Here is a 72089-nt window from a genome sequence, read left to right on the forward strand (position 1 = left end):
TTTGACTTTAATATTTATATTTGATAATAATATGTCTAGTACCTATTTCACACTATTTATCTTTGATAATAATATATCTAGTACACTAATTCACACTATTTGTCTTTAATATTTATCTTTGATAATAATATGTCTAGTACCCTAATTCACACTATTTGTCTTTAATATTTATATTTGACAATAATATGTCTAGTACCCTATTTCACACTATTCGTCTTTAATATTTATCTTTGATAATAATATGTCTAGTACCCTAATTCACACTATTTGTCTTTAATATTTATCTTTGATAATACTATCTAGTACCCTATTTCGCACTATTTATCTTTAATATTTATCTTCTATAATAATATTGTTTAGTACCCTTTTTCACACTATTTATCTTTGATAATAATATGTCTAGTACCCTATTTCACACTATTTATTTTTAATTTTTCTTTGATAATAATATGTCTAGTACCCTATTCACACTATTTTTACCCTATTAGAGAGAATAAAGACTCACCATATAAAGAATTCATACAAAATTTCAATTTGTAATCTTCTTCCACCAGGATTTTGTGTAGTTTACACTGATTTCTACGCAGATTGTACGAAGATCGGATCTTTCCATGCATTTTCGTCGCTAATCATGGGAGATTTCTCCTGCGAGTCCGCTGAGAAAACCATGGAATGGATGAAGGCGATCGCCGATATGCTCGGCCGGTTTAAGCATTTACTCGATGCACACGTCACCAATTTCTTCAAGGTGAGTCATTTGCATACATTTTCCACTGTTTAATACGACTTAATCGTCCTCTGCCGGACTTTTATGGTGGATTTTTTCTCTTTCAGGATAAACTTTGGGAAACAGTTGACGAGGACTGGATTGAACACCTGCGCAGTGGCCCGGTTGAGGATTTTTTGGCCATTCCTTGTGGGTTGGTTCAGGTGTGTCTTCAGGATTGTTTTTTCTTGGGTTTTTTCTGGAGTTTTCTTCCATAATGTGCATACCCGTGAACTATAATTTAGCTGGGCAATTTTAGAAACGTTCATCCACGGGCCAATTCGTTCACATACCACCAAGCCATCTTTTTAAAAAGGATTACACGTATCTTTTAAGCAGAGGCTACTCAATCAGTGGTCACATAAGAGAAATTCTGCATTCTTGTCACTCCTAAAGTCGAGCTTCAGAATTTCTGATGAAAATAAGAACTGTTATTATAAATCAGGTTCTGATTTATTGCTCCTAAAGTTGTGCCTACAGGAGCTTCTTAGCTCCGCTCTCGCCCATAAACTCGTGCCGTGCTAAGTTATTAGTCAGTTACTTTTTTTTATGTGTGTAAAACAAAATAATTTATCCGGTTTGTTCTGTATTTGCATGATAACTTGAGTACAATTTTGGATTATTTTGTTTTTATTTGGCGTCGCATTGTCATACTTTGGTTTGTAGAAGCTACTGTTGTCCTTCCCTCAAACTGATGTTAACGAGCAAAATATAACGATTAAAATATATACGAAAAAAGAAGATCAATGGCTCGACATCTTGATGGTCTTTCATGATTGCATTCATAGCACTGAAGGGAGGGCAGGGGATCTCACTTAATTTCTAGATTCAAACAATAGATGGGCTTTACAGTCCGTGCATTTCTAATGGACTGATCTTGTATTTTTACATCTTATAGGAACATTGGCCAGAAACACTTAAAGAGTTTGTCAAGAATGTAAAGTCTCTTGCTCTTCCACGAGACCCCAAGTCGCCAGTCCAGGTAACTGATACGATCCCCAACACCTGTTAATGATATTTCTGTCATTTCAGTCTACCGTGAGCTTTTTAAGTCATTTCCCTTCCTGCATGTTTCCCCTAAAAAGATTACTCTTCACTCCCCTTTAGGATGACATCCACGGAGAATTACTGAACTTGCATGTTCCCTTATCTCTATGAAAGTCCTCGGCCTACCTCTCAACATCCCCGGTCTGTGATGGGTTCTTTCTGTAATTTCATCACAATAGGGGGGACCATCATTTTGAGTCTTTTTTCCCTTCCTGAATGTTTCCCTTTAAATATCATAGTCTCCACTTTAGGAGGACATCTGAGAAGAATCACTGAAGTATCCTGTTCTCTGCCTACCTCTATAAGTCCCCATTCTCGTTCTAAATAAAATGTGAGTTTATGTCCTTTCAGCAAACTCGGAGACTTTGGGTCCTTTCCCGTCCCGTATGTTTCCTTTTGAATAAGGTAACCTCCTGTATGAGATTATCGAAGAAAAATTACTGAAGTTGGTGATTCTCTTTTCTCTCCCAATCTCTAGGCATGTTCTCTGCTGTACCTCTCCACATCCTCGATCGCTCTGTATCTCTCTCTCTCCCGCTCTCCCTAAATTTGTTCCTTTCCTCCTCGTGATCAATTATCAGCTCATCATCCAATAAGAACTTCTGAGTCTTGTCAGTGAATCAAGCATGGTTATCTTTTCATTGCTTTTCAATTCCTTAAATTCTCCTTTGAGATAATCAGTAAGGAGATTGCATGACAGTGCTGAAAATTTCAGCAACTGGGAAATATGGTTTGAGAAGTGAAATTAATTTTTTTTTGATCCCTTCAGGAAATACAGGACCAAAAGGATAATTCTCTTTTTCTCTTCGTCTTTCAGATTTTTCCTTATTTTCGTGCAACAGAACTTGGTACTGTTCTTTCTCAAGGCATGAACCAGAAGAAGAAACACGAGGTCTGTGAGAGATATTAGCAGCTGCCGTCTCTCTAATATTGTGATGTCTAGAATTAATGGCCTTTGAACGCTGTACCTATTTTGGAAGCAGGTCGAAGTTCTCTCTGCTCTTGTCAGTGCCATTGCTGTTTCTGTTGGAGCTACTACTGTAATTGATGTTGGCTCTGGTCAGGTGCGGGGGCTCACTTGTTTTGACTTAGCTGAACGTGACCTATACTTTAGCTTAGCGATAGAATAGTCTTCTATCTCCTGGCTCGCTCTCTCTTTACCGTCCAAGATTATCCCTGATTGAGACCTGCCCGAGTACTGAGTTCCACATTAGTGAATAAGGAAAATGATGCAGCAGGGTTGAAGTCCGAGATGATCCTCACCCGTGCTAGGAATTTGTCTATTTTTTTAGAGTGGTTCCCCTGTAAATTCATTTATCCTTCCCCTTATGAGGCCAGCCAAGAACTTGTTGCACCGTCCAGAAGATCTTTTAGAAGGGAAATAATACCATTTTGGGTCTATTATCATTGGTTGGATTCCTTCAATCTTTTTTTCCTATCTCTCTCTCTCTTTCTTCCTTTTTTTCCAATATCCTCTACTGGAATAGACCTACACTATGGTCTCTACCAAAATCTGTTATTCTCAGGGTGTAATACCTCGCTTGAAGGTGGTAAGGAGAGTTAGCTATCTCCACTTGTAACTCCGGGTGGTTACCGCTTTGTTGGTTGACCGTCTTAAATAAATTTTCAAAAAAAAAAAGGCACGCTTGAAGGTTTGATAGGGAAAGTTTCCCCGGAAGTTGGTGCGCGTATATGTCCCAGAAAAACCTAATTCTTTATTGTGCTGTTTCCTAATACGATTGCAGTTTTTTTAAGGTCTGCTTTTAATCCCACATTAATTGTGACATTCCAAAGGTTCCTTCATTATAAAATTTAGGTCCAAGACATCAGTTTTATGGTTCTTTGGTAGGGACATCAGGTAGGTCTTATTTAAGGAACGATCTTGGAAGTAGAGAGAGAAATAGACAGATAAAGGTAGAACTAATGATGGTTACAGCCCTGGATAGGTGCCTGAAACCCTTTCCAGAGGATCTTCTATCTGATTTAAAGAGTTCTTGTCTACCCTTCAATGGGGAGGTCGACAAAATTTTATACTGAAATATACTAAAGGAAAATAGTTTTTTTTGGAAGAAAACTAAAGGAAAATGATTAAAATATTCCTGAGATAGGTTGGGAATTGCATCATTCTTGCTTTTGTTTATTAATATCATTCTGAGGATTTTATTGAATGTAATGTTTGCAGGTTTGGCCATTTAATATCATTTTTTCGAAATTATCTTCTCAGGGTTACCTTGCTCAAGTATTGAGCTTCATGCACCATCTTTCTGTCATTGCTCTTGATGCCTCCGCTCATCACGCATCTGTGACAAGTTCCAGGGCAGAACGAATTAGAAAGCACTTCATGTCCCAATTGCGTAAATCTCAGTACAGACATTCATCATTTTTCTTATTTTTTAATAGTTTTATCCTTTCTTCTTTCCTATAAAGTTATTTAAATTTCATAAATTAAAATTTTTAAGTTTCTTTCCTTCCGTCTCTCATATGAAGTTAATTAAAATCAGAAATGAGAACAAAGTTCTTGAAGGCCCCAGGACAATCACCCGGCAGGTTTTTTCAAGCGACGCACTGACAGTTCTTTTGAAGAGCATTGCCGACCAATCATCAGCAGATGGGAAACATACAGGATCACCGTCTGTTCTAGCTGGCCTGCATGCTTGCGGTGATCTTTCAGCAAACATGTTGAGGTTATAACCATCATTTAATATATCGGAGTAAAATGTCTTAAAAGATATTATCTTGGCCAAATCTCCCCAACTTTGAATAGAGAAGCCTTTTTCATTTGTTAACTCTTTGTCAAATGAATGCAGGACTTTCGTAGAGTCTGAGCATGTGAAAGCTGTTGCCTGCATCGGTTGCTGCTACAATTTATTGACGGATGAAAGTTCTGAGAAGCCGAACTCTTGCTGTTTTCCTATGAGCAAAGGAGGTAAATCATTTGATTTTCCTCTCGGAAGAAGCGCACGAGATCTTGGATGTCAGGTATAAATTTGTATTCGATAAAGTGAACATTTGTGAATTCAGTAATACAAAAAAAAAAAATACAAACATTAAAAATCTATCGCTCGCTTTAATTTGGTTGGGGCTATTAGTTGCAAGGTGAGGAATTATCATATATCTGATTTTTTCTGAAAGTGCCATCATATAAAGTTAACTCAGAATGGCCTGTTTTTGGCTCATTGTTTTAATGTGCCATCATATGAAGGAAACTTCTGTCCTACTTTTTGCATTTTTAATGGAATAGGTGGACCACCAGTTTCTGGGTGGTCTGCCCTACTTTTCTTTCAAAACAAATAAAATAAAGGAAACTTCTGTCTTCTATCCAAAAATTCCGCATGGTTTCGGAGGGCATCATAACTATAACTAAATAATTAGTTTGAAAAATAACCTACTAAGTGATTGAGATGCAAAACTAATGTTTAAAATAACGATGTGAAGGATATAGTAATAAATATTTATTATAAAATTGATAAAACTTCTTCTCTACATTTATTGTTTAATGGGTTTGAACTTCCTCTGGCTACATCTACTTTGAGGGATACAGATCGATAAAAAAATGATTCAAATACCTTTCACTGGGTTTGATGTTATGAGGTGGATATAACCTAATACAGTGAAATGGTTAATCGTATCTAGAAAACTTAAATCGAGCAATAAAATTGTAGTTATTTCCGTTACAAAAAACTTGTTAGAAGTAGAGCATATGAATGCAGTTTCTCCATCATCTTTTCTTATAACCTTGAAGGCCATTTTTATCCCCTAGCATTAAAAACATCAAAGTTGTCTCAGTTCTGACTCCATTTTTATCAAAATTGCGGAATATCATTGTCGGATATAAGAGGGTTTACATCTTTTTTGGGCTTAATGGCCCTAATGTTTTGCAAGAGTCCTTATTTTCCCTTTAAATTTGGAAGATAAGACCATCTGAAATGAGATTTGAAGTGTTTTCTTATCTATCTCATTTGGCTCCCAGGGCGGCAGGATTGTCTCCCAAACCTGCGTCCTCTTTGTTCTTTCTGGCCACTAATATTTCCACCACAATCATTCTTGGTCCAGTTCTAGTGTTCGGATCCTAAGATTTTGAAGAAGCCACACATCCTTCAGTGGTACTGTAAATAAAGTTTGAGACTAGTTCTTAGCTTGTGAGGGATCTCGTCAAACTCAACATGTTTGCTTTAGGTCGCTCTCTCAGATCCTGAATCATCATTTTCTGGGAATGCGTTTCATTCGTCCATGAAATGATCTTTGTCGTCATGTCCTCTGTTTACTTGTAAATATTTCTAAATCTTGTATACTCTCCGCAGATCTTTAAGGTCTTTAAATATTTCTCTGTAAATATTTCTTGTAAGTAAGACTTTTAAGGCTTACAAGTTCGCTCATCTTTGCTTCTTTCCTGTTGTAAGGTTTCTTATGCATGTGTCTTATCATTAAGCCACTAATTGATGACCACTGCTAATTAATCTGAGAAAATACTATTTTTCTTCAACATTAATTAAACCCCGTGTCACATGTTTGCTCATTTTCTCTTGGCAGAGTGAAGAAAGATGGAGAAGTTTTACCAAGGAGGCTGCACTGCAGAATTTCCAACTTCATACCTTTCGTGCTGCCTTGCAATTGGTGAATGACAAATATATCTCAGATTTTATGATTTCATCTTTATCATAAAAAGTCAGACGGTTATTTTATAAATATTCTCCGGCCTTTTTCTTCATGATTTTCCTTTTCTTCATGTAGATCCTTGGCAAACATTTTGGCCCCATCCTGGTATCAACCCCTTCTATCGGGAGGCAAGGGAAGGCCTTGAGACGTAAAATAAATCGGAGAGCTTTCAGTTCCCTGTTAGTGAGAGATGAAGGAAACTCTCAAGAACTTTTAGACAGAGAACCCCATCAATTGGCTGCGGAGCCTTCTGATTTCGAAGCCACCACTCATCCACCAGATAGAGGTAATTAAATATTTGTTGAAGCATGGGTATTTTTGCGATCTACCCTTCTAAGAATTCCTTTAACTGACTTCACTTTTTATCTCAATTCTCCTTCTGCCCATCTCCCACTTGCCTGAAGTAGGGGTATTATTATATTTTCTCTTTTATAGGATTCCTAGTCTGACACAAGGATACCAAACCCTCTAGATCAAGTGAGTTCAGTTTTGTTCTCCATTCTCCTTCTGCCAAACTCCTATTTTCAAGCCCTTTACAAGGATATGGAGCCCTCTAGTTTAATTGAGTTCAGTTTTATTTTTGATTCTCCATCGATTCTACCTCCCATTTGTTAAAAGTAGGGGGATAATTGCCATTTCTGTTTCGTAGGATTCCTAGCCCTATATAAGGATAGGGAACCCTATAGTTTAATTGCATTAAAATTTATTCTCACTGCCCCTTCTGTCCGACTTCAAGGGCTGCAGGGTTCCTCCCACCTACTTGTTCTTTCCTTTTTTTGTTATTTCTCTCGCCTATGGATGTCATCAAATATCTACGGTTTTGCTTTCAGTCTATGGAAGCGTGGATTTTCAGTACAAATGCTTCAAGAGAGACTTTTGTGACCTGGCAAAATCCGAACAAATATAGATTTTTTCATATCTGTTTGATATTTAAACGAATAGTTTATTAATATTTATTATTTTCTTTTTCTAGTTAAATGGATCCTTTATTTAAACATTGGCATTTCTATTCGTTGACTCAGGCAGCTGGTGTGATAGTGGAAGTTGTGGCCAATTTTCCCAGTTCAAAGAGTTCTGCGAAGCTGGACTTGGCCGCCTGGGCATTGAAAGCTCCAATGATATCGACTTCCTTGAAACATGGCAAGAAATTAAACCTTACATGGTATGGCTTTTTACGCTCGCCTCTTCCAATTGGAATTTTCTTCTATTTTTCATTTTTTTTTAGGCGTTCATACTTTCTGATGCACCGACAATGTTCTTCCTAGATGGATTTGCTGTGCAATAACAATTCCGCGCTTTCTCGTAACTTCTCAACTTCAGAGCTGTTGCAATAAGAATACTGTGCTTTCTCGTGGCTTATTTTCTTTGAAACCTGGGTACCAATTACCAACTAGCATCATTGCCTCATGATATGACGTAAATAGTTAAATCAACAGTGCTTTCTTGTAACTCCGTTATTTTTGTCTATATTTCTCTCAACTACGGTAATTGTTTACAATTTCCTGATTTGCAGTGTGGATGGATCGATTTTCAGAAATTCTGATAGCAGTAATTAGCATCTTAATTAATTGCTCTACTATATTTGGGGGATATCTTTGGATTTTGTGTGTGCATTTTCACTCTATTGCGCTGCTTGTTTACTATTTCTTGATTTTCGGTGCTAGGATGGAATTAATCTGTTAGAAATAACGATTCCAGTTAACTAGCATTTCGGATCATTGCTCTACGGTATTTGGGGAAAATCTTTGGATTTTTCTGTGCATTTTCACTCAATTTCTGTAATTGTTTAAAATTTCTTGATTTTCGGTGCTATGATGGAATTAATCAGTCTGAAATACGGCTACCAGTTAACTGCTGTATGATACGAACCTAGGTCGTGGTCCGTATCGGAAGGTGGAAGAGGGTGAGACAAGAAGGGAATTCCCGGGATGGCGAGGTGAAAGGGGAAGGGTAGGAGAGGAGGCCGGGCAGAAGGGATAGGGACCGGCCGGGGACGAACCGCCTGAAGACGCGGTGACGGGGAGGCGATCGCGGGAACGGGGATCGTTGAGGAGAGAGGGCGAGGGAGACCCGGAGAGGGCGGTAGGAGAGGAGAGTGAGACAAGAACTTTCTTCTATCTTCTTCTTGGCTGTCCTCCTAAAGGGAGGGCATCCCTATTTAAAGGGGAATACATAATTGTAAATGACTGAAATGCCCCTGTGGGCTAAATGACGAAACTACCCCTAGATAGGTTTAGGATCCTCTCCAGGATCCTATCACTGTATTTGTTTATAATTTCTTGTTTTGCGGTGTTTGGATGGATCGATTTTCAGAAATATTGATACCAGTAATTATCATCTTAGTTCATTACTCTACTATATCTAGGGGATATCTTTTGGATTTTGTGCGTGCATTTTCACTCAACCTGCACTACTTGTTTACAATTTCTTTGATTTCTGGTGCTAGAATGGAATTAATCTGTTCGAAATAAGGATGCTGGTTAACTAGCATCTTGGATCATTACTCTACGGTATTTGAGGAAAATCTTTGGACTTTTGTGTGTGCATTTTCACTCAATTGCAGTACGTGTTCACAATTTCTCGATTTTCGGTGCTAGGATGTAATTAATTCTTTCAAAACTCTGATACCGGTATGTAGCATCTCAGGTCATTACAACACCGTATTCAAAGAAAACCGTTGAAATTTTTGCGTGCATTATCACTTAATCGCGGCGCTTGATTTGAACTGTCCGGATGGAATTAATTTATTTGAAATATTTAATTTTTTAATTAGCATGTTAAACATCATTCCTCCGCTTGATCCGGTTGGAGTTGATGAGGTTGTTTCGAGGAATATTCATGGAAAAATAAAGAATGTCTCCAACTGATATGATGAACTCTTGGCTGGCAGGATCTTATTGGGCCTTACTGGGCCTTACGCGCGTCGTTCGGTCCTCTGGTGGAAACTTATATTCTCCTTGATCGGTTGCTGTTTCTCCAAGAGCAAGGAGATGAACTGCAGGTGAAGTTGGTCCCTCTCTTTGACCCCTTGCTTTCGCCTAGGAACGTTGCCATAATTGCTCTCAAGAAATGATATTACAGCATGAATCAATAGTTGGCAGTTGAGTTTCATTTGAAAGGAAAATCAATTTATTTATATCAATTTTTAGCCCAAAGACCGTTGTAATTTTGGCCATCCTGGATTCAAACACAATCAGTCGGTAGTTTTATCTTGAAAACTTTTGTTCTATTTAGTGAACAAGGCAATACTTTTCTATTGCCGTCTACTATTATTTTCTTCATCATCAATTGTAATTTTCTGTTTACCATTATGTTTTTTCTTAATTTGTCAAGATTTAACCCCATTATAACAGTTCTCCTAGCCACAAATCATATTTTTGTGAGGAGGTTAACACCGCCCTAATAAATATGCCCATAATCATCGAAGTCAATTCCATTCATTTCCATTTTTACTGAATTAAAGAGGATTGAAGCTCAGGTTACAGAGTTATCCTAACTTCAACGCTTAGTCAGTGTATTTATTTGTTTTCATAGTTTGAGTGGGCCAGAAATCTTGTATTGTCATGTTTTAAAAATGTGAAATGATGAAACCAGCGCTTCCTAAGAACGAAAGAAAATCAAATTCATTTTTATGTCCATTTTATAATTGCAAAGAATTTTTTGTTTCATCCTCACAGGGAAATATTTGTAAGAATCACCTTGTTACAAGCTTCTGAAAAACCATGCATTCTAGACATTTAGATGCCCATGAACCGCCTATCCATTGCAAAAGGATGATGCTGAAACAAAATGGGAACATAATTTTTCATGTATGCATTTCACAATAATAAGTTATAAAATCTTTAAATGTATGCATTCAATAATACATTTGAAATAAAAAGCGGAACACGTGTTCTGAAGGCCAGGACTATTAAAAAACTAATAATTTATGTACTTCAATGAAGCAGTTGAAAAATATTGAATTACTTTTAATTTAAATCAGGATTTAAAGAAGATTTAAGTTTCTGAATTTCAAGGATAATAAATTAATGTCATTTATGTTGTATGGAAACCCCATCCCACATGAGACTACTTTTGAAATAAAAAGTGGAACACGTGTTCTGAAGGCCAGGACTATTGAAAAACTAATAATTTATGTACTTCAATGAAATAGTTGAAAAATATCGAATTACTTTTAATTTAAATCAGGATTTAAAGAAGATTTAAGTTTCTGAATTTCAAGGATAATAAATTAATGTCATTTATGATGTATGGAAACCCCATCACACATGAGACAACTTTTGAAATAAATTGTGAAACACATGTTCTGATGGCCTGGACTATTAAAAAACTAATTCAATGAAGTAGTTGAAAAATATTGAATTACTTTTAATTTAAATCAGGATTTAAAGAAGGTTTAAGTTTATGAATTTCAAGGATAATAAGTTCATGTCATTTATGTTGTATGGAAACCCCATCACACACGGGACGACTTGGGCAATCGACTCTAAACCTTATACAAATGAGTGTAATGGATGTATGAACTTTGGTTTTTTTTGCGACAACTTGGTTTTTTTGACACATGAGAATGGCCTGCCTTCATCCACACGGTACATTCATCTTATTCTTCTGATCCTCTTCCTCTTCAATATCTTCTAGAGCACAAGGTATGGCTTGGAACCACACAAGTAGCAAACTCAACCCCTATCAATTGAATTAAACCTATGCATAAATAATAGTATATATAGATGTATACATATGTAACTAAATGGTTGACCAATAATGGTTTCTGGGCCATTATATTTATTTACCAATATGATAGATGGAAATAGGGGGTCACATACATATGATTTTAGGATGTTAGTGAGTGTAATTTTATTTTGAAGGACTTTTCTAAAAACTTCTAAGAAATTTTATAGAGGGGAGTTTGATAACACATAAATTATAGGGTTATTTATGGAAAATTTACACTTGCCTATGCATTAAATTAATATAAATATGTGTTACAATATCTAAACGATTAAGCCTATTTTTAGAGTGATGTTTTGATTTTTGTGGATTTAAACACATTTTTAAGGATCTTTCCGACATCATATTCTTAAAAAACTTAATTTTTGATTCGGAATACATCTTAAATGAAAATTTGAACTTAAACTCAGGCGTATATGAATTTTCTAAGTTGAAATATATATATATATATATTTATTATATTGTTATGACTTAGTATATGTTTTATAATGATTTATTAACATATTTTTCTGCTTTGAACATGTGCCCGCCAGGTTTCGCCATTCGGTTCATCAAATAGTGACCAATCAGGACTAGCCTCAATGATTAGATACACTAATCATTGCAAAACGACAAAATTATGGCATCATGAATCGCGATGCCATAATGCGCCAATCATTATTTGACAATGTTTTTAATTTTTATTCACAAGGGCGACGTGGACCATTAGAAAAAAGACGCAATAAAATTTGAATAATTGATATGAGATAAAAATAATAATTGAGAGAGAAAGAATAAAAAAAGGAAAAAGCAAAGCAAACAATTGCGGTATTACACCAGTCACACACGTGTCCCTTTGCGATTGATTAAAAAAAAGAAAAGAATCTGACATGGCATGCTGAAACACATGCTACATCAGGTAAAGATGAGAGAGTATTCTGTTTTTGTGATGTGTATGACATGCGTCATTGTTTCATTCACTAGAAATGGGGAGAAAAGGAGGAATCTCGTGACATGGTGTGCGGCGACGTGGCACCACATCACCAAATGATTGAATAATCAATCAACTTTTTTATCTTTTCCTCCATGCGGGTACACATGGTGTTCTTGGAGCATGCGATTGCAGAAGACGAGGCGATTGCTCTAATGATTAATAGGTGACGATTGGATGGCTTAACCAAAAATGAAAATAAAAAAAGCATCAGCTTCGATGCCGACGAGAGAGAAGAAATTGATGGCTAAGATTGCTCCAACTTCAAAGCTCAATATGTAATGATCCAGAGGTCTGATTGAGATAAAATTTTCAAGGATGCTTTATCTTCACCCCCCTCTTTCCATCCATACCCTCTGTTCGATAAATAGAGGTGAGGATCACTGTCAAATTCATATTTAAACTTACTTCCTAGTCATGTGGGCTGATTTAAAGAGAGTTAGTTTTCGAGATCCATCTAGTGTGTTCTTGGTACCCTAGGTGTGTGAGAATAAGCAACAAAGGAGAGGGGACCTTACCTACACGCTCAAATCACCTTGATCCAAACAAAATGTGAGGATCTACAATAAGCATCTTTGCCTTACATTATTCTTTCTCGACTTTGTCAACAACTTAGTTCCCTTTCACTACACAACTCACCAATCCATCACTGACATATGTTTTCCAAACCACATCTTACCTCCTTCATATCATTGGTTTACCAATAACTTACTCGTCAATTATCATATTTGAGTAGTTTTCTACCTGATAAGACAAAAATAGGGGTGAATTTTACAATTTCATAAGCCCTTGTCGTTGTTGATTTTAGGTTATACAATAAAATTTGTAAATCCCTAACTTAAGATGCATAGTGATAAGTATGGGTATCGTCCAAGGGAAGCTAGTAAGGAATACAATTGATAATCTGGTAGAGTAATTTGACCCTAATTAGAGTTAATTTAATATTTAATGAAGATAAAATCACCCAAATTAGATGAAGAATTTAGAAAGGGGGGTAGAAGAGATGGGATGAATAGAAGAAGTAAGGAGCTCTAGATTGACTTCTTTGATCCAATGAAAAGATTCAAAAGGGCCATTTAGAGGGGTTAATAAGGATATTATGTCTTAGTTTGTTTTAGGGGGATTTGGAAACCAAATTCACTAACCATTATATCATAAAGACAATCTATTTTATCCTAGAAATTAAACATTTTTATAATTTTTTATTAATGTGCAAATGGAATAGCTAGATCAATTTCATGATATCTCCTCTCAATCCTAGTAAGGTCTTGTACATGCCGCTCAAGCCAAGTGATTTAGAAATGCACACCAAGTTCACGAGGAAAAATCACAAACTTCACTAAAACATAATCCAAATTACACTAAAATTCATATGCAATGAAGAAAAAAGTACCAAACAGGGTTGATCCAGGATGAAGCTCCTCTCTGTCTTGCAGGTGTGAAAGAACCACCTTTAGATTGACCTCTTCCTCTTGAAATTACCCTTCTAACCCCAATTAATAATTAATTTTATCCATGAATTTAGGCTTGATCTGAATGATCCAACCATATAGATAGAAAGAGGAGGTTGAGATGAGAAAATTCATAAAAAATCACCTCAATCGGACTTCAGGATCAAAAGGTTATCAATAAATGAATTTTGACCAATAAAAGCCGTTGGATCAATACTCATTTATTTAATTAATTTTTTTCTTTACACACAATGATGTGTCGATGGCGGATTGGTGGGCAAAATTTCAACTTCATTTGGCGGGTTGATCCTCTGACCGCCACGTATCCCCTGGCAGAAATAGAAAGGAATGATAAAAAAAGGAAAATACATATCAAATGCACTCACCTGTGCATTTTCATTAATGCTACCCAATCCTAAGCGTCCACGTCACCATCTGTGCCCGCTTTTTGTATGCGTTCACATGCGGTGAACTTACCGCTCTCAAACTGAAAGAATTCGGGTAGCTTTTAAGCCGTCTGATTCGCATCTGACGGCTCAGACTTGGCCACGTGGCTACCCAAAAATTTCCTTTGATGTTTTGCGTTTAAGTCCTTCCTATAGATTGTATGCACAATTTGACGCTGCCCAAAAGTATTTATGTATATGCCCCTCCGCTTTTTCTCTACTCCATTTTTCCTTAAAAGACCATGAAAAAATCCTGATTAATTTCTATAAAACCTTACAACTATTTTAATTGCCTGCAACCACAACAGAGAGCTATTTTAAGGGCATAATTGCAACAAAAAATTTAAGAAAAACCCCACCAATTTTATAAAAATTTAAACACTCTTATTTTCCTTATGAATATACTTTTTTCCATTTAAAATTTTATTTCTTCCTCCAATAAATTCCCAATAAATGAAATAAAATCCTAGAAAAATCAGTAATTCGTCTCCACGTCAATTAACATTAAAATTAATGTTTAACCTTCCATTTTCATTTAAACACAAATTAAAAAGATCAAATAAATTCCATAAAGTTCATAAATTAACAGAAAATTAGGGAAAAATCAGAATTCATTTGGAAAAATTAATTAACATGTAATATATGATAACAGCCCCATTTTAAACTCTTTAAATTCATAAAACTGTGCTAATTGCTTGAAATAAATTCCAAATTTTGGGTGTTATCACTCTCCATTCCTGTCACTCTTTGCATTATCGTTATTTTATTCTCGCATTCACTCGCTTTTCTCAAGCCCGAATAATCACTATCTACTAACTACTCTCCTCGACTTAATATCACTATCTCACCTCTATTTTCTTGTCACTTGATTTTGTATTTAGTAAGTATATTTTTTCATCGCGACAATCACCATATTAAGAATATTAAATCCTTAATCACCATTCCTTGTGGAGATGAGCCGTACTCATCAGTAGATAAGATTACTGAGTACATGTTGATATTTTTATTGAATCAATTTAAAAATACCAATGACAAGTTTAAACTCTAATTTTGAGATTATCAAGGGTGCATATGTTTTTGGGCCCCCTACAAACCACTCATGGGCCTCTCCCCTTTCTTCTATTGGTCTCTCAAAAGGCTTGCCTTCTATTGAGTTTGGATGATGAAGATATCCTCTAAAATTTCATGTATTGATATTCGAGGGAACGATGAGGTGATCCAATGTTCTGACGACTGTAGATGTATCTAGAGGATATATTCATGAATGAATTGAAGAAAAGCATCAGAGGAAAGACATTGATATGAAAGTCAGTTCCGTGTAAGGGGATATGATCATCTACAGATTTTTTTCTAAACTGGAATTCTTCACCCATGATTTAAAATTTTCCACTGTGTTTAATCATTCAAAGATCAACACCCTAGACTAAGAAATCCCAACATTAGATTGGAAGCAAAGTTTTTTATTCATTACATCTTTCTGGTTTTGGTGATAAGTTTTAAATTTTGGGAGCAGGAAAAGGGGAGAGTAAAAATTATATCAGGAATGAGGTAAAGATTAAGTGAACTGATGAATTTTCAAAGTGGACTATGCATTTTTCACCCATATTCAATGGGTTTGACTATATGGTCGACAGTGGAAATAATTGAATTATAACTCGCCACTCATGTGGCATATAGAAAAACATATTCTCTATAACTATTCAAAAAAGACATCAAGGCTCACCTACAAAAAATAGATTTTCATATCTATTTTTTATTTATAACCTAAAACAAATATTTATAAATTTGATCTCTCACATTGTAAGATGATAGTGTTGGATATCCAGCTAAATTTTCTTGAATATTCAGAAGTTCCTTAATATAGAGAAATATTTCTTTACTTGAATTTATATCTTTGTGAAGACATTAATATTAATTTATTACACAGTTATAGCCTAGGGAAAGACAGACATCATAAAATAGATAGTGATAATTTGGTAAACTTATGCCTTATTTAATAAGTTATTCTTATTTTTAAATACATATTATACATTATTTATGATAAAATTTCAACTTAAATATTGCATGTCAAGCAATCATTTATTGAATTTACTAATCCTCTAGACTAACACCAATGGATTTAAGATAATCGTGGATTACCGTTACTATTTTCATAGATTTATTTATTGAAATGTAGCATTTAGGGAGCTAGAGACTTTCAATTCTGGATGTAAATGGAGACAATGAGGAGAATAAGCCATGATATGGATCAGAATAAAAAGCCAAATATTCAAGGAGGAGAAAATTCCCAACCCGGACCTCTATAGAGACCATGTCAAACAAAGACATTATTTATGGAACTAAGTCCATAAATTAAAATTTGCAAGATGCTTTACTATTGGAGGATAAACACAAATGTGGAGCAAATCTCAATTTTGAGATATTAAAACTTTCTAATTCCTTGGAATAGGCGCCAAGGGTTGAGAAAGTTAGGGCTACTCTATTTTTTTTCTTGCCTCGTCTTTCTATCATATCCTCAAATTGTGTCCCAATACATTGAGGGTATCCTTAGTGCATCATTTTTTCTTGGTCCTACAGTTTCTTAAGCGTGTCAGATTGAGAGAGCAGTGATCCAAATTCATTGATATGGAAAAAAATTAGAAAGAAGACCATGTTGGTCCTTAATTGACGTGACAAAGGTATTGTATGTTATTCTCAAATTTTTGCATGTTTTTCTCTCTATGTTATCATTCCATAAGAAACATACATTTTCATTGTATCACCAATAGAGAAAAAAGGTTTTTTTTGGTACACCTAAAATAAACATACATTTTTGTCCTGTAGCAAAAGGTTCAACATTTTTGGTACACGCCTTCTTGTAGCCAATTCAGCATCCCAAACTGTTGCACGCAACATGTGAATCTAGATAAACTATCTATTTCTAATTCAGTTCTTGCCTAAAAAATTCCCAAAACATTTGTAAAAATATTTTAAATTGATAATAATTTGTCAAAAATAAACTAAGGGTTATTTTAGATTTGTAAATTAGTTTATTGTAGTTTGTTTTTTTTGAAATTAATTCATGTAAAATCAATAAAAATGTAAAAATAAATTTGTTAAATGAAAATTTGCTTTTTGAATACCAGCCCTTGCGTACTTAACCCTTACTCGCGATGTACTAAGTTATCATATATTTCATTGAATAATTAGTACCTGATACATTTGAATCCTAGATTTTTGTTTAAAAAGTAGAGTTGTTTCAAAGGAACAAGTGTCTTTTGATTAGTACCCTTTATTTTTTAAAACACATTCTCCATAAGTGCAGAAACAAGCGGAGAAGTCTGTATGAGTATTATTCACTTTTGAATTATTTTTACTTTATTTTTATGCACAATTTTTATATTACAGTCAAAGAATTTTTAGCTGTTTTTTTACTATTACCAAAGCTACATTTCAACAAAATTAAAGCAAAGTGGCAGAGTGAGAAGCTAGAGATCTGACTCAACTGGACAAAGAGAAGACCATGATTAAACAGTAAACACAGAAAGGAACTGAAGGAAAAATCTCAGATAAAAAATTTACAAGAAAGAATAATGTTTAAATATGATAAAACCATGATTAATTAAACTCCTACTTTTTATAGGTTATCTGAGGAATCTTTTTGATTTTTAGCAGAATTTCATATCTGTTTTTATTCTCAGAGTATTTCTGGGTTTACTATTGAAATTGAAAAAATAAAAATATTTGCTTCTTACATACAGAGAGATTAATTAATAATGGCACAATTTTATGAGAAATTCAAATTTTAGGTCATTTTTTGCATAAATTTTATCCTTTAGTGAACAAAATGCATCTAGGAAAGATATTCCATTTTTTGTGAAATATATGATTGTTATTTTAGTGAAGCTTGGAAATAATTTAAAGATATGAGAAGGAAATGCCGGCATCAGTGAATTGAAATATTGTTAGTCTGCTCAATGTTTTTATGATGATATAACATATGCTGTTAGAAGAAAAGTGGATATTAATAAAAGAGGTTAATTTTATTATGATTAATATGATGAAGTTTATGCTCTAATGGAAAAAAAATTGCATAAAATGATCTACATCATTTATGTTTAAAGCAAAAAGGGAGGAACATGAATCAAAATGGGAGGAACATGAGGAGTTGTTCTACATACCAGAGGAAGATAGGCTGAAAAGGATATGAATAGCACAGGATGGAGAAAGACAAACAAGAAGATAGATGATTTGGCAAAATTTATGAAAATTACAATATTATAGCTCAGTTGTTGTGAAAGCCAAAAATTTCACTCATTTTTTATAGCAGGGATCATGATGGTGGCTCATGTAGATATGAAATAGAGGCAAATGCCCTTAACTAAAATTAAGCTCAACATTAATGAGAGTACACGCTATAACCATGGGCCCAAAGCTTTGATCCAATCAAAGCCAAACCACATTTAAACTCAACCGGAGATCCACTATCAGTATCATCCACCTTATTAGTTCCACTCCATAAAACTATAACTATCAACCTGTAAAAAATTATAATCCTAATCCCACTGAGCTTAAAACGCAGATGATGGAGCAGAAAAACAAGACCATGACTGAGGTGATGGAGCAGAAAAAATAAGATGATGATAGAGATGATGATGAACATGATAAAACTGATAAGAAAAAAGTAAAAAGACAAACAGAAAAATCATAAAGGAGGAGGCAGTGAAAAGTAACTAGAGCAAATGAAGGATATTAGTTTTGAGGCGTCGAGTAAGCAAGTATGCACTGGAGGTAGATAGAATGTAGAGATCATCAAGGAACTGCCTCTTCCAACCATCCTGAGGCAACTTAAGGGGTTCATTGGCCATGGGTTTCTATTGGAGGTTTATTAAGGATTTTACAAACAAATAAAAGCCTTCTCTCTAAAGATATTGATGCTATTCTAAATTTTAAACCCCAAAATAGATTTGAGGAAATAAAGAAAGCACTGATACAAGTACATATATTACAATCTTGATATTGAAGCTTTCCTTCTGCACAAATGTCTGACTCTTATGATTAAGCAGTTGGAGCAGTTTCATGCCAGAATCCATGGAAATTTATTATTGTAGTAAGACCTTGATGGATGATCAATGTAATTATTCAAATAAAAATGAATCACCTAAATTTTTTTTTTTTTTTAAATTTAGGTCATATTTGCTTTGAAGTAAAATAGCTTTAAAACAGATCATGTTGATATGTAATTTTACTTGATAAAATCTGTTAAACCTAGTTTTATTAGCTGGATATTACCATTTAAGAAGTTTTATATAAAAATTATAGATAAAAGTGATGTGAAAATGTGTATTTTGGCCATCTTTATTGAATTTGTTTTAGAGATTATTCAAAATTTTTATTTAACTTGTTTTCTATTTTATTCATTTATTTATTCTATATAATGCTATTTTCAAGTAATTTATATTTTATCTATTTAAGATCTTACATAGATCATTGAAAACAAATTAGAGGGAGGTGTTTTAGAAAATATCAATAAGAATCCAACATGAATTAATATACCTTCTTGTAAATGACATATAAATACCTCACAGCTCTTAGTGAATAAAATGGGCTTCACCAACTAGACCACTCTTTTTTGAGGCTTGATTCTTAGATCTAGATTGAGGATCGAGATTAAATGCTTTCAGTTTTTTCAAAATCAGTGGAAACCATTTTCTCAAAAAATCTGTGGTTTTTAAGAGCTCTGAAAATTTTCATTCTTATGATAAATTTTAAACAAAAAGTGGAAACACAAATTTTCAGAATCATGGCTTTTAAAAGCCTTTTAATGTACGCATGTCAAGGATACCTTTGATATAAAAATGTGTGAACTCATGTTATGATAGTCTAGACTTTTTTAAAAATCTTCTGATTGTTTTACTTCACGGATATAGTTGAAATACAATATTGATGTACTTTTAATTTTAAATTGGGATTAGGAAAAGGTTAAAAGGGTTAGAGAGAGAGTGAGTGGCTTGCCTTCATCTGACCTTCTTCATCATTGATATATTCCTAACCTTTTTTTTTTGGATTCTTCACCTTGTTCTCCCATTCTTTTGGTATTCTTATTCTTCTTGGTTTTTCTCTTCTGATCTTTTTCTGGTGCTTATTATCACTTTTGATCCTCTTTGCCAATCAACCTTCCACTGCCTCTTATCTATGTATCTCTCTCTCTCTCCTGATCTTCTTTGCCTATCAATTGTCTAATCCCTTATATCTCTCTCTTTTGATCTTGTTTGGTAGTCAATCTTATGTTTCCACATCTCTGTCTTTCTCTCTCGATATCTCTTTTTCTGTCTCTGTCTCTCTCTCTCGTTCTCTTTTGCACTATCTCAATTTACCTCTCTCTTTTTATTGGATATTTACCTTGTTGACTAACCCAATGTAAGATTATTATCATTTTTTCCATGGTGGATGATTTCACGTTAGTAATAATGTGCTAGGGGGCATTATTTTTAGTCCCTATAAAGGAGAACACATTGGAAGACCCAACACCATACTTACCTGACATTTGAGGTTCCTGCACTATAGAGGGAACCAAAGGCTTGCTGGATCCATTCTATAGCCATAGGATTCAAGGAGCTTAGTTGGCCTTATTAAGCTATCATGGCACCTATAGGTATGCTCCTAGTTCCATCAATCGGTATCAGAGCAGGTTTTACCTCTAGAGGCAATTTTAGGGCTGTTTGCAAGTTGACACCAAGGCTCCTATGACGGCACCCTTGTTAGACCATTTTCTGGAATGAAAGAAGGGCTTCTGCTTGAGAGCAACCCATTTGGGGCTCGCTTAGATAGCCCGATAAAGCGTGGCCCCTCAGATCACTACTTGAAAACAGCCCAACATGCCGCTTCCGAACATGGCACACACAACCCAAATAAGAAAAATATGTATAACATATAATTTGCAGTATTACATTCATACATTGGATTTTTATATACATTAAAATTATTATAATTTCATGTTACATAGTAAAAATTAAATAAAATTTTATTTATTATATTTGATTTTTCTGCAAGCATAAATCTACAATTTAATTGAAATTTTTGGTATTTTAACTTGTTTTAGAAGAATAGAGTGATTTTTTGTAATTTTTTAGGTGAAATAGGATATATAATGAAGGTGATTGAGAAGCATATGGCATATATCCAAATATTTCTTGAACATGCATCAAATAAAATTGCACACAAGCAGAGGCATTTTCATGCGAATTTTGTGGAGAGGGAGAAGGGCAAAAGGATCAAATGCCTTAGATTGCTCCAGATTCAAATGTTGATATCTGAAGATCCAACCGTCGGATTGAGCTCAAATTTGAGGGCTAGTTTTTCATTGAATCCTCTTTCCATCTGTATGGATGGATTGAAATAAATATCTCTAAAAATAAAAAACTAAGGAAAACTTAGGGGTGAAAGTAGAATTATCTCATCCCTCTACCCTTGGTATAATTCCTAAGTTTCTCTCTCAATTTCATTCTTGGATACTCCACCATAATCTGCACTTAGAGGGGAGCTCTCATTTTGTCTTGGTATTGTATTTTATTTTTAGTTTCTTTCTTCATTGATCTTGATTTATGTTCTCCTAAATCGCCTTGGCTAGGGCAAAATGTACTTGGCCTTGTATTGATTCAAGAAGGAATTTAATTAATGATTCAATTCTATGATCAGGTGGAATAATATCCTATACATTAGATAGATTATCTATTCATTAATTTCCTCTAAATCACCAGATTCTTCATCAACCATTAATGTTTAAAAAACCTATATTAAGTGCTCTCCTTGCCTCATTGCACTTCTGATAATGGATCTTCTTTTGAGGATCAGGGTGAATGAAGTGTGGACCTATATTCTTTTCATTTTCTCTCATCTCTCCTACCTCCCTCATCTCAATTGTTTTCCCTTATGATCTCTAAGGATCTACCCTTTTATTTAGGACGAAAATCACTAGAGATCATCCCTCTTTAATCTTGGAGACCTTATATTCCTTCAAGATCATATCTAGTAAATATTAAATCTATTAAAACACTATTCTATTTAGCATGAATGAATGCCCTGAAGTCTGCCTACTTGTGCACGACCCCCCTACTTATCATGTACATCTTAAGATAGAGGGTTCATTATAAATATTATCATATAATTTGATTACAAACAATGATAGTAATTAACCTAGTTAATTATAAAAAAATTAAGCGTATCATGGAGCATAGCTTCCTATGATTCCGTTTCTCACAAGCCAAGCTTAGTTGATCTCAATGCTCCACCTTAAGGGCCTTAGTGAACCATTCTGGACTCTCTCCTATCTCTCCTGCCTTTCTCTTATCTCTCCTATGTATGCCTCTTCTCTTCTCTTTAATGATAAAGAAATAGTGTTATCGAATTCCATAAGGAGGAATGTCAGGTAGCTAGTATGCTTGAGTCTAAGATAAAAAATGTGAACTTATTAGTTCAGGATGATAGGAACCATCATTCAAGGACTTTGCAGACCAAAAACCATGTCGCAAAGGGACATAACAATGCTGAAAAATTGGTCCCCAATGTGAAGTGTGTCTTCTGCAGAAAGCTAGGAAATACAGAAAAATTACTCAAGAGAAGTCATGGTTGGGCAAGCATCAGTCAAGTAATATTTCCTACGTAACAACTCATGAATCAAGTATCGCATATGTTCCTTAACATAATTGATGGATTGATTTTTGTGCCACTGCACACATTTCAAAATCCTTGTAGGGATTTCACACAAGGCAATACCCAACTGAAAGTGAAGCATTCCCTATCTCTCATAATAGGATGTAGGTGCATTCCAAATTTGTAGGAGATTTCTGCCTCACCATGGGCACCAAAGAACTACTAATTTTGAAAGATTATTTTTTATTCCATCTATAACCTAACTGGTTAAATAAAACCATAGAGTATCTTTTGCTCTATCTAGAATGGTGGTGCACAGCAGGGGAAGATGACAGTTACTTTAGGGATCTCGTTGTGATTCCCACATTATGTTATGGAGCTCTCTTTGAATTTCCTATTTTGTTAGTATTTTGGGTTTTTTCTTTGTAATTCCCAACATCACAAGGAGAAGGTTATAAAAGCTCCCTCCCTCGATGTAAATGGTGGTGAATTTTGAATAGAGAAAATCTTCATTTTCACCGTGTGGGCTTCCTGCCGCCGTGGTGCCGCCATGCCACCGTCATGCTACTACTCCCGTGCCAAGCTCTACTCCTCGCATTTGCGACGAGCTGTTGTTATCATCGGCGTCATTTTCGTCGTCTGCAATTTGTAGCCTTCATCTTCACAAACACCACCACTGCTCACCGCCGTCATCCTGCATCATAGAATGTCTTCAATGAGGTTAAATACTCCTATTCATACAATGATAATATACAGATTAATCAAACTTAATATTGCTTCAATTGAACTACCCACTTCTCTGGTAAGCTCGAATTAGAGGACAAGAATTGCATAAGATTCTGGTATTGTATGGGCATAGAAGGTTGGAATATATATCCCAAGTAAGAGAGGAAAGAATAGTGAAGGAGGCACTTTTAGGTTCCATGGATTTCACTATCTTTCGCAATTGAGTTCATTGTATGAAGAGTAAGACAATCAATGTCATTAGGAAATGTCAATAGATGCTAACATCTGCTATATCTGATTCACATTGATGTGTGCTGATTCTTTGACCCTTGATTTATGAGCTCACATTATTTTTTACCTCCATAGATAATTACTCTCGATACACATATATCTACTTCATTCGCGAGAAATTTAATGTCTTTTCAATGTTTAAGGATTTCAAATTTGAGGTAAAAAAGCAACTGGGTAAATCCGTCAAATCAGTTTAATATGAAAGAAGAGGCAAGTACTATGATCGGTACACTTTAAGGGGACAAATGCCAAGACCATTTGCCCTATTTCCAAAGGATCATGGCATACTTCCACAATCTACCTTGCTAGCGTGACCCAAAATGAATTAGGTTTGATCTAGTCATCTTATTAGAAGAAGGTTGTGCTAGTAGGAGCATACTCAGGGACCTTTCCTTTGAGGAGCTGGTAGAAAATACTATGGAACCTCATCATCAGACACATGATATTGGTAGATGCCCTTCTTAAGTGCTCACACATACTTACCAGTTATTATTCAAACAAAGGCTAAAATTTCAAATGTAAGCATGCCTGTCTCACAATAACCTCAGACAGAACAATTAGAGGAACCTTGAATAGATGAACATCTACATCAAAGTAGAGATGTTATCCTAAGAAGATTTACTAGATAACGAAGGCCAGCAATTCCATCAGATTATATTGTATAATTATCAAGTGAAGATATGGGTCATGGGAAAAATGACCCTAGGATATTTTCCCAAGCTATGAATTCTAGAAACTTTGATCATTGAGTTAAAGCAATGAAGAAGGAGCTTGAATCGACCGACCCCACCCAAATTTGGGTAATTGTGGACTTACCATTATGGAAGAAACCAATTGATTGTAAGTGGGTTTACAAGACTAAGCTTAACCCTCATGGAACTATTGCGTGCTATAATGATATACTTGTTGTGAAAGGGTTTACAAAGAGGGAAGGCATTGACTCTTATGAGACCTTTTCTCCTGTCTCATCAAAGGACTCATTCTGAGAATAACAAATTTTGTAGCTAAATTTAACTTGGAGCTACATCAAATGGATGTGAAAACAACTTTCCTGAATGATGAGTTGAAGGATGAAGTATACTTGCAACAACCTCAAGGTTTTAGGTCAGTGAGAAAGAAAATATGATATTCCTGCTGCATATAATTTTATATGGGCTAAAGAAAGTTTCCAACCTATGGTGCTTCAAATTTGATCGTCTTCTCACTTTGGCTTTAAGGAAAATATTTTTGATTAATGTATATACATCAAGGAAAGTGGGCGTAGCTGGATTTTTCTGGTACTCAATGTTGATGATATATTGTTTGCTACTTACAGTTTTAGTTTGTTGGAAGAGACAAATGATTTCCAACCATTTGAAATTGAAATTCACCAAGATAGATACCTAGGCACAATAGGACCATAGCAAAGGTCCCATATATTAAATGGGTTATGGAGGTTTTTGATAGAAAACTGCTCTTCAGGAAAGACCCCTATTGTAAATGGCAACAAACTACAAAAATTCGAAGGGCCTCATTCTATGAGGAAAGACTTGCTATAAAAGACAAACCACATATTGAAGTTGTTGAATCTCTCAACTATCTCCAAACATATACACAACCTGATCTTGCTTTTGTCACTAAGTATCTTGGAAGATACCAAAGTGACTTGAACTCATGTAACACCAATCTATAAATAAGGTTCTACATTATCTTGAAGTAACAAAGGATTGTATGCTTATGTGTACAAGAACAAATAATTTCGAAGTTGTGGGATTCTTAGAATGAAACTTTCTTGAATGATTATTTTCATGAAAATCTACGTCTCGTTATATTCTCGTACTTGCTTGAGGATCTGTCTCATGATCTAGTACCAATTTGAAGATGAACATGGCATCTATGATATAAGCTGAGAATATGACTTGTTTCCGTGCATCATCACAAGACATATGGTTGCAGAGCTTCATGGCACATCTTGAAGCTGTTTGCCCCATAAAGAATTCCATACTGATGTATTGTGATAACGCAGCTGCTGTAAGGTTATCCAATAACAACAACAGCTCAAGTGCATGTACACACTTGGATGTAAAGTTCTAGTTTTTAAAAGAGAGGGCCAGAGATCGATCATATTATATTAAGCATATAGGGATTGTTTCAATGCTATCTGACTTGCTTACTAAGGTGTTGCCACCTGGTACCTATTGTGGATATGCCTCAAGTGTGAGTCAGACTAGTTTCCCTAGATTTGTATAGTGGGAGTTTTCACTTAAGATATTTATGTATTCACATGATATCACTTTGTATCTCTGTTCAATTCTACATAGTCATGGTTTTTTTAACAATTTTTTTGAATGAAAACCCAAATTCCTGTCATGAAAATATGAGTTTATCCAATATCATAAAAATTGATATTTAATGTCTTACACATGTATTTAGTGCACAGTTTGGACTTATAAAAGTTGCGTGATCCAAAGAGGGAGCCACATGCTTGATGGAGCTATTCAAGGAGCTGAGGTAGACCTATTTTACTATGCCGACACCTACATGTATGCTCCTAGATCCATCATCTCTAACTCTCTCCTTTCTGATCTTATTTGCCACTGAATCTTTTATTACCTCTTCTCTCTTTTTATCTTTCAATCTTCTTCTTTTGTGTAAGTCATGTTGTCTATGACCAGGGCCAAAATCCTGCAACCCTGCAACATTGTTCTCGTCAATGATAAATCTACTAACCATAAAAAATAACATGCAATTGGTGGATTCAGGAAAATTTCAAATATGTAACAGATAAAAGATATACCTAAAAATTCACCAATAATCCTGAATCTGTAAAACCTTATCAGAATTAATTAATGAAATCAATCATATATTCTAATCGTACATTTTAATCTTGTGAGAAGAGAATCACACATAAAGGAAATGCATATTAAAAAATAGAAGAATTAATGAAATTCATTTATATTCTAGAAAACTAGAAAGTACATTAAAATTCCTTCAATCTTAGTCTGATCATCCTTGCTAACCCGACTCTATCTCAAGAAAAAAAGAGAGTTTTTCTCCAGAAATACCCAAAATTTACAGAAGAAAAAATATCAAAAACATGTGGGTAAGATGTGGAAACTTTTATTTCTTCTAAAAGTTAAGCAAGGTGAGAAATGATAAAAATTTTGACTATCATTTGCAGCCTAATACTGAAAGATGAATGAAATGTGTATAATTTATCAGGGAATTCAATACAGTGTGGAAGCAAGAGAAAGAATGGAGGAAAGAGTAAATGAGATGATAGAGGAAAGAAGCGAGATGTAAATTAAAACAAAATCAATTAATCTAGAAGGGTTCACAACCCTTACATAGGAACACACTCAAGACACAAAAAATTCAGGATAACTATTGGGCACAAAAAAATATAGGCAAGCATGAATCATAACTTGAATTTGTGAAAAAAACACACAGCACGGAAGAAAGAACAACAAAAAAAAGAATAAGAAAAAAATTTAATATACACCAAAAAAATTTTAAACAAAAAATTCTCTAATAGACACCAAAATCGTGGATTTCACATTGTTTCAACTTCATTGATGATCCTTCTCTTCATATACAGCTGAGTAGAGACTCTTCCAGCTCGGTTATGTATATATGACAAAAAAAGAAGATATTCATGTACATAATAACTTATTATTTCTCTTACTTCATCTTTGCTTCATTAATTTGAGCTATTTATTTATTGATCGTGCATATCAAGAATACTTTGGAGTATTGTAAAAGTTTGGAGGGGTCTTGTGATTCTCATTATCTTTAGTGGATGAAGTTGATTTATTTATGTCAACTTGAATGAATGTCATGTAATGTTCTACGCCAGCTAGTAAAATTTCCTACAGTTTCTTCAAAAAAAAAATTATTTCTACAGAAGCTCAAAGGTTGCATTTTGGGATATTTCATATTTTTTAAAAAAAAATCATTCTAAACAAAGTGAAATCTGACACCACATTTCCCTCAATATTAGACATTTATATAGTAGTAAAAGTTTAATGCCAATGTGGAGGAAAAATACAGGGGCTTAAATTGAAGAGAACCAACTAGGTCACTTAGAGAGAATCCTTGATTTATTATTTGGGTAAATAAAACCTGGATATCCCAAGATGTAAACAAGTTACAATTGCTTCCTCATGTTATGGAAATATATGTGGCCGGGAAGTCAATCACACATTCTGCATCTCGTTCAATATTCATTAATAGAACATATTCATTATAGTGCACGTGTGATGCTCATAATGAAGTCCATGAATACATGATCGGACTTAGTGAATTATGATGAGATCGTAATACAGAGATCACTAGTCTTTAAGCATGTGTTCTAAACATTCCTATTCAAAGGATACGCGAGAAGGACATCAAAGTATCCAGATAGAATAGCACTATCTAGCCTCACTCATATGATGAGTATGGCCGGTCCCCTAGCCATTAGTGTGGTGACACTAAGGATAGATAGTGGGTGCTTTTTAGTGGAAAGAGTTCACTGAATTGATCCGTACGAATCCCTGAATGGTATTATACCGAACTGTCAATCAGGTTGATTCACGTCACAGTTGTGTAGGTGGTCCTTAGACCTGAGACACCAAAGACGTCTTGTAGACGGACGGTTGTACTTTGGCTATGGCCAACGAGTCTCTAATCATGGGATTCTAAACGGTCTTAGTTCGGGTGCATCAAGAAGTACACGAAGGCGATTGAGTGGTCAAGATGGGATTTTCCACCCTCGTTATAAGAGGTGACAACTCAAGGAAGACGATGCAATGAAGTCCTTGGCCAAGGTAGTGAAATATCGGAGAAGAGTTTTCCGATGATTTCCGAATGCATCAGTACTAACTCGGATGATCGATTAGGGTTGGACAGTTGACCATACCCTAAGTCGTCCAAGGAGTGTCAAGTGGATGAGGGATTATACATACATGATAATCGACGATGAACAAGTTCCATGAATCGATACACACTCCTTTGTATCTTCTAGGACACGAGGTGTAGCTTGGCACCCCATGTGTCGGAGTCTCAACCTATCGATTGGGTTAAATCAATCCGACATTAATTAATCTATATGATGATATAGTTAATTAATTTGGAAGGCCAATAAAGGTTATTGGGCTGTTGGAGTCATTAATTAGACTGATACATGGGCCTAGAGGGTCACACGCAAATGGTCTTTTGGACGTTGGAAGATATACTTAAGTTTTGGGGGTTTTTATGAAAAATACCCACTTAGTATAAATAGGGGAAGGCCCTGAACGAAATTCACCCAGGCCAGAATTGTTCACGGGCTCTTCCCCTTCTTCTCCACTCTCCCCACACCCCCTCTCTATCCCTAATGTGATCGGGATAACGTAACGACGTCGACGGAGATAGAACGGGGCTCGTCTACGAGAAGGAGGAGATCCGACGCACCGAGGACCGCGTGGATACGTCTAGAGGCTGCACACTTGAGCAGCTCGACTCGTCTCGCTCCAGGAACGAAGAAATCACGAATAAGATTTGTGCAAAGGTACGCTGTTTTAATAGTTTTTGTCGATGCTGTTCGATTAGCAAAAAGACTTCCGCTGCGCATCGTTTTGTATTGTTCATCCAGAACTAGGCCTCTAGAACCCAACAATATGATTGTACAGCCTCGAGCCCACGACACAAAGAATTTAAGAACATGAGATACAACAGTTTTATTGGATGAATGAATATTTAAAACATGCAATAATGCATACATTGAAATAAATTGAAGAATTTGAAGAAGACCCACATTTTACGTGTTCTTCATCTTCTATCAGATTCCTGAGAGGTGGGAAAAAAGGTAAATCATGTGTGTCCAAATTTTCTTATTTCACATGTGAATCATGCGCGCCTCTTATTTTTTGGCTCTTAGAATCAACATTCACTCTTGGTTATAAATCCAATTGTAAGCAGAATCACTCTCATCCTTCTTCAGCTTGGTGATTGTCTTTTCCTTTCCTTGTCCCATAGATGTTCGCCTGTGGGACATTGCAACCAGGTCGTGTGATTAAATCTTTGAATATCTTTAGATTATTTATTTTAGTACTTGGAAATGATCAATTTTTTGATTTTGTGGAAATGATTTCAAAATTTTGAAAAAATGATTTCATCTACCATTATACATATCCTTTTTAGAGAAATATTCATACAAATTATTAATGCCAAAGAAAAACTTGGTTTTATCTTTTGTCAATATGGCATTTTGGATTGCATGAAAAGCCTTTTTTCCATTTTGGATAAACATGCAAACCGCTTGTCAGTTCCTTGGCCACAAGAAAGCTTTATAAAGGTTGATAGTATCATAGATGGAAATATTACTATGTGATGCATTTATCATTACATGTGAAGGCTGGAAAAATTTTTACTCCCTCGTTTTTATTGATTCTTAATAAATTTAGAGTAATTTTTATTTATTTTATATTGACCTGGATGATGAGTTATTTATATCTACACAATTAGGTGTTGTTGTGATCAAGGGGTCTAACAATGGAGCATCCCCACTCCAAGAGATGGAAAGTACACAAAATTGACCAAAAGTGTACATAAGTGCATACTTACATGATAAGCTTCCTTCAACATTGTATCATAAATCATGATCAATGAATATTCATCGTCCATGATAGTTTTCATCCTTGTCAATGGCAATCATCATCTTTGTAATGATACTCATTTTCCTCATCGCTGTCAGCTTCTGTCCCCATTGATGACAATAGTCGTAGTTATCAGTTTCATTAAAAGTTATTGTCATAATCAGTAAGAGTTATCATCGTCATTGATATCCCTTTTGATGATGTTTTCCATTCTCATCATTTTAACATTTTTATATTTTTTATAAAAATAGCTGTCCTCCTTTGAGTTTGCGTATGATGGATATTAAATGACCATCAAGTCAATCACACACTCATGATTTATTTATGTTCATTAAAATAAATAAATATATTTATTATTATTTTGTGTGATGTTTATAATGAAGTCCTTGAATGCACCCAATTATTTAGTCATGTACTATAAATATTCATATTTGTTGGATATTCAAGATGGACATCGAGTTATCTAGATAAAATAGAACTATCTAATCTTACTTATACAATAAATACCACTATTCTATTCCCTCTTGTTTGGAGACACGAAGACAACCGGTGGGTGCTCTTTAGAGAAGTACACTAAAGAATTTTTATGAATCCCTTAATGGTATTAAACTGAAACATAAATTTGTTGATTCATGTTGATTGTATAAATGGTATGTTTATCTAAGACACAATGTACATTTTGTGTATGGATGACCATATTTTGACTTAGACATACGAGTCTCTAACCATGTGATTCAAACATATCTCAGTTCAGACATTGATAAGCTCAAATTTAGGGTCTACTAATTATGTTTTTGGTTTTAGTTTAACCAATAAATTTATATGAAACCAATACTCATGAAGGTAAATTTGGATATTTTTCACAAGGACAATGGATCATTTCCACAAGGAATGGAGATTGAGCATATAATGCTATTTTAAATGAATATTTGAGATGAATGAGAGGCAATAAGTTTAGAATATGAGATATTCATCTGATGGACGCTCTAAGGCGAGATGGTGATAAACTATTTAATAAGGATAAGATGAATAATAATATTAACAAGTAGTGGCACATGAATGTAGTCATGGATAATGGAGGAGGAAGATGGATGAGATGGACTGATGGTGGATGTAGAAGATGAATAAGAAAACATGTTCATGACAAGAGTCCCTTTGGGTTTATTATTTAGACAATTATCAAAAGATGAGATTTGTTGGGGATAAATGAGGAGGCGTGGTGGTGATGGTACAATGAAATGAAAAGAAGAGATTATGTAGATATAACTAAATAGAAAAGATGTAACCTAATAGATCTGACATGACCATGGTAATTTTCTGGTGCAAAAAATCCTCTTCGCTTCTCTTTTGATTTTCTTCAAGCACTCATGGCACCAAAGAATACTTAATGGATCTTCAAAATTCATTTACTTTCAATCAGCCTCTCCAAGGAGGAAGCAAGTTCAAATGTCTTTTACAAAGATCGGGGACTTTTTTATAAATATCCAAAATCGTAAATGGATAGGGGAGATACATAGAAAGCTTATCTTAAAATTTCAGCTCGATCGGCCTTCTAGGTCGTCAAGTTTCTAGCCCTAAAGTTTCAAGATTCCTCGTGATTTATTTAATTCAATTATTTATGCCTCCTCACCTAATTGTCACCAACACATCATGCCTAGAGTTGTATGTCCTTAAATTCATAATGATTAATCAATGATTGGTAGTGATAAGCCTAAAAATGCACGTAAATATGTCGTTGATTTGGCGTTTAGACTTAAACAATACAATTTATACTTTCCCTTAATCACTAAATATAGAATATAGAGCAAGCAAGAGGTCAAACCAGAGGGAGGCAACAAATAAGAATTATAATCCAATTTCAATGAATTAATTCAAAGATGAATAAATTTTGCAATTAATAAATTTTAATTGTGCTGAATAATGTTTTTAATTAATCAAAATCAAGTAAGACCTAATTTTGATTTTAAATATTTCGGTCAGAAAGCTCAAGATAGGAATAATTCAATTTTAATATCAGATTAATTGAGATTAATAATTTCCCATTATTATAAAATTTTAAGACAATTTTTATGAATTAAAATTGGGAATTAAATAATCAAGAAAGGGATTTTTAAATTGGACTTCAAGATGGATGAATTTTCGAATAAAATTTTATTTTTAGGTTTTTTATATATTAAATTAAATTCCTAAACAATAAAAATCAAAGTCTAGAGAGAGAAACTAGACAAATTGATCTAGAGAGAGAAAGTGAAGAATTAGGGGAAAAGATGAAATCCGACCCTAAATTAAAAATCTAATGAAGCAGAAATGTTCTAAATTGATGTAGAATTAAGGATAAAAAATCAGATCTTGAATCAGAATCAAAATTCAGTGCTAATTTCATTCAAAACCAACCTCTAGGGCATGTACATTTCGCCCATGCCTTGGCGTTTTAGAATCGTTCAAGAAGAAGATTGAAATACAAATCAGAAACTTACAACTTTGAGTGCAGAATCAAGAACTGTCGACTTTCAAAGCATCCCTTGTGTCCTTCCTGGCCAATTCCTTGGAGAGAGCTTCAAAAAGTGATTTTTGCCCTTTTCCAGAGCTCTATTTAAAGATCCGACCGTCTGGATTGTAGAGGGAGAAAAGACAAACCTATCCTCAAAATTTCAGCCCAATCGGACTTCTAGATCTCAAGATATCAAGGTTTTAGTGAGGAAAAATCTGGGCCGTTGGACCTCTTTTATCTTCTTAAAAAATAGGATTTTTTCTATTGGCTGGCATTGATTTTCTCCTTTTCCCCATCCTCGGATCACGTCTTGACACGGCGTTGTCCGCGTCGGCCGCCCGCAATGATTGGAGATGATCATTCTCTTTAAACGGGTATGAATACGCCACGTCACCTTGAAAGCTTTTAAGAAAAACACAAAAAGACAAAAGCCACTTTTCGTTTTGTTAGAATTTAATAATGCGCAGTCGATTTATGCACGCGGCGAATCGACTGCTGTGTGCATTAAATTACATGGACGTCCTTGTTTGTTTTTTTTTTAAATTTAATTTATGTGTATCGATAACCGCAAATTTTGACGTTTTAATTGTCGATTCCCGCGTGCATTTAATGGACGCGGCGAATCGACATAGCATGCTTCTTTAGCCATGTGCATCTGTTAGCGCATGCATTAAATGCACGCGGCTAACCGTCCAGGCAATAAAAAATAAAATAATAAAAAGAAGTACCTTTTTCTCTTGCTAACCACACCACATCGTATATTTCGAAATCCGAACTAATTATTGGCCCATTATTTCACTTTCTTAATGATTAAATAATATTTATCCACTTATTGTTCTGACTTTTGGACGAATGACGTGGATGCCCCTTATTATATATATAAATATGTTTATAAAAAGCCAAATAAATAGAAGACATGTTATTTAAATAAGAAAAATTCATTTCTTAACTAAATATTGGACAGAAAATTATATAAAAATATGGGAAAATTCCAGAAAAATTAGAAAAACCCTTACTAACCTTTAGCCAAGCATTTGAAGCCTTGAATAAAAATATTTCTTCACTGAAATGAGGTTAAATTCCATGTAAAATTAATAAAAAATCAGAAATAATAGTAAAATCCAAATGTAAGTGATTTATCTTCATTTTATATGATAACATGCAAATATAGTCATTAACACACATAAATATAATGTAAAATTCATGAATTAATGATGTTAATTTTCAAGTTATCATACCCCCCATTTAAATCATTGCTAGTCCCTTAGCAATGTACAATTGTTTCTTTAGATGACTTCTTCATCCATCAATCCTCATTCATCTGCATGAAGTGTTAGAATTATCAATAACATGCTCAAATGAAACTCTCCTCGACAATTTGAATTCCACCTTGTCAGGAATATGGGTGCCATCCCTCTTGGTTTTGGGTAGAGTTAATGAAATGAATAGAAAGATGTACTTCTCTCCAGATATTACACTATGATCCAGAATGCTCCTCACTGCACTCTTCAAGTGGTGGACCTCTCGCCTCTCATATCAAGATCACTCTCTTCCGGGTAGCGGCTACTCGTGTTAAAATTCTCCACTAAGTTTCCTCCAACTATAAGATAAAATTTAGACATTCTCCGCCTCCTAGTTGGGACAGAATATCAAATAGTGTGATGGCAAGGGTAAGAGAATAAGAATGAACGAAAGATATCATGCTCAAAGGGGAAGAGATGGATTTCGAATGAAAGGTTTATCGAGGATATATCATTCAGGTTGCCTTCTCTCAAGACTTAAACGAATGAGAAAGAAACAGAAAGAAAGAAATCATGTGTAATTCCCTTATTAGATTCAATAACTTGAAAAAAAATTAGTGCACTAACAATTCCTATCACAAAAATCCCCTTTTTTTTTTACTTTTCCTCATATTTTGCTTGAACTTGAGGACTTTTTTTTTAATAAGGGGTAAATAAAATACTAAACATTGTGAAAGAGAAAATAGAAATGAATTATCATTGACTCTAATAAGGGCATTATTTAAAATCATTGAAGAGAAGAAGAGGTAATAAGAAATTAAAGAGCAAAATTAGACAGAAATGGTGATAGAGATGGGATAAAGGTGATCCCATGGAAAGGGAGATAGAATGGCTTGGGAAATGGCTACCATCCATGAAAGGCTGTTTGGTTAGAGGAAGGCTCAAGAAAGGTGATAGGTATATAAAATGTGGTATAACAAATGGAAGGGCATATGGAATGGCATAGTGGAATGGCATGACAAAGTAGATGGAGAATCAAGAAAAGGAATTCTCTGCTTAAAGACTTGGAGAAATGCTTATCTTCCACCCTAAAGTAAGATTGACTTAATAAAAGAATAAAAACATTCAAGTAGGATCGGCTCGGTGAATGGTGGCGCAGTGGGGGTCCTCATTCGCTCAACTCTCTACCATTTTGAGTCATAGTGCTTCAATCCTTTGATTTTCCTATCCCCTATACACCCACTAGATACCCTAGCCATTTGGAAATTGACTCCCATATTATCCAAAATTAAGGTTTGTTTTATTTTTGCGTGATCATGATCCGCTATATAAAGCCGAACTTCCCTACACATGTAATTCAAATTCATGGATGAAGAAGGTCTCCTAAAGGTGGGTTTTCAATTATACACGAAATTTATATGACACAAAAAACAAAGGTTTGCACTCCTAAACACATGAAATGTTCTCCGTCCCACTAAATTATGCAATGTCCTCAATGCATGGGAATGGATCATAATTGTAATTCAGAAGTTTAGAATTGCAAACCTGCTTAGGCGTGATCTTTGAAGAACTTACTAATGATGAACCGACATCTCGTTTTGTGTGCGAATTGTACTTCTTCTTCTTCTTCTTTATTCCTGGAAAAGCTATAAACTGAAAACAAAATAAACAAGAAAAATTGAGAGCTAGGGAATTAAGTTAATTCCCATTATTTGTGAAATAGAAATTCAATAAAAAGAGAAAAGTTCTAGAATCCAAATCCTAGGTTGGTTCTTCCTGTTTGGTAGGCTCGATCGGATTTAGCAATATTGTTGTTGTGGGTTGTGATAAATCTTCTGCTTCCACATACGGTTTTAATCGCATCCCATTTACTGTGAAATCCTTCCCTGTCTTAGGATCAAAAATCAAAACTGCTCCATTATCATATATCTCAGTAATTATAAATGGTCCATCCCATCTTGATTTTAACTTCCCTGGAAAGAGTTTCGACCTTGAATTATAAAGCCATACCTTTTGATGTTTCTGAAAATGCTTACGGTTAATGTTCTTGTCATGAAAATGCTTCATCCTGGATTTATAAATTCTTGAATTTTCATAAGCTTCATTCCTCAGCTCCTGGAGTTCGTGCATCTGCAATAAACGTTGTTTTTCTGCTGCATCTAAAGAGAGATTAAGTTTCTTAATAGCCCAATAAGCTCTATGTTCTATTTCCACCGGAAGATGACATGCTTTACCGAAAACAACCCTATAAGGAGACATCCCTAAGGGTGTTTAGTAAGCAGTTCTATATGCCCAAAGAGCATCATATAACCTACTTGACCAATCTTTCCCATCAGGCCTAATAATATTTTTAATAATCTTCTTAATCTCTCTATTTGAATTCTCAATTTGACCATTGGTTTGTGGATGATATGGGATAGTGATTCTATGTTGAACCCCATATTTTTTAAGCATGGTCCTGAATTGAGAATTGTTGAAATGACTTCCTCCATCGCCAATAATTTCTCTAGGACAACCAAACCTGCAAAATATATGTTGTTGAATGAATTTAAGCACTACTTTATGATCATTTGACCTAGTGGGGATTGCTTCAACCCATCTGGAAAGATAATCAACTCCCATCAAGATGTACTCATGTCCATCTGAATTTGGGAATGGTCCCATAAAATCAATCCCCCATAGGTCAAATATTTCTACTTCAATTATGGGTTGTAGTGGCATTCTATCATTCTTGTTTATATTTATCACAGCTTGACATTTTAAACAACTAGAGCAGAACTTAAAAGCATCCAAAAATAAGCTTGGACAAAAGAATCCACAATTTAAAACTTGAAATGCAGTTAATTTTAGAGCATAATGTCCACCACATAAAGAATAATGGCAAGCATCTAATATGCTCTATTGTTCTTCCTCGGGTACACACCTTCTAAACACATGATCAACACCTAATTTAAAAAGTTCAGGTTCATCATAATAGTAGTAATTAATATCTTTATAAAACTTCTTTCTATCATTAACATCCCAATCATTAGGTAATAACCCTGTGACAAGAAAATTTACAATATGAGCATACCATGGAAGCTTTTTACTTTGAATTTCTAAAATATATTCATCAGGAAAATCATCATGGATAGGCATAGATAATTCCGTAGATAATCTAGAAAGATGATCTGCAACTGTATTATCTATTCCACGTTTATCCTTGATTTCTTAATCAAATTCTTGTAAAAGTATAATCCGCCGTATTAATCTTAGCTTTGGTTTCTTCTTTATTTAATAAAAACTTTAAAGCTGCATGGTCTGAAAACACAATTATTTTACTACCTAACAGATAAGAACAAAATTTTTCTAAGGCAAAAATAATAGCAAGCAATTCTTTTTCAATTGTTGAGTAGTTTACCTGTGCTCCTCCTAAAGTTTTGCTTGCATAGTAGATGGCAACTGGCTTCTTGTCAATTATTTGTCCTAAAATAGCTCCCACTGCACTGTCAGAGGCGTCACACATAATCTCAAATGGCTTACTCCAATCTGGAGCTTGTAATATTGGTGCTTGAATTAAAGCCTCTTTAACCTGAAACAAGGATGCTTTAGCATTTCATCAAAAACAAATAATGTATCTTTAGAAAGTAAATTAGTTAAGGGTTTAGAAATTTTAGCAAAATATTTAATAAATCTTCTGTAGAAGCCAGCATGCCCTAGAAATCCCCTAAGTTGTTTTAGGGTTGTGGGAATGGGGAGGTTCTTGATAACCTTGACCTTGGCCCTATCCACTCTTAGCCCATCCTTGCTGATATGGTGCTCTAGGACAATTCCCTCCTCCACCATGAAGTGGGACTTATCCCAGCTTAGCACCAGATTGTTCTGTACACATATCTGCAACACCTTGGTTAAATTAGATGGACAACTATCAAATGATGAACCAAATACTGAAAAATCATCCATAAAATTTTTTAAACAATCCCATACTAAATCAGAAAACATAGGATTCATACATCTTTGAAAAGTAGCTGTTGCATTGCATAACCCAAAAGGTATCCTTTTAAATGCAAAAGTACCTACTAGACATCTAAATGTTATTTTCTCTTGATCACTTTTGATAATTTCAATTTGGTTATATCCTGAATATCCATCTAGAAAACAATAAAGTTTTGACCTGAAAGTCTTTCAAAAATCTGATCAATGAATGATAACGGATAATGATCTTTCTTTGTCACGGAGTTAAGCTTCCTATAATCTATGCATACTCTCCAACTAGAAGCTACTCGAGTTTGAACTTCATTTCCATCCTCATCCTTCGTCACTGTTATTCCTGTTTTCTTAGGTACTACATGAATAGGACTTATCCATGGGCTATCTGAAATGGCATATATGAAATCAACTTTTAGCCATTTCATGATTTCTTTCTTAACAACCTCCAACATGTGTGGGTTGAGTCACCTTTGAGGTTGTCTCGTTGCTTTAGAATTTTCTTTTAAGAAAATTCTATGCTCACAAATGTTTGGACTAATGCCCTTAATATCATCAATTGTCCATCCCATAGCAGATCTGTACGTAGATAAAATATCTAAAAGTTCTAATTCTTGTTCAGGGGATAACAATGATGATATAATTACGGGAAAAGAATTACATGGTTCTAAATAAGCATACTTCAATGACGAAGGTAAAGGTTTAAGCTCAATTTCAGAATGTAATGAAATATTTGTTGGAAGATTTTTCATGTAAACATTCATTAGATTCACAAGAACATAAATCATAGGAGCACGGATCAAAATCAAAATCGTCTTCTTCTACCAACCCTAGAAAACAAACATCCTTGCTTGTGTCTTTTGGGTATTTCATTAATTTTGAGATAGATAGTTCAATTTTTTCATCTCCTACTTTGAGTTCCACAGTACCCTTATCCCAATCCGTTGTGGCTTTTGCCGTAGCTAGGAATGGTCTACCTAAAATAATAGGAGCATGGCTCAAATTTCCTATTATTTTCATATCTGCAACTACGAAATCAACAGGAAATTTACAGTTCTCTACTTTCACAATAACATCTTCTAATTTTCCATAAGAATGCCTAGTTGATCCATCGGCTAATTGTAATTCAAGAAAAATAGGTTCAAGTTCACCAAATTTAAATTTATCATACAAAGCTTTAGGCATTATGTTAACGCTAGCACCTGAATGAAGAAGTGATTTGCTAAAAACCATTCCTCCTATTTCACATTTAATGAGAGGAACCCCTGGATCTCTTCTTTTTCTAGGAATATCATTCAATAGAATTGAACTAATATTTTCAAAAAGTTGTACCCTTTTCTGTTTCCTAGAAGGGGTGCACAATTCCTTCACATATTTTGCATAGGAAGGAATATTTTGTATTGCCTCAGTAAGGGGAATAGTTATACTTACATTTTTAAATAATTCAAGCAAATGAGAATTTTCTGGTTTTTGCTTGGTTATATTTAATGCACTAGGAAATGGAATGGGTGGTCTATAATCAACTGGATTAGGGTCTGCCATTCTTGGATGCCTTTCGTCATCCTGGCAACCCTTATCTCGTTGATCATTTTCCATCTCTCCATTTTTTATATCTTTAGCTTTATGCAATCCTAAACCCTTTTCATGAGAGTCCAACAAAACCTTTCCACTTCTAAGTTTTGAAACTGCATGCACTTGCTCATCATTTTTTTTTTTTCATTCACATCTTCTTTACAACTATATAAAAAATTATTCGTAAAACTAGTGCATGATCCAACATTATTATTTTCACTAATGCAAGATTCATTCGTATTTTTGGAAGATACAAAACATGATGATTCCAAATTCCTAACTACACACAACATGATATTCTTGGGATTAATATTAGGTTGGGTAGGGAGTTGACCTGGATGTCCTTCTCTTAGAAGGATGTCTTCTGATTTACCTTTCATTCTGAGAGCAGGTTGTTGTGCTTGAACGCCTTGTCCTCGCTTGAGCATTTCAATTTATTTTTTGTATTCTTCTAAGGTTTGCATCAACATCTTTCTTTCTTCATCCATGTTTTTTCTCTCTTCCTGCATTTCCCTGATAAAATCCATTAAAGTTGAGTTAGTGTTGTAGTTATTGTTGTTAGGATGAGAGTAAAAAGGCTTTAAAAATTTTTGAAAATTTTGAGGATATGGTTGCGGAGCAAATTGCTTTGATGTGAAGTTGTTGTTTCCTCCTTTGCTCCAATTCTGATTAGGTCTTGCATTCCATCGATTATGTCCTGCATCTTTTCTCCCAAATGCATTAACATGTTCAACCAAGACTCATCAGAATGTTCTTCACTAGAACAAAAACAACAAGGTGTGTTAGTGGAATTGTTGCCCTCATATGTATTCGCCTTTCCTTTAGTTTCCTGCAAAAAAGATTTAAAATTATTACTCATATCTTCTATTGTTTTACCAATCTTGCTCATGTCTCTTTCCAATTTATCCATTCTGATCTCCGACTCAACTACTTTGACGTCAATGATTCCTCCACGCTTTGGACCTGCATTTCGGTTAGTGTACGAAAAACTTTGACGATATGTCCAATCTTCTACTAACATTTCTATAAGTTTCATGGATTCATCTGCATGAGTGTCAAGGAACATTCCTCCACTAGATATATCCACTAGGTGCCGTTCTTGATCATTCAATCCACCATATTTGCATGCCATTATGTTGACATGGTTAATTAATAAGGTTGGTCAACAAATATTCTTTGTGATGCATATTATGTGGCCGTTAAGCCAAATCACACCACCATGTTTATTTAAGTTCATTAAATAAAATATTATATTCATTATTATTCTAGTGTGATGTTTATAATGAAGTGCAGTGACATAGTGAATTATGATGAGATAATAATACACTGATCACTAGTATTTATATTCGACGGATAGTCAAGATGGATATCAAATTATCTAGATAGAATAGCAATAATTGATCCAACATATATGATAAGTATAACAGAACATGTGGCGAATAGTGTGATGACACTAAGGACAGATAGAGGGTACTCTTTGGAGAAAGAGTTCAATGAATTGATCCCGTACGAATCCCTGAATGGTATTATACCTAAATGTCAATCGGGTTGATTTATGTCACAATTGTATAAGTGATCCGTTCACTTGAGCACCAAGGACATCTCGTGGGTGGACCACTACATTTTAACTACGAGTTGCGAGCCTTGAATCATGGGATTCAAATGTCCTATCTCAGGTGTAGTAATAAGTTCACATAAATGATTGAGTTTTCAAGACCAGATCATTCACCCTCGGTATAAGATGATATTGACTCAAGGAAGAAGATGTAAAAAATCCTTGGCCAGGGTAGTGAGGATATTGGAGAAGGTATTGTCTAATTATCCTCATTACACATTAGTACTAATCGAATGACGGATTAGGGTTTGACGATAAACCATACCCTAAGTCGTTCAAGAGTCTAGTGTAGATGACAGATTATACATACACGGTAACCGATGGCAGTAAAGGTTCCACGAGAGAGTTCAAAGACAACTCAGGATCTTCGAGAGCACTAGGTGTAGCTTGGCACCCCAAGGGCTGAAAACATAATCTATTGATTAGGTTGAATTGATCTTTAGTTAATTAATATATATGTGGATATAGTTAATGAATAAGTTTGATTAATAATTATTATTCGGCTACTAAAGTTATTAACTAGAATGATACATGGGCCTAGACGGTCACATGCATAAGATCATAGGGATATTGGTGAATATATTTTAATTTTTGAGTTTGTTAGAAAACTTAAGTAAAATATAAATAGGGAAATGACACTCATTTCAATCACCTAGGCCAACCAGAATTGAGAGCCCCCCTTTCTCCACTCTGGTCTCTTCTCTAATCAACCAAGGACAATGTCTTCATGGTGAGAAGATCTTCAAGATTTTCAAGAAGAGTTGAAGAAGAAGAACTGGAGATCCACGGTCAATTTGATCCCGTGGATACTTCTGGAGATCCGGCACGTGGACAACTTCAAAACGATCTCAGAGTGGCAAAGTTAAGGGTGGAACAAGTTCCCCATAAGGTACATAAGATATATTATTTTAATGATCAAATAAGAATCAATTAACACGCTTTTGCATCATGGAAACCATATTTTCCATGGTTAAACCATGGCACAAAACTCAACACTTAGGCCATTGAGGTTCTTAACTAGATGGATACATCTACATACATGATCACACACATAAGAATAAAATGACATCAGTGGATATACTTTACTTATATGGGGGTTTAACGAAAGTCCTTCAATAAGTATAAATATGAGGGGATCGATTTTAGATGCTCATGCTAGCCAGATTTGGCCACCCCAATTCCTTTCTTATTGCTTCCACTCTTCACTCATTCCACTCAAAGCCCTTGATGGTGAGAAGATCAATCATATCTTCAAGAAAATTTGGAGGAGAGGAGATCCAATGGACCTTTCATTGCATGGATATGTCTACAGACAAGGCACATGAATGGCTTTAAATCAGTCTCCTAGGGAGCAAGTCAATGGTTGAACATTTTCCCCACAAGGTACTCTGCCTTTACTTATTTTATGGGTCAATTGTGAATTGATCAACTCGTCCTTTGCCTTTAAAAATGGTTTTTCAAGATCTAAGTCACAGCTTGTTTACCCATTGGCTTCCATGAACATTTTGATTGTATCAAAAATTTCCATCCTCATTTCAACCAAAAATCATCATTCACCATAATTGTCAATCCTGATGAAGGACAGTCATACTCATCTTCGTCAAACATTGTCATCTTTTTCCATGACAATGCCAATGACATGATCATCTTCAACTACTACAATCATTGCCATCATTAATGACAATCATCATTCTCATCAACAATAATAATAATCATGAATGATAGTCATGCTCATGGTTAATTAATGATATGCTATGCGTCTGTTGTCCTTACTTGCTATGTGTCTGTTGATGTAGGTTGCCATCATGGTGGCTTTTTTCATTGTAAGGTATTAAATATAGAGTGTATAAGTTATTGAATAAATATTTTAAAACAGTATTTATCTAAATTTTCAAAATTCTCCATTTTTTCATCTTTCTTTGATCATCAGTTCCCACCATCTTGGAAATATGACCAATGTCAACACTGTTTACATCCTCCAATCACCACTCTACTGGTATGGACAATGATACATGAGTATGGATCATCTCCACATGGAAAATTATTTGGGATTTTGAACTCCTAAAATGACGATTAAAGAGATGAGAGGATGTATAAAATATGAGATTGTGGAACTAGGGATAGGGCAATGTAAGAAGGTCACTGTTAATATTTATTAATATTTGAGGCAATTAATGTGAAGAATAGGACACATGAGGTAGTGATATGAGATAGTAGAAAACGAAGACAGATGATCACGTGAAGAGATAATGATAGGATGAGAAGATGGAGAGAATGGTACAAGGAGTGTGAATTTGTGATAATGATAGGATGAAAAATTATGAGAGTTTAATGATGATGAGACAATGATGCAAAGTGATGGACTTAAGTGAAGACTAAGGGTTAAGAGACGATGACAAATGTGGACATTGATGGGAAGACAGGAGGATAACCATCTAACATAACAACGATTAAAAAGATAACACAATGTAACGTGAGGAAAGTTATCCTAAGTCCATAAGTTATGCTAGGACCGCTATGATTTGTTGATGCAAACAAACTTCTCCCCTTCTCTGTTGATCCTCATTGATCACCATGAACACAAAGAAATAACTTAATAAATCTCTAACCTCACTCTCTTTTAATCATCCTAAAAATTTAGGAAGTGGGTTAAAAAGATTGTATTTAAAGCAATCAGCACCTCAATTCATATATCAAACTGCATGGATGGACATATGGATAAGTACAAAGTTATCCTCAAGATTCCACGTTCGTCACCCTTCTAGATCATTAGATATCAAGGTATGAAATAGGGTTAATCTTGGTCATCGACTTAATTTAAAATACTATATCTCCTTTCATCCCCACTGCCACATCACATCACCATTTAATTCATCCACTACCAATCACTTCCCCATTTTTTCATTTGACACCACATTGCCACTTGCCAATTTCACCGATGGAGCACCGACCAAAGTATTTGTCTTTGAACTTATTTGAATTGCTTTCGTGCTTTAAAAAATCCCAAAAGTTTCCTGGAAATCATTCTAAATAATAAGAATCTATTGAAAAATAATTTATTTTATTTATTTACGATATTTTAAACTAGTTTACTTCATTTTAGTATTTTGCTTCCTATAAAGGAGCTAAAAATCCAAAAATACATAAAGAACCTCTCCTACATTCTAAAATATAGTTTTACCAAAAAAACAATTACTCTCCTGTTAACTGATTCTTGTGGATCAACTCTTACTCATCCCACGCGGCCACCCTATCCCCATAACTCAGTTGAGGTTAGTGTACGTATGAAGTCGGGTCTGTCGCGATACGTACCAATTACCGAATCCGGTTTTTTTTAAAGAACACCGCTACGCAGGCAATCGGTTGCCCCTGTGGAATCTCGGGCAACCGGTACACGTCAGATTAAAAAAAAACCGGCCCCTCATTTCTCTTATTTGAAAAAAAAATTGGCGCTCCTTCGAGCTCCCTCTCGCCGTTTTGCCCGCGTACTCTCTCCCCGGCAACCTCCGGCGATCCCCTTTGAAAAACCGTTGTGTCTCCCTTTGAAAAACCCTGCCTAATTTCTTCTCTTCTCGAATCGTGCTTACTTTTCTGCCGAAATTCACTGGACACATAACAAATCGTGCTTACTTTTCTACAGGAAGACATATTGTAATTAGGGATGCGAGCAGATTCCATCATTTTAGGCAGGGTTTATGTTCCTGTGGGGACTATTGGTGAACATTTGCAGAATAATTCCATCCCCAGGTCAGACTTTAAATTTCTCTGATCTTTTGGAGTTAATGATTGATAGATATTTGACCAAAGAACTGGGGTTTGTTCTTACCGACTGTGCATTATTTCATCTTTGTGGAAACAGAAAATTCTTTGAATGGTAAGTTATGTGTCTTGAGAAACTGGAGTTCTTCCTTTTTGGTTGTTCATTCATCCATGTATTCTGATTCAGTGGCTTGCTACAAATATGTGATCTAGGTGGGTCTCGGAGTAAGCTTCAGTTAGGTAATTTTTAGATGATGCTAGTTTGGACGAAGTTCATGTTCAATCTTTTTTTATGATTTTAGAAAATATTTAGCTGGTTTTTATTTTCTTGCGATATACGTTGATTATCATACTTTTATGTTCACTCAGGTGTTCTGACTCAAATCTAACGTTCTCATTTGATAGACATAATAACTGAGATTCACATTTTACACGGTATGTGACACAAACTTCTTGGAAATAGTTAACACACTAGAATTCCCAAAGGAGAATGTACAAGTTTATTGATCAGAGAAGAGGTTACACTATCACAAACTCTCTCTTGACTTAACTACTAAGCGATCACTCGCCCCCACTCTCTTAAGTACTTCTTAAGAGCCTTAGGAATCACTCCTTCTCTTGAGTGTTTTTCCTGGCTATACAATCATAATTATACATTTATATAGTGTCATATTTAGGTCAATTGTTTTGGCAAAACAATTCGATTTTTATAGAATAGTAACCCGTGTTTGTAAGAATAGTGTACAGGGGCTGTATCTTGATTTTTGATACTCGCAATAAGATCAGATAAGGAAATATCTTGTAACAATTCCGTCTCCAATTGTTGCCTATCCAACCAATGTGTCAAGGTAATAGCGTTGCATTGAGGAAGGACGGGAGGATGAGACCTGGATAAGGAGTCGGCGACGATGTTGTTTTGTCCAGCTTTGTATTTGATCTCAAAACTGAATCCCATAAGCTTAGTTAACCATTTATGGTACTGAGGAGGCACTTCGGCTTGACCATTTAAATATTTCAAACTGAACTGGTCCGTAAGTATCAGGAATATATCGAGTATTAGATAGTGCTTCCAATGTTGGACTGCTAACACGACTGCCATGAACTCCCTTTCATAAGTTGATTTGGACTGAGCTTTTAGCCCAACATCTTGCTAAAATACGCAATAGGATGAGATTCCTGGATTAATAGAGCACCAATTCCAGTCCTTGAAGCATCCGTTTCTAAGATGAATGGTTTAGAAAAATCAGGTAATTGTAGTATAGGAGGTGAAGATAGTGCCAATTTTAAATTAAGAATTGCGGTCTCTGCCTCATGAGTCCAGTGGAAGTTGCCTTTGTTTAACAATGCAGTCAGAGGGCTTGCCTTTTCCGCATAATTTTTCACAAATCGTCGGTAGTAATTGGTGAGTCCAAAGAAATCCACGTAGCTGTTTCAGCGTTCCTGGTTTTGGCCATTCTTTGACAGCCTTAATCTTGCTTTCAACAGTTTCTACTCCCTTATCTGAAATCTAATGTCCCAGATATTCCACATGATCAGTGAATAAGGTACATCTGTTAGCATTGATCTTTAAATGATGCTGCTCTAAGATTTGGAATACATCGTCCAAATGTTGTTGATGCTCTTCTTTACTTTTGCTATACACCAATATATCGTCAAAGAAAACTAAAACAAAACGCCGGAGTTGGTGTTCGAAGATGGTTTTCATCAATTCTTGAAAGGTTATTGGAGCATTAGTCAACCCAAATGGCATTACTAGGAATTCATAATGTCCATGATGAGTTTTAAAAGCAGTTTTTTCTACATCAGCTTCGTGCATTCTTATTTGATAATAGCCAGATTTCAGGTCCAGTTTGGAGAATATGATGGCTCCTTGTAGCTCATCAAAAAGGTCGTCCACCAATGGAATTGGGTACCTATTAGGTATCGTTATTTTGTTCAAAGCCATGTAATCCACACAAAGCCTCCAAGTGCTGTATATAGCGACATTCCAGTAATTCATTAATGAGTTTCTCCAACGACGATTTATGTTGATGTGAATATCTATAGGGTTTTTGGCTGATTGGTCTTGCCATTGGGTCTAGGACAATGCGGTGATCTACTGTTCTGGTTGGCGGCAAGGTTACAACCGAAGAGAAGATTGTGGGATATTTTTGTTGATATTCTGAGAAAACACCAGAACTAGAAGTAAGAGAAAATACCTGAACTGAGCCAGTGTTGCAGCATTCTTGCAATTTCCGGAGGTGTTGTTTACTATCAATGATGTTGTGTCCTGAAAAATAGGCATATCACCTCTTTTAAACTTGCTATCGAATACTGCTGAAGAATGTAGAGTTTCCGAGTTTGGGACTGACTTCACATTGTCCACCAGTGACACGGATGATGCTCCTGGTGCCTTTTGCTTCTTCAGATCCTGGATTTAAGTCTTTAGTTCAGCGAGTTGCTCCATCATTGCTTGAATCAAGTTGCTGTTCGATCTTGTCTGTGGTAACTGCAAATTGGCGCCTTCCTTTTGACCATCATCTATAGCGTTCCCCATACTCGGAAAATGAAAGCTGAATTCAGTCTGTCTTCATCGATACTGCACTGGCTACGCGACCCAGTTCTGAAGTCACGGCTACACAAGGTATGACCGAAGATCAATGACTGTCTGAACTAACGGCTCTGACGAAGCCTATTTTACAACGTTCAATTGGAACCGAGAGCACATTCCAGTTGTACAAGGCATCACTGATTTTTTTAGGTGAAACTATTGAAAGAAACCTACAGACAACGCACCGTGCATTATCTGATTTAGAGGAAGATATTGTTAGAAATCCGTTGACAGCTCGCTGCAAAGGACGACCGAAAGTAGGGAACAAGCGCTACATAAGCATGGCACAACAACTGCAAAGTAAAAAGAAGCAGAGGGGTGTCACGTGCTCTAGCTGCGGGCAGCAAGGGCACAACGCCAGAACGTGTAAAAAATTTGATTGTCTTCTGGTCAACTCCGTCGAATAGAGAGAGGTAATCTTTGTAATTTTTCTATTTCTGCATCCATCTTATTGCATAAATACTCTGAAATTCTACAATGAATCCATCTTATTCTTCTATTTACAACTTAAAGCGAGAGAGACTGGACAGTCATCATTGAAACAATCTAGCCATCCATCCATGCATCTTTGAAACTATCCATCCATGCATCTTTAAAATTATCCATCCATGTATGCATCTTAGTAAAAAACCATGGAAGCAATCTAGCCATCCATCCATGCATCTTTGAAACTATCCATCCATGCATCTTTGAAATTATCCATCTATGTATGCATCTTAGTAAACAACCATGGAAACGCGCAGAGTTGACGTGGCTAGAAGAGGCAGAGAATGTGTCGTTGAGGCAAAAATCATGCATCGATGGGTTCCTCGGATCAAACAGGGAGGACGACTCGAACGCGTTCGCGGAATGTGTGAAAACCAAGCAGATTAAAGTGGTGAGATATCTATCTTTCTTCTTGATAAGGGTGTCATTTATTTAGATTACCCTAATATAAGGTGTCAGTTATTTATATGTTGGATTTTGCAGATACTGGCGTTGGGCATCTGCACAGACATTTGCGTGCTGGATTTCATCACGACGACGCTAGCAGCGAGCAACGTCGGTCTGGCGGCGCCCCTCGAGGACATCGTCTCTTGGAATGTTCAGGATCTAATGCACCATGTGGGTCTCTACATCGCCGAAGGAAGAGGAGCCAGGATAGCACACCGAGTCTCCTTCTCCCACTAGCTCTACCACCATCGTCGTAACAATTGTATGTTCTATATGTTTGGCTGTTGAGATCAAATATTGCTTCATCTTTCTCTTTTTGAGTTGGACTTGTTGAGGGGAGAATGGAGACTTGTATAAAGAAAAAATATTTACAGAGATAACAAGATTAGCCCCACAGGCTTGCATCGATTTATAAAATGAATTTGAGCCGTGGTCTCTATCGGCTCTGCCTGAGAGCGGAGAGCGGAGAGGCGATGCTCAACATAGAGGTTAGTGATCTCAAAATTCCAATCCCTTCAACAGTCTAGAAGAGTACTCTATTATCGTGTCCTTCCAATCGGATATGAGGTCCCTCGGATATGAGGTCCCTCGGGAACGTAATTACTTTCAACCGCATTGCAAACTTAGTATTCACAAGAGTCTAGAAGAGTACTCTATTATCTTTGCGTAACTTAATACCCTTTGAAGATGTAATAAAATTGGCCAAGAAGATGTTATTTTATCACGTACAAAGACACATCAATGAATTTTTGGTGTACAAAAAGAATGAACGCTCCCTGGTCTGGTATTGGACATCTGCACAGACATTTGCGTGCCTAATGGGTTTCATTTCAAGTTCACAGTTGAGGCTGTCTCTCCAAATCACACGTCCATTTTTTCTTGAACTCAAGCACGAATCCAATTCCTGATTCTTCCTCAACCGGTCTGGGAACACACGTAGAAAGCTCTGCCGAGCGCCGTCTCTTCCAAATTGACGTGTGATTTGGACAGACAGCATCGACTGTGAAAAAGAGAGTTAAAGAGAAAGAGAAAAATGGACATGTGAGCCACAGAGAGTCAAGAGAGTTAAAGAGAAAGAGAAAGTGAGCCACAGAGAGTCAAGGAGTGAGGGAGGGGGAGATCCTGAGATAGTCGAGGGAGAGAGTGAGAGGGGAAGCCGAAGACAGTCAAAGAGAGTGGGAGAGCCACTCAGAGTGTGAGAGAGAGAGAGAGAGAGCCAGTGAGAGTCAAAGACCGAGAGACAGAGAGAGACCCAGTGAGAGTCACAGAGCGAGAGAAAGAGAGAAAGCCAGTGAAAGTCAAAGAGAGAGAGAGAGCCAGTGAGAGTCAAAGATCGAGAGAGAGAGAGCCACCCGACCAACCTCTTCGTCTTCTCAACCTCTTCTCCCTTGGAGTTCTTCCTGCCGCTCCACCCGAACCAGGCCTGCCTCTTCTCCGGCTCATCATCGGAATTCTCCAAACTCAGAGCAGAGTCGAGCTGGAGCTTCTCCTCCGGCGTCAAGACGTCGTCGAAGCCGTCTGCCGCCGCCCTCTCGTCGGCGGCGTCGGCGGCGAAGAGCTCCTCGTCGGTCATGTCGCCGGCGCCCTCGACCGGATGACGAGAGGGAGGGACCTCCATCCCGCCTCGCCTCCCTCCCTCCCTCCCTCGAGAAAAAAATGGAGGTAGAATCCCCCGAGATTCCACGGTACACGTCAAATTTTTTTTCAAAATTGAGAAATGAGGGGCCGTTTTTTTTTTAATCTGACGTGTACCGGTTGCCCGAGATTCCACGGGGGCAACCGGTTGCCCCCGTAGCAGGGTCGTTTTTTAAAATCAGAATTTCAAAAAACGTTAAATTCGTACCTCACTCGAGTCCAGTGGACGTACGAACTCGGCTCAGTAGCGATACGTACCAAGCCCCAACATTCAACGCGAGAGCGGTCCACCTTCATCCACGTGCCACATCCATCTTCTCTTCTTCCTTGCTCTTATCCCGATCTTGTTCTTGTTCTAGTTTCTTCTTCTTGTTTCTTCCGCTTCTCGTCTAATTCTTGTAGACATTCTCCAGATTGTAATCTTGAAGAAGAATTCCTCTTTTTCTTCCTGATCGTCGTCTAATTCTTCCAGATCCGTGCAACATTCTTCATCAGACGGCGTCGAATCTCTCCAGCCATCAAATTCCTCTTCTTCTTTCTTCTGATCCTCTTCAAATTCTTCCAGATCCGCGCTGATTCTTCTTCTTCTTCTTCTACATTCTTCTTCTTGTTTCTTCGGCTTCTCGTCTTATTCTTGTAGACATTCTCCAGATTGTCACCTTGCTCAGGCGGCGACGAATCTCTCCAGTCGTCTAATTTCTCTTCTTCTTCCTTCTTCTGATTCTCGTCTAATCCTTCCAGATCCGCGCTTGATTCCTCATCAGACGGCGTCGAATCTCGCCAATCGTCGAATTCCTCTTCTTCTTCCTACGATCATCTTCCTTCTGCTGATCCTCGGCTGATTCTTCATCAGGAATGGCTACGGAGGCGGCGAGCGACGGATCGGAAGGCTACAGCCTGGTCGGATTCTCCAAGTTCGTGCGGCGAAATCCTCGCAGCGACCGATTCCCGATCAAATCGTTCCACCACGTCGAGTTCTGGTGCGGCGACGCCACGAACACCTCGCGCCGCTTCTCCTTCGGCCTCGGCATGCCTCTCGCCTCCCTCTCCGACCTCTCCACCGGCAACCAGCTCCACGCTTCCTACCTCCTCCGCTCCAACAACCTCCGCTTCCTCTTCTCCGCCCCTCTCTCCCCCTATCTCCTCGCCACGACCCCATCCGACGGTCAGCCCCTTTCCACGTCACCCACGACCCTCCCATCCGACGGTGCGCCCCTCTCCACGTCTCCCAGGACCTTCCCCTCAGACGGTCAACCACTTTCCACGTCAGCCACGACCTCAGCATCTGACGGTCACAAGCATTCCACGTCGATGGGGATCCCATCCGACGGTCAGGCGCTTTCCACGTCAGCCACGATCCCGTCTTTTGACCCGGTCGCCTGCCGAACCTTCTCGAACGTCCACGGCCTCGGAGTGCGCGCCGTGGCGGTTGAGGTGGACGACGCCATAACCGCCTATAAAATGAGCATTTCAAACGGGGCGAGGGGGAGTTTCCCGCCCAAAATCCTCGGCGATGGCGAGGCCGCCATGGCCGAGGTCGAGCTCTACGGCGACGTCGTCCTCCGCTTCATCAGCTTCGCTTCCCCCGATCGGAGCTTCTCCTTCCTCCCCGGCTTTCGAGATCTCGATCGAGAGGAATCGCCGCCCGATTTCGGAATCAGAAGGCTGGATCACGCCGTCGGGAACGTCCCCGAGCTCGCGCCGGTGGTGGCGTACATCAAGAAATTTCTAGGATTTCACGAATTCGCTGAGTTCTCGGCCTCAGACGTTGGAACGGCGGAGAGCGGCCTCAATTCCGTCGTCCTTGCAAACAACAACGAGAATGTGCTTCTTCCGCTGAACGAGCCGGTGCACGGCACGCCGCGGCGGAGCCAGATCCAGACCTTCCTCGACCACAACCATGGCCCAGGGCTGCAGCATTTGGCCCTGGCCAGCGATGACGTGATCAAGACGCTGAGGAAGATGCGGGCTGTGTCCGCCATGGGCGGGTTCGAGTTCCTGGCGCCGCCTCCGCCGACGTATTATCGGAATCTGAGGAAGAGAGCTTCGGATGTGCTCTCCGAGGAGCAGATGAAGGCCTGCGAGGAGCTCGGCCTGCTCGTAGACAGGGACGATCAAGGCGTTCTTCTCCAGATCTTCACGAAACCCGTCGGGGACAGGTGAGTTTGCAGTCTCTCGAACGATTTTATTCTTCATTGCCGGGGACCGCTGATTTCGTCGTCGTTCGTTTTCGTCGAGATCATGGTGGCGATGACGAGCTCGTCTTCGTCTTTCGTAGTGTTCTTCATGACGAGTGGTCGTTGACGAACTAATCAGTTGTACTAGGAAATGAGGTCATTTCGATCCCAATTCGTCTATCACCATGCATCTGATCCGTTGCGAGATCTCCAAAAGCATGCTCGGCCAGCTCAAGGGAAAAGTTGGGATTTTTATGAATGGTGATCCGGGAAGGAAAAATATGTGATTTTCGGGTCGTAACATTTCATATTTCCTCTTCCTGAATCATCAAAACCTCATTTTTTTCTTTCCAATTCTTAATTTTCAAACATCTCAACTTCGGGTCGTAAAAATGTCATTATTTCTCTTTCCAAACTATCATTATCTCATTTTTTCTCTTCCCGGATCATAATTCATAAACATCTCAATTTCTTTTGAGCAGGCCGACCATGTTCTTGGAGATCATACAGCGGATTGGATGCATGATGAAGGACGAAAAGGGCAAGGAGCAGCAGAAAGGGGGCTGCGGTGGGTTTGGAAAGGGCAATTTCACCGAGCTCTTCAGATCGATCGAGGAGTACGAGAAATCCCTGGAGATTAAGCAGGCGACCTCAGCGGCAACTAGGTCTTCTTCCTCCTGACCAGGTATTGCATGTTGTTAAATGCCAGTTCAATTGCTTTTGATACCTTTAATGCTTGAAATTAGAGGACGATTTCGATCTTCTTTATCATGAAATGAAAAATTTGGAAGAGGAAAGATGTTTGCTACGTGATGGAATAGAAGATTACTGCCTGGAACTTTAGATGAAAGATCGTCCAGTCCTTGATCATGGATTACTCGTATTACTCATAAAGATGAACGGCTTTTTAAAAAAATTGTGTGGAATATATCTTTGCCTTGCTTCAAATTGGAAAAATGTTATGTAGTTCTTCAGCATGACATTATTCCTTAAGATTAATGATCTTTCATGTTTATTGGATGGAATAAATCTTTACCAAGCTTAAAAGTTAAATTGGTATCATACTAATTAGGTGCAAAAAATCTTCGTGGACCTTGAGGCTTGAAAAAGAATCTCGTAGTTCTTGATTATGGAATTCTTGTAAAGATGAATATGTTTCTGTAAATAATGGAATGGAATAAATATCTACCTCGTTTGAGATTAAAAAAAAGATACAGTAATTCATCATTATGGAAGACTTGTTACGATGAATGATTTTTTTAGCTTTGATGGATTGGAATAGATAATTACGTTGCTTGATATTAGATAACAATCTTTGATTTATTGACTGTGGACTACCTTTATTTTTATAAGTTGCGTTTTTGAGAAAAGCCATGAAATTTTTTTTTTAATAATTAAGAAAATATCTCGCCGTTCAAGATCATGGAATTTTTGGAAACGTGGATGATTTTTTTAGATCTTTGCCGAGAAGTAGGGATCCGGGGAGTCTAATCATGCGGCTTCGTCTTCCTCCGTATCAAGCAGGCCCTGAAGGTATGTTTCACAGAGCTACGTCGTTTCAGATTCGAATTCCGAGCCATTTAATGGGAAATATCTCTTAATCCTAGTCTGGGATGATTAAGATATACACAAATTATTTTTTTCTGTGTTCAAGTAAAATCGATCTCAGAATTTCCTTGGGTGGCTGTGCCAGGTCCAACGCAGTCTCATCCCTCCAGAATAAAAATGTACGGAAAAGTTAAGGAATTGATACTAGAGTGTTTTAAAAGTATTTGGAAAGAACTTGACTTAATATCTTGATGCATTCAAGTTTCACATTTCCATTTACATCACTCGTATTCAAAAAAAGAATAGTTATGCAAATAACTTTGGGCATTTAACATGATGGCAGATTGCACTTTAGGATGTTCTTTTTTATTTGCTAAACTTCTTATTATCTTTCAAGTATAATGCGACTATAAGGAGAAAGGAGTTTCTTAAATTCATGATTGATCGCATTTAGGTTTTTTCGAATGGATGGATCGATTGCATATAGTTACTAGTAGATTCAACTATTTAATGTATTTTTCTCCGCAGAAAGAAGACAACGAAGAAGTTACTATGAAACATAAATTGTTATCAGCCCAGATGTCCCTAAAATAATTAAATATTAAATGTGCAGTGCTGCCATGATACGAATCTATTCAATGACTCATTCTCTGAAAATTTTGACCTGTCATTGCAACAATCTAATGGCTACATTTTCTTAGGTCTATTGTAATTTTAATTACATTTCTCAGGTTTCATTTGTATTCGCGAAACATTTATCTCGCGGTGATTTAAGTTTAGAAGTTACAGTCGCCTTTTTGTTTTTTAAAATGGATTTTTCCAAGTTTTTTGTGGTCACCTTAAATGAAGTCTCCGAATGTCACAGAATTCATGGTGATCCTATGAAACACTTTGATGTAAAGACAAATCTTGTAGTGGGTATATTGCTCTAGAGCTGCATCAAGCCTGAATCCTAAGATTCGATTCAGTTCTTGGCTATCGATCTCCCGACCTGGATAGAATCCTGCAGGAACCAATCTGATTAGGTTACTTTTGCTATCCTACTATTAGTATGGAATGATATTGGGTTGCCGATTACTAAGCATAAATACCTTGATGAATTATCTTACTTTGTTATTGGTTAAAAAACTCGGTACCTCCAGTCTAATCTCGAGGAATTGGAAGAGAAAGCGGAAACAAAACTTATGGTTATTCTTCAGTCTTGTCCTAAGAAACCCTCCATAGGCTTATGGTTAAACAATCCTCAATAGATTTCTTCCTCGATGCCGCACAATTGATTTAAATATTTTCAAAGAGGCTTGAAAACTTCAACTCTTGGGGAAGACTTTATGTGACTCTTCATCTTCAAGGTTCTTCGAAAATGTTTAGGGTTCATATTAACCTTGTATCTCAAGCTTTAATTTTGCTCTTCTGCTTGTCATTGTTCTCCAAAATTTTGAATTATTAGAACCCAGTGTTCAATTCAACATAATGCATTTATGATGAGCAATATTTATTGGTTAGCGAGGTAGACATTAATAAGGGGGAAAAAGAACCAAAGGGAACAAATAAATGACTTTGATGTGTCTCTTTATGTAAACATTGAACCTTTCTAATGTCAAAATAATCCAAGCCCAATGATGAAAAATTAAATAATTTATTGTCCCATTAAGGGGTTTTAATCTGCCAATGGACCATAGAGCATGATAAGCAGAAGTGTGGTTACAATAATGTTGAGAGATTTCCAAAATCCCAACAAAAGACACTTCAGCTGATGTACCAGTCAAACTGAAGGTATTTCTGCTGCAGACTCGCCATTGATGAAACTGGAAATACTGATCTGTCTGTTCCACCAATCATGATACAAAAAGATATCGCTTTCACTGTTGACTGAAGTTATCTCTTGTAAAATCTATTATATTTGCATCTGAATTGTAGTTAGAATTGTACAAGTCTAACTGCAAATCTAACTGAATTGTACAACTCCTTATGTATATTTTATTTTGACTTCTGTGACGATTACAAGTCAAAATAAAATATATATAATGAAATTCGCATGGTTAGAAAAGATGAATAATACTGCATTTGATGGTCTTTATTTGAAATAGATCTACTGTTGTTTTAATATTTTAGTGTATTGTAATTATTAGTATCATCTACAAATGATCTGCAAGAGGAAATTGAATAGGTGTATTGTTATTTTGATTATTAGCGCTCATGCATTGAGATTTTATGAAGTATTAATGTTCTTGAGCTTTTGCTTCAAGAAAAGCATTCTTCTGTGGGAAAATACAATAATACTAACTAATAGGGAGAATGAGAAATCAGAAACAATCACTCAATATACAGTATTGCTTTATAGATTAACAATTTTATTGATACAAAATTATAATTATACATGGCCTACAAACCCATCTCACATTCATCATTTCCTTCATTTTTAATGATAAGACAAATTTATTTCTAGAACATGTTTGGTGTTTATAGGGGAAGTCTATGAATGCATGCAATAACTTAGTGAATGGTGATGAGATCATAATACTATACAAGGATACTAAAGATGGCCATAAAAATATCAAAAGACACATTTGTGGTCCCTTATCTAGTCCCATTCAATTAGGTTGATTGAGGTCATGGCTTTGTATGTGGTCCTTCTATCTGAGACACCAACGACATCTTGTGGATTTAAGATTGTATTTTGAATATGACCTAAAAGTCTCTAATCATGAGATTTCAAATTATCTTTAGCTCAGAAGGAGAAATAAGTTCACAAAGGGTATTGTTTGTTCAAGGATGGATCATCCACCCTTAGTATGATGGGACATTGACTCAAGGAAGATAATGTAGTCATACACTTGACCAGGGTAGTAAAATATTAGAGGTTTTATTCAATGAGTTTGCCACACATTAATAGCAACTTTAATGAACAATTAAGCTTTGATACTTAACCATACCCTAAGTCATTTGGGATTCTTTTGCAAATGAAGGATCATACATTCAATATAAAGGATGATGGTAAAGGTTCCGTGAGAAAGTGGGCATAATCATTTGTATCGTGTAGGGCATGAGTATAGCTTGGCAACCCGATGAGGCAACAACTTTACTATTTGGTTAGTTTCCATTGTTCATTGATTAATTAATCTATATGTTGATTTAGTTAAGTAATAAAGATATTTGATAAGGGTTATTGGGCCATTTAAGTTATTAATTAGACTAATATGTGGGCCTAAAGGATCATACACATGAGGTTTTGGGGACCTTGATTAATTTTTCCTAGGCATGGGGACTTTATGAAATTTACTATGGGCTTTTCAGAAAAATACTAAGATATTAAAAATAAAGGAGGGCACCCTCTTCTGGTACCCATGATAGTCATTTTGGATTGTCCTTACATTTCTCCTCTCTCTCTTCCCTAGTGTTGCGTCTAGTGAGAATGGAAAATAAATAAGATTTATAAAATAAGATGAGATTTACCACTTTGAAGGTCTTGTGGACATATAGAGGAAATGCATCCCATTTCATCCAATTGATACATTGAGTTTGTAGAAGATGGGGTGCCAAGCTAAACCTCATCCTCCAGAAGATACATAGCACTGTATTAACTCCCTCAAGGGACATTTACCATCTATTGGTTACTGTATAAGAGTAATCTAGTATCTGCAAAAAACTACTGAATAAATTGCAATGGTTAAAAGTCAGTCCATAAAACATCATTCTAGTTAATACAAATGCATATCATGGACCACTAGAGAACATCTTCTACAATCACTACCATACCTCGAATTTAATGCATCTTCTTCCTTAAGTCAAACTCTTCTTATACCAAGGGTGAAGATCCCAGCTTGATCACTCAATCACCATGCTTGCCTCTTAATATCTTCATATCCCAATTCTCTCTCTATATTTCCCTCTTACTCTATCCCTCTGCCCACCTTTCTTTCTTCCCCATCAATGATGCTTACTTTTGACATCATCATCCACACTAACAGTCATTGTCAATAAAAAATTCATTGTCTATGACATCACCTTTCTTCATCTATAATAGTCTGCATCCCCATAGATGATGACAGCTTAACTTGTCAACATAAAAAATCAGATGTCCTTGTCAATGTCATTGACAGTTGTTGTCCTCGTTAATGAAAAGTGTCCTCTTTGACCAAACTCTAGATAAAGTTGTCCACTATCATCACAGAAGGTAGTAGACATTGATATGAGATAGATGACAGAAAAGACAGATGGACAACGAAGTGAAGTAATAATGACAGGATGAGAAAGTTGTTTGAGAGATGTGGGTAAGTGTAAGTGTGCAAATGGATTTGAATGTCTTAGAGAGTTTAGCAAAGATGGGATGGTGAGGTGAAGTGATGAAATGGAGTGAAGATGAGGGGTTAAGAGGCATGAAAAAAATGGAATTTCATGTGAGGATATGGTGAATCAAATCTTACCTAGTGATGCTTATGAAGATAAATAATGTAGTTCCCTATGTTCTGCCAATACCATGATGACTTGTTGACGTAGCTGAATCATGTTCTCTGTTGCCTCTCCTTAAACACTCAAAATACTGAGAATAACACTTGATGGATCTCTAACCTCACTCTTTTTCAATCAGCCTACAAATTAAGGAAGTGAGTTCAAAAATCAATTTAAGAATGATATGTACCTAATCTTATAGATTTGTGGTATGGATAGAAAAGGAGAGAAAGGCAAAACTGTCCTCAAAATTCAGCTTGATCATCCTTCGGTATTTTCAGGTATCAAGGTTTGAAGTTGGTGCAATGTTGGTAATAGATCTAATTAAAAATTCTCTCTCTCCTTGTAGTCACCTTCTCCACGTCACGTCTAGGGTTGTCATCCTTAATTTCTCTGATTTTTTCTGAAATTATTGGGTTGGATATTTTCCATTATATCGCAATCTATAGTTCAGAAATGCCATGCCACAGGGTAGAAAAGACAAAAAAGGTTAACATTAAATAAATAGTGAATATGTGAAGTGGTGATACATTACCATGCCTCACAGTTTCATTAAAAACATGCACATGAATGATTAATTTAAGAACAATATGACGTGCTGACTCTGTTTGCCGCACCAAATCAATGTCATTTTGCATTTCCACCAATGAAATGATGTGAATCAAACACATCATCATTTTCTTCTTTTAAGACATTCATTGTGTTCTCATTCTATGTGATCACATTTATTGTGATTTTATTTTTATAACAGTCCTCGTCACCCCGGTAATTAAAAAATTCAAACTGTGTCAGATTGTTATTGGTCATATGGTATCACTATTTGGAATATCATAAAAGTATATTTTGTTAAAATGTTTTGAGCACTAATCATGCATGGAAGTGATGATGGGTTTGACCACTAGATCAAATCAAATGGACAGAAAAGGCCAAAAGCCCCAAATTAATTCCTCAAAAATAAAATATAATTCATTACTTATAAAAATTACACATTCAGACTTAGAAAACAATATCCCCATGAATTTAATGTTAGAGAAATATTGAAAATTTTATTCCGATTTAGAAATTTATTATCTTAAAGATATGATGTGGACAAATCTATAAATACCTAGAATCCAAAAAATGAGAATATCACTCCAACAAATAAATTTTATCATTTTAGGTTTGATGGCATGCATATCTAGTCATCTTAATGTGAATAAACAATTAAATTCCACGATATTAAACTAGTAATCACCAAGTTATCTCCTGCTAATTGTCAATGCCAGTCATCATCTTCAATGATGACGCCCGTGTTGATGCCCGTCATCGTCAACGTAAGACATTAATTGTAGAGTATTCATGTTTTATTTGTTGATTTGTCAGATATATCATAGACTATATTTTTAGAGCATTATTAAACCAACTTATTTTTTATTTTTTCCCATGTTTCCATCCTTCTATTGACAGATTATATTTTTAGTCTGTCCAACAATCCTAATCGAATATAACATTTGATGAATTCCACTAAGATGGTTTTCATTTAGCAATGAATTCTATCACTTCGAGCTTGTCAGTTTGAGTGCGCAAAAAAAAGCAGGGACTTTGAGGCAAAATATCAAGCAATTGATATAGTGATGCCACGTGGCAAGATCTCAATCGTCGGAAGCGAATCCGACGGATTTTCGTCCATCCCTTACCATCCATATTAATTCATCCAATCTCCTGTCCATTTTTTTCATCCTAGTGCACAAAAACCATCCCGTCCATTCGTCTCGGGACAAATTTCCGTCCCGGTTTTCGTCCAACCTCGCGGACGGGATGATTTGCTTGTCTTGGGATGAAAAAACCGTCCCGTCCGCATCCCTCCCAAAAAAATCCACCTCCAACAAATGGCCCCCTTTAAAGGAAAATAGCTCCCAAAAAATAGATTTAAACAAGGCATGCCATTTATCACAATTAATCGCATCAACCTCCCAAAAAAATATATTAATTTTCGTCCATCCGTGTGCATTAATTAATTCCTGGGTTAGCATTAATTTTCCAGTATATGAAATATGAATACTTGTTCTCTAATTGTGTTAGTCCCAATTCAACTAAGTTATGTATAAAAAGAGAAGCTTTCTTCTATTCATCTGTTCATTTCTTCACTTGCTCTGGCCATGGCGTCCAAGACGGAGGGCATCGCGCTTCTCTCCATGTACAACGACGACGACGACGAAGAAGAAGAAGAAGAAGAAGAGGAAGAGGAAGAGGAAGAACAGGAAGAGGAAAGGCCAAAGAACGAAGACAAGCTCGAAGAAGATGGCGAAAACCCAGAAGCAGAAGAGAATGGAGACGAGGAATTGAAGGATGCGGAAGAAGGGGTTGCGTTGAAAATGGATTCTGGGTCTGAAAGAACTCCTCTTGTAGTTAGAGAGGACGAAGATCGGAGAAAACCCTCGACAGTGGGTTCTCAGGAAGTAGAAGAGGCGGGGAATCGGAGAAGCAGTTTGCGATCTCTCACTATTGTTGATTATGCGCACGACGAGACGGCGATGTCCCCGGATAATGAGGTGAGGTAGTTTTTATCAATTTTTTCTTATTAAGGGTGGTATATTTCTTTGAAAACTGAGTTCTTTGGTTGAACTCTATCAGGATGGTGAAATTCAGACTGGCGGACGCGTGGTCTTCGGAGCTAGGTTTGATGCTTCGGCGGGTATGTTCTTAATTGCCTGGAAATTACTTTCAGTTAATATTTTTTTGAAATTTTAGTTTCAAGACAGTTAGTTTCGGTGATGAATTTTCGTATACTCAACCGAATTACGGGATGATCATGACTGTCGTATCAACAGAATGTTTCTCAATTTCCCTGATTAGATTCAGCGCTAGGATTTTGGTTTGAAAGGCTTTTATGGTACATATTTTTTTCTTTTTGATTATTTTTTGAACAATTCTGTTTGATTTTTTTAAAATGAAGTTTGTTGTCGATCTGTTCTTCTAATTTTTTATTTCAATATCAATTAATTTCAAGTTTTTTTATTTCAAGAGAACAGTTAACTTTTCTTGATTGGTACCTTCTCTCCTCTTATCATTGTTCTTATGAAACTATTTTTCCCTGCCCCAACCATTAGCCTGACATTATCAAAATTCATTTAATTTATTATATTTGAATGTGTTTATCATTTGAGCTCATCAACAAGGATCTATTATTATTAGTCAGACTATTTCTCGTTGTCCCTATTGATTAGCCTGAGATAATCGAAATTGTTTCATTTATTTTTTTGGGCGTGGTTTTATAATATTTGACCTAATTAATTTTTTTTATTGTCCGATCTGTCGTTTATATTACTTCATTATCGTTGAACCGCTTGATATGAACTAACAGATCTTATACAAGGCAGAGTGTCACCTTCATCTTATCAGACAACAACAACAACAACAACAACAACAAGCATTCATTTTTCCCCTTCAAGAAATATAGAACAGCCTGCAGAAACTATAAGAGATGCAAATGACGGGGCGGATGTCTTACGGGTAGAAGTTGATGTTGAAATGAAAGAACAGGTTGTGCAAGATCATGATTCAATGAGCAAATTCCTTCCTCCACCTGTCCCTGCAAAGTGTTCTGAAGAGCTTCAGGTTTTTCTTCTGCTTTGGTCAATGATCCTATCAAAATCAGTCTGTATTAAATTAAAGATTCCTCTTGTAGAAATATGTTTAAGTCTCTGTTCTGATATCAAAGAATTAAATTATGATATCATTTTTCTGCTTAATTTAATCATTCAATTGCATATACTATTGATGTCTTGTTTATTTACATTTATGTAGATTCCCACTTATAGTTTTGTCATTTTTTATGCATATCTGATGTGAGAGCGATACCAATTTACAGTTATACATGATTTTAGAGATGAAGAAAGTAAAATAAATAACTTTAGTTCTTGAAAATTCCGACTTGAATAGCTTCGTTTGCCTGAAAAAGATTTTAGGTGATTTAGACTAGAGATTTCTGAAAAGAAGGAAATAACTGACATGAAAGGAAAAGCTTTCCCCTAATCAGAAAGAGATTGCTATTTCAAGGTTTTGTCTGGGCAGAATGATCTCTGTTTTAAAGCGTATTATTTGTTTTAAAGTGGTTAAATACATAGGTTTCGAAAGCTTTTGAAAGAAATCATGTCAGTAAATATTCCGATTATGTAGATTTAGCTATCTTCTATTCAAAATTCATCATTCTTCATCTGACTGAGAATCATAAAAAACTGCAATCAAATTATTCATTATATTCCCAGCCAAGGAATCCTATGGTTTCCTCCTTTTTTTTATTTTTGAGTGTTCATTGGGATCCTTGACTAGTGATTACCAACCATTGGTGTTATGAGAATTTGAGTTGTTATTTTTTTAAATCATTTGTGGGTTTTTAATTTATCTCCAAATTTCTGGTTCCATGTCACATACGATAGATGAATTTGAGAAAATGTATTAAGTATGCGTTTATTGGCCCTTCTCAATGAAACTTCAACTAGAAATTCATCTATCGTAAAGTGAACGACCACATTTTCTCAAATTCATCTATCGTAATCTCATAATATATTAGTATATCCAGCATCAGGACATGAATTTACTCTTTCTATCATTTTTCTTTCGGCAGGAGAAAATAAACAAGTTTCTTGCTTACAAGAGAGTGGGAAAGAGTTTCAACGCGGATCTTCGGAACAGGAAGGATTACAGGAACCCTGATTTCTTGCAACATGCAGTTTCGTACCAAGATATCGATCAACATGGCACATGCTTCAGCAAGGAGATCTTTGATCCCCACGAATATGACAAGAGCGACTTCTACGACGCCATAGGTATTTCTCATTCTCCCTGCTCGTTGACTTTGAAGTTTCCTTGACAAGGGGTTGGCCATTGATAAAAAAATATTGATCTCAATCCTTCGGAATGACCATGCGATCAGTTCACACGACCTGGGGATGTATGGTCGATGTGAATTTGATTTGACCAAATTAAGATTCGAGCAATTATGGTCGATCAAAAAATACGATCGATTGGATCAATCATGATGGGTAATGATCAGGAAATTAAAAAAAAGAAAGAGAGAGAGAACCCTTGCCTCTCTTTCTCTCTCATGCTCCCTCCATCAATGTAAAACTGTGGTTTGCAGATGTGAGAGAGAAAAAAATTAATTGGGCCTGCACCCGAGTGGACCAATAGGTCCATTCCGATTAATGGGACGATTGAATGATCTACCATTGACCAGCCCTCATGATCTCATCTGATCAATGGGCCAATCGTGATCTGGTTCTTCTGATTGATTGAATCAGAGCAATTGAATCTCAATCTGAGCTCTCTGATTGATCAAAAACTTTGATCCAGGCCTATCGAATCCAATTTCTGACCCCAATTGTTGACTGTTGTTTTCTGAACTTTGGCGAATGATGTCCTTGGGTAGAAGCTGACATGAAGAGAGAGATCGAGAGAAGGGAACAGGAGAGGAAGCGAAGCCCAAAGGTTGACTTTGTATCTGGAGGTGCCCAGCCGGCCTTGGTCATTCCTGCGGCAAAAGTCACCGCACAGATCTCAGGTAATGGATTTTTTCTACCTACACTCCGATGGCTGGTACACTGTTCCTTGATTTGAAGAAAAAAAATATGACCCAGAAGGATACAGAGCTAGATATATACATCTGTCTATCTTTTTTTTTTCGAAAGGCCAATGCCCCATTTTTGGGTTTCACAAGAAAAAAACTATAGAGCAAGAACTAATCAGTGCAAGACTTTTTCCGTGAAAAGACATTTTTTTTCTTTTCAAAAGGTGTACCCCTGAAAAAACTGTCTATTATTCAAGGAAAAAGAATTGAGCAATAAGGAAGCATAACTCGATTATTTCTCCAGAAAAAACTGCCGCTCCTTTTTTAACCGGCATGTTCTAGTTTATTTATTCAAAGAAAAAGCTATTTAAGGGCAAGAACGAATCAGAGCTCGATTTTATACTATTTTTTTCTTAATTAAAAGGCTTATGGCATCTCTTTGATTCAAATATAAACAATTAAACATGAAGATGGAATAAGTAGATTATATTTCCTGATTTTTTTCATTTTTCAAAACGTCTGAACCCCATTCTTTGGCACAAATAAAAAAACGTTTAGAGCAAGATCTAATCAGAGCTAGATTTTCCTGAAAAGAATTCAACAAAGATGGGACGATTGTTTAAATCAAAGAATGATAAAAAATCTGAATATACTAATCTCAAGTATTCACTACATCCAGTATTAGATTAGCGGATGGGTTCAACATGTTATCCTTAGCCAACGAGATTTGTCTCTTGCAAAATAAATAATAAAAGGGATTCTTTTTCTTTGAAGCTGTTGGTGTCTCTCTCTCTAAAGACTTCTTATATATTAAACAATGTCTTTCAGCTGCTGCTGCTGCCGCCGCCGCTGTTGCATCTGCTGCTGGCGACGCTCTCTCCAAAGAAGGGAGGCAGAGCAAGAAGAGCAAGTGGGACAAGGTATACTTATAATTATCTTTGTATTGTCTCCATCTTTTAACTCTCTGTGGCTGGTATTTAGTTTTATTTCATCGTCATTCTTTTGTTCGATCTCAGGTGGATACTGAACCAAAAGTTTCTTCTTTCTCTGGGTTTGATGCCACGATATCGTCCACCTCAGCATCAGGTGTTGGGTATACAGCCTTTGCGTGAGTACTTTCTCCCTCTTTAAATATCTGTACCTATGTCTCTCTATCCCTATCTCTATCTCCATCCCCATCAATGTTATTTATCTCTATTTTCATCTCCATTTCTATTTCTATCTATATCACTATCCCACCCTTGTTTCTTTCTCTATGTTGCACTCACCTCCTTTCCCAAATTCTCTCCCATGTATATCTCTTTTTTTATCCACATATCCATCCATTCTCTATCTGTCTATACCGGTTGTTTTTTATTCTGAAATCACTCCTTGTCATGGTTTTCATAGTTTGCATATTCGAGCTTGATTTCAATTCCCCTTGTTGAGATCACCGGCTTCTCTCTATTTTTTTGAATTTGGCTGAAAGGGTTTCTAAAAACCCATGGTTATGCTCATATTATTGATAGAATATAATGCTTATGCAGGCAGCAGAAGCGGAGAGAAGCCATGGAGAAGTCTAGTGAGAGAAAGTTCGACAAGAGGTCTTAAGCTCATGGAGTCACCGGCAAGTGTGTAGAATTTGATTTTTTTTCCCCTGATTTCCACTGAATGAAGAGAAAATCCCCATCTTTGAGCATTTTGGCTCATAATATTTCTCGTTTTCTCGCGTTTGTGAGAGTGTTTTAGAGAGAGAAATGGATGAGTGAACAGACTGGGTGCTCAAACTGGTGGGTAGATGAATGAGTATGTAGCCAAAACATCGAGTTTCTTAGAGGGTATCCTGATACTAGAATACATTGAAGGCGTGACATTCTTTTTATTGAAGGCTCCATGGAGGAAGCTACGAACCTTTCCATGTTGTTGAATCTATTTACATATTTTTTAGCTCTCCAAATTAACCGAGTCAAATTAACTTTCGTTTCAGTTCGGTGTCTTGCAAGAGGACGTACTCCGATGCTCTAAGGCCTCGGGGATGTTGCCGATGAGCTATTTGGTTCAAACACTGACGAGGGGTTGGCCTTTGATCATGGAATTGCAAATGGCGATCGATAATGTGGAGAGGTAGTTAAATGGGTCTTGGGACAATCAGTGCTTTTTGTGATCCTGTTGGAAAGCGGCAGAAAAGTTTGATGTGAAGATTTATTTGGAAATGCTCAGGGTCAGTTAGGGATGGGAAAAAAAGTTTTGTTCGTTCGTGAACATACAAATGAACATGAATTAACACAGGCACAAATTGAAAAAATCCCATCTGAACCGGTTTGCAAACGATTGGCATTCCTGAGGATCTTTTTTGACAGTATAATAAGAATACTCTCTCTCTCCGACCCCCTCCCCATGCCTCTAGTGTACAAAATTCGGGACAAAAATTTGTCCCGAGGACGACTGGACGGACAGTTTTCGTCCCATGGGATGAATAAACCGTCCGTTCGGAGGTCTCGGACGATGGACGGACGAATACTGGATGAAAACCTTGGGATTCACATCCAACGGTTGAGATGTAACCACGTGGCCTCTCTATGACAATTTGCATCAAAGTCCCTGTATGAGCCATGTGCGCTTAAACTGACGCCGGTCAGAATTAATTGTACATATGTCCCTCAAAAATTGAGTGTAGCGATAGAGTCTATAGTGGAGGGACAACTATATGTAAAAAATGCTTACATACCTTTAAGTAAATTTACAAAATAGAATGGTTTTTTTTGTCCAAGACAATGGACATGGTTTTTTTCCCGGATGGGGTGAAACTTCATCTCGTGAGGACTGGACGGGACGGTTTTCGTACCGTCGGACGAAAAATTCATCCCGTCCTTCATTCTTGCACTGAATCCGGACATCGGACGTGACAAAATTCGTCCCGTCCCATCCATCGTCCATGTCCTGGACGATGCGGAACTATATCCATGGCCCCATCCAATCTCATCCCTTCTCTCTTTCTCTCTCCTGTGCCCCCCTCCCCTCTCTCCCCCTATGCCCTTCCCTCTGGCAATCCTTCCCTTCCCCCCCCCCTCTCTCTCTAACAATACATGATTACATGTGTTCATCTTGGATTCTCAAGTAGAATTGATCTCCTCTCGAAAGAACCCAAGCCCAGATTTTGCTTCTTCTCCGTTCTTCCTTCCCTCCAGCTACCCTGACGAACACCTTCAAACCCACCTCGCTCTCCTGCAAGGTCTACGGAGCTTAATTCTGCTTGGCTATAAATTTATTTTAATTATTGCTATAAAATTCTTTCTGAGCTGCTTCATCAACTACTGTGGAAATAGAGAAATCAGAATTTCTCAAACTCTGTTGTTTTTTATGCATGAGAAAGTTCATGGGATCATAATTTGTTTTTTTAGAACACCTGTGTTACTCTGCTTATTAGTGGAGTGTTCTTGGAAAGTATTAGGGAAATACACTATTATCATGTTGGGAAATTATGTATGACCGTGTTGTTCTTGAGTTTTACATTAAAATGTAATCAAATCATTCATTGCCATAAACAACTAAATTTTGCGTAGAAAATTATCATATTTTTTAATAATAGTTTGTGTTCCACAGAGAAATTGCACAAATTTTAATTGTTTGTAATAATTTTTTTAGCTAGAATTGTTTATAAATGTGCCGGGGATGGAATGAAATTAGAAAACTATGCTGACTGGGGGTTTATTGAAGGTATTTGAATCTCCCACAGGTCTGAAAACTTAAAATATATGAATGGGCCTTTCAGATCTTGGGCTTCGTTCTTGCTCAGTTGGATCCTTATGGTTGCTGTGCCAGTTCTCATTTCTTGATCCTCGTCTATGGTCAGTGGTGTGCCACCGATGAATTTTAACCCTAAAATTGAGATTATCAGTGTATACCAAATATTAGGAAGATGTGTGCCCAAAGCAGAGCATAAAAGTATCTTAGAATTTTGTCATTCATCATTTTGTGGTGGACATTTCTCTAAAAAAAAAGAAAAAAGGGAATCCACGTTGTATTTAGTACATGCGAAAATTGATTCGTTGGCTGCATTAAATGCACGCAGGGAACGGCTATGCATGTAATAATTTCTAACAAAAAAGTAACTTGTCTTTTGAAAAAAAATTTTAAAAAATAATAAGGCACACACTTCCCGAACCATTCGAGAGCGAACACGAAAGAACCGAACACAAACGTGAACAAGGATTTTAACCTGTTCGTTCGTCGATGAAAAGCATTTGTATGAGGCAGATTAGGGAAGGTTATTAGTGGTGCTATAGGCCATCTGATTACGATCGTTATGAGATTGTTTTCAAGGGGAGGATCACTAATGATGTCATTCAAAAAGTGGAGGGTTTTGTTTTGTACTAGTTTAGAACGGCCAGGATGGCGAGGTAACCAGTTTGGTATATCTTGTAACTCGTGTTTATATCTATATGGTACCAGGTTGATCACCCATATTGGATTATCTTCATCTTTTTCTTTCAAAAAAAGTTATATTTGAAAATTACTTGTGAATGGATGGATGGATTGATGGAGAGATAGATTGGATGGATGTGTGGATGGAGGGTATATGAAATGGTGGATCAGTTGACGAAGAGATGGATTTGATTTGTGGATAGATATATGAATATGTTATTGGGTGAGGTACAACTGGATGATGGATTGCGACTAGAGTATGGATGAATATCGGCATACATGTCTGCATGGTTAGATGTAAATTGATGATAGTCTTATGGTTGAGGGGACGGATGAACCGACTGAAATATGGATGAGGTAGAACAGTAATATATACAACTTTGAAAAATCAAAATTGAGATATAAATATTACTTCTGACTTCAAGAGAAATTTGCGCCGCAATTGACCTCTGATCTACTAATTTACTCTCGTTCCATGCCCACAAACTATATTGAACTTGACGTAGGACGTCTACGGAATGGACGACTAAAGAATGGACGACGAAGGAATGGACGGCTGGGTTGACGGGACAGACTACAGGTAGATGGACGACCAGGGATGGATCGGATACTGGAGGGATAAAACAGCCACAAAAATCACACGGTCGAATTCAGACTTTAAAACCGATGAAAATCTGGTGGTGCATCTCCGACCCTTATAGAGGGAGGGAGTACTGTCTTCCCCCACCGCGACGATGCCTAAGCACCGAAATCAATATCCGAATTCGCATCACGAAGAAACACTCGAGAAAGAGAGAGAAGAAGTGGAAATCCAAACCAAATCTAATTCTGACGGCGGTGGAAACTTCTCGAGAAAACACTGGACGGAGAACACTTTCGACACCAAAGAGTTCAGGCGTACCTCGGCACCGTAGTGCATGAAGAGGATGCCGGAAATTCCGATCGTGACAAGCCTGGGCGGATCCGGGCATTGAGCGGCCCATTGGACGAGGAAGATTCTGGGCGTTTTGGGCGTTGAACGGCCCTGGTGGAGAGTAGATGTCGTTGTCGCAAAGTCAGGCGTAGGCGAATACCCGAGCGCGCGAAGCGCGCGTAGGGTGCGCGGAGCGCCGGTGCGTGCGTGGAGTGCGCGGAGGGCGTGAAGCGCACCCGGCGCGCGCGTAGCGCACGCGGCTCGAAGCGTCGAACGGCGTTGACGACGACCGGCGCCGCCGGTGTCGAAGTCTTGCGGGGCGGCCTGGGCGGCCCTGGTTGGGGCGGCCCCAAGCGGGCAGCCTGGGGGAGGCCTTGCCGGCCCTGGCAGGGGCAACTTGGGGGGCCCTGGTTGGGGCGACGTGGGCGGCCTTTGGCGGAGAGAGAGCGGCGGCAGAGAGAGAGAGAGAGAGAGAGAGAGAGAGAGAGAGAGAGAGAGAGAGAGAGAGAGAGAGAGAGAGAGAGAGAGAGAGAGAGAGAGAGAGAGAGAGAGAGAGAGAGAGAGAGAGAGAGAGAGAGTGGCGGCGGTGGCGGCGGCAGCGACGGTTAGGGTTAGGAGGGATAGAGGAGGCTGGGAGTCCTCCAATAAGAGTTAAACAAAACTCAATTCTTGAAATTATGACTGCCTAACTGTTTCTTGAAAACAATGGCCTATATATAGGCTTTGGAGGAAAGAGAAAATGACGAGAAATTAAAGACGTGCTTCATGTCACTCCAAAGGACAGTTGTTGATCTGCCTCCGGCGACGTGTCATGACGTGCGTAGGGACGTGCGCGGGTGGAGACGTGTGTGACGACAGTTGCGGCGTGTCCGTGGCCGAGATGTTGACTTCGGTTGACTTCGCCGTTGTGTCCATAGCGGGAGTGTTGACTTTGGATGACCGCATCGACGCGTCGATGATGATGTGTTGGCGTCCTCGCCATCAGATCTCTAGACTATTACAAATATAAAATTTTCATGGTTGTCGTCCAGGGCGCGTCTGAATTAGTCTAGGAGCATAACCCTTGGGTCGAACATAATCCACTCCCCATATCTTGCCAATACAAAAAATGCTCCTCTAGCGTGGGGTGTTATGATTTTTCATTTTCATTTCGCATGCGGATGAAGAGGATGATGAAAACTGTCACCCTTTCTCTCTCCTCTCTTTACCACTCTCCCTTTCTCTCTTATCTCTCTCTTCTCTATATATTTCTCTCTCCTCTCTCACTCTATATATATCTTCACTTTATATATCTATCTTCTCTCTATATCTCTCTTCTCTATCTCCCTCTATTCTCTCTATATCTCTCTCTCTTCTCTCTACATATCTCTCTTTCTTTTTATACATCACACTCTTCTCTTTCTCTTTCTTTCTCTCTCTATCTCTTCTTCTCTATATCTTTCCATTTCTCTCTCACACACTTTCTCTATGTATCTCTCTATCTTCTCTCCATATCTATCTTTATCTTCTTTTCATAAATCCCACTCTCCTCTCTCTCTCTCTCTTCTCTTTCTTTCTTTCTTTATTTCTGCCTCTCTCTCTCTCTTATTCTCTCTATCCTTATATCTTTCTCTCACTTTCTCTCTCTCTCTCTCTCTCTATCTAGCTATCTTTCTTTTCTCTCTCTCTCCCCCTATCTTTCTCTCCCTCTCTCGCTCTCCTCTCCATCTCTCTCTCTCTCTCTATCTCTTTCTCTCACTCATTTTTATCTCTCTATCTTCTTTTATAAATCTCACTATCTTCTCTTTCTTTCTTTATTTTTTTTCTCTCTCTATCTCTCTTCTCCATATCTCTCTCTATCTTCTTTTTATATATCTCACTCTCTTCTCTTTCATTCTTTTTTTCTCTTTTTCTCTCTCTCTCTCTCTCTCTCTCTCTTCTCTCCATATCTCTCTCTATCTTCTTTTTTATAAATCTCACTCTCTTCTCTTCTTTCTTTATTTCTCTCTCTCTCCCTCTCTCTCTCTCTCTCCTCTCCATATCTCTCTCTATCTTCTTTTTATAAATCTCACTCTCTTCTCTTTCTTTCTTTATTTCTCTCTCCCCCTCTCTCTATCTCTTCTCTCCTCTCCATATCTCCCTCTATCTTCTTTTTATACATCTCACTCTCTTCTCTTTAATTCCTTATTTCTGTCTTTCCATATCTCTTTCTATTTTCTTTTTATATATCTCACTCTCTTGTCTCTCTCTTCTCTTTAATTCCTTATTTCTCTCTCTCTCTCTCTCCAGTCTCCATATCTCTTTCTATCTTCTTTTTATTTATCTCACTCTCTTCTCTTTAATAACTTATTTCTCTCTCTCTCTCTCTCCTCTCCATCTCTCTCTAGCTTTCTATTTCTTTCTCTCACTTTCTCTCTATCTATCTCTCTTTCTTTTTTCTCTCTCCAAATCTATCTTTCTCTCTTTCCCTCTCTCCCTCCTCTCCATCTCTCTCTTTCTATCTCTTTCTCTCACTTTCTCTCTATCTATCTTTCTTTCTTTTTTCTCTCTCCAAATCTATCTTTCTCTCTTTCCCTCACTTTCCCTCTCTCTCACTCTCTCTCCTCTCCATCTCTCTCTATCTTTCTCTCTCTCTCTATCTTTCTTTTTTCTCTCTCCAAATCTATCTTTCTCTCTTTCCCTCACTTTCCCTCTCTCTCTCTCTCTCTCCTCTCCATCTCTCTCTATCTTTCTCTCTCTCTCTATCTTTCTTTTTTCTCTCTCCAAATCTATCTTTCTCTCTTTCCCTCTCTTTCCCTCTCTCTCTCTCTCTCCTCTCCATCTCTCTCTATCTTTCTCTCTCTCTCTATCTTTCTTTTTTCTCTCTCCAAATCTATCTTTCTCTCTTTCCCTCACTTTCCCTCTCTCTCTCTCTCTCCTCTCCATCTCTCTCTATCTTTCTCTCTCTTTCTCTCTCTCACT

At 36.8% G+C, this 72089-nt stretch overlaps 4 protein-coding genes across 10 annotated transcripts; 3 read left to right on the top strand and 1 right to left on the bottom strand.

The window, feature by feature from the left end:
• The first annotated feature begins 529 nt into the window (after positions 1-529).
• LOC144704818 (S-adenosyl-L-methionine-dependent methyltransferases superfamily protein) lies at positions 530-9753 on the top strand. 2 transcript variants are annotated; one of them, XM_078577362.1, is made up of 12 exons: positions 530-748; positions 835-930; positions 1665-1748; positions 2631-2705; positions 2797-2877; positions 4038-4177; positions 4315-4497; positions 4621-4792; positions 6344-6427; positions 6545-6755; positions 7492-7631; positions 9360-9753. In XM_078577362.1, exons 1-12 carry the CDS (start codon positions 632-634, stop codon positions 9540-9542), a joined length of 1566 nt encoding a protein of 521 aa, XP_078433488.1. In that variant the 5' UTR covers positions 530-631; the 3' UTR covers positions 9543-9753. The 2 variants fall into 2 exon arrangements, with proteins under 2 accessions (XP_078433488.1, XP_078433489.1); XM_078577363.1 differs by having other exon boundaries at positions 7496-7631.
• A 39389-nt stretch (positions 9754-49142) lies between these two features.
• LOC144704741 (uncharacterized) lies at positions 49143-50451 on the bottom strand. Of its 2 annotated transcripts, XR_013581894.1 has the most exons (3): positions 50319-50451; positions 49837-50119; positions 49143-49475 (listed from the first exon to the last, which is right to left on the bottom strand). XR_013581894.1 is itself a non-coding variant. In XM_078577268.1 (2 exons), the coding sequence occupies exons 1-2, from the start codon at positions 50091-50093 to the stop codon at positions 49391-49393; spliced, it is 342 nt and encodes a 113-aa protein (XP_078433394.1). In that variant the 5' UTR covers positions 50094-50372; the 3' UTR covers positions 49143-49390. The 2 variants fall into 2 exon arrangements, 1 of the variants encoding a protein (XP_078433394.1); XM_078577268.1 differs by having other exon boundaries at positions 49837-50372.
• A 514-nt stretch (positions 50452-50965) lies between these two features.
• On the top strand, positions 50966-53931 carry PDS1 (4-hydroxyphenylpyruvate dioxygenase). Of its 2 annotated transcripts, none has more exons than XM_078577266.1 (3): positions 50966-52269; positions 52770-52972; positions 53744-53931. In XM_078577266.1, exons 1-2 carry the CDS (start codon positions 50966-50968, stop codon positions 52966-52968), a joined length of 1503 nt encoding a protein of 500 aa, XP_078433392.1. In that variant the 3' UTR covers positions 52969-52972; positions 53744-53931. The 2 variants fall into 2 exon arrangements, with proteins under 2 accessions (XP_078433392.1, XP_078433393.1); XM_078577267.1 differs by having other exon boundaries at positions 53762-53931.
• Positions 53932-60408: 6477 nt separating this feature from the next.
• On the top strand, positions 60409-66036 carry LOC144704632 (transcriptional regulator family protein). Of its 4 annotated transcripts, none has more exons than XM_078577117.1 (9): positions 60409-60815; positions 60898-60958; positions 61628-61881; positions 62891-63092; positions 63695-63826; positions 64661-64752; positions 64849-64940; positions 65359-65442; positions 65799-66036. In XM_078577117.1, the coding sequence occupies exons 1-8, from the start codon at positions 60423-60425 to the stop codon at positions 65420-65422; spliced, it is 1290 nt and encodes a 429-aa protein (XP_078433243.1). In that variant the 5' UTR covers positions 60409-60422; the 3' UTR covers positions 65423-65442; positions 65799-66036. The 4 variants fall into 4 exon arrangements, with proteins under 4 accessions (XP_078433243.1, XP_078433242.1, XP_078433241.1 ...); XM_078577116.1 differs by having other exon boundaries at positions 65359-65438; XM_078577115.1 differs by lacking the exon at positions 65799-66036 and having other exon boundaries at positions 65359-65544.
• The last annotated feature ends 6053 nt before the right edge of the window (positions 66037-72089 follow it).

The sequence above is a fragment of the Wolffia australiana genome, chromosome 6, assembly GCF_029677425.1.
Source record: "Wolffia australiana isolate 7733 chromosome 6, ASM2967742v1".
NCBI lineage: Eukaryota > Viridiplantae > Streptophyta > Magnoliopsida > Alismatales > Araceae > Wolffia > Wolffia australiana.

Coding starts and splice junctions, on each gene's coding strand:
- LOC144704818 (XM_078577362.1), top strand. CDS start 632: ATGGGAGATTTCTCCTGCGAGTCCGCTGAGAAAACCATGGAATGGATG. Junction 749..834: donor ACGTCACCAATTTCTTCAAG/GTGAGTCATTTG, acceptor TTTCTCTTTCAG/GATAAACTTTGGGAAACAGT. Junction 2,878..4,037: donor TTGATGTTGGCTCTGGTCAG/GTGCGGGGGCTC, acceptor TTATCTTCTCAG/GGTTACCTTGCTCAAGTATT.
- LOC144704741 (XM_078577268.1), bottom strand. CDS start 50,093: ATGGAGGTCCCTCCCTCTCGTCATCCGGTCGAGGGCGCCGGCGACATG. Junction 49,476..49,836: donor GAGGTTGAGAAGACGAAGAG/GTTGGTCGGGTG, acceptor TCTTTTTCACAG/TCGATGCTGTCTGTCCAAAT.
- PDS1 (XM_078577266.1), top strand. CDS start 50,966: ATGGCTACGGAGGCGGCGAGCGACGGATCGGAAGGCTACAGCCTGGTC. Junction 52,270..52,769: donor ACGAAACCCGTCGGGGACAG/GTGAGTTTGCAG, acceptor TCTTTTGAGCAG/GCCGACCATGTTCTTGGAGA.
- LOC144704632 (XM_078577117.1), top strand. CDS start 60,423: ATGGCGTCCAAGACGGAGGGCATCGCGCTTCTCTCCATGTACAACGAC. Junction 60,816..60,897: donor CGATGTCCCCGGATAATGAG/GTGAGGTAGTTT, acceptor GAACTCTATCAG/GATGGTGAAATTCAGACTGG. Junction 63,827..64,660: donor AGTCACCGCACAGATCTCAG/GTAATGGATTTT, acceptor AATGTCTTTCAG/CTGCTGCTGCTGCCGCCGCC.